Source organism: Nothoprocta perdicaria, unplaced genomic scaffold (assembly GCF_003342845.1).
Source record: "Nothoprocta perdicaria isolate Ctin4 unplaced genomic scaffold, notPer1 scaffold_11, whole genome shotgun sequence".
NCBI lineage: Eukaryota > Metazoa > Chordata > Aves > Tinamiformes > Tinamidae > Nothoprocta > Nothoprocta perdicaria.
Genome location: NW_020454205.1, coordinates 6945014 through 7015225, shown reverse-complemented (window position 1 = coordinate 7015225; position 70212 = coordinate 6945014). Strand labels below are relative to the sequence as shown.

General features: G+C 44.4%; 2 protein-coding genes across 3 annotated transcripts in view; both read left to right on the top strand.

Moving 5' to 3' along the window:
• Window positions 1–20672: 20672 nt before the first annotated feature.
• On the top strand, window positions 20673–49321 carry LRRFIP1 (LRR binding FLII interacting protein 1). Its single transcript, XM_026047740.1, has 14 exons — window positions 20673–20711; window positions 21283–21327; window positions 21838–21888; window positions 24048–24095; window positions 26743–26799; window positions 28483–28563; window positions 29444–29488; window positions 31638–31715; window positions 37029–37061; window positions 38266–38391; window positions 41423–41593; window positions 42255–42347; window positions 44678–44819; window positions 46440–49321. The coding sequence occupies exons 1-14, from the start codon at window positions 20709–20711 to the stop codon at window positions 48584–48586; spliced, it is 3120 nt and encodes a 1039-aa protein (XP_025903525.1). The 5' UTR covers window positions 20673–20708; the 3' UTR covers window positions 48587–49321.
• A 12042-nt stretch (window positions 49322–61363) lies between these two features.
• The window catches only part of RBM44 (RNA binding motif protein 44), an 11790-nt gene continuing 2941 nt past the window's right edge, over window positions 61364–70212 (top strand). The window contains exons 1-13 of one of the 2 annotated variants that reach the window (XM_026049636.1): window positions 61364–62867; window positions 62976–63016; window positions 63985–64155; window positions 65215–65401; window positions 65489–65514; window positions 66101–66173; window positions 66473–66563; window positions 66871–66996; window positions 67738–67811; window positions 67907–67980; window positions 68327–68720; window positions 69504–69649; window positions 69795–69942. In XM_026049636.1, the coding sequence (XP_025905421.1) occupies window positions 61407–62867; window positions 62976–63016; window positions 63985–64155; window positions 65215–65401; window positions 65489–65514; window positions 66101–66173; window positions 66473–66563; window positions 66871–66996; window positions 67738–67811; window positions 67907–67980; window positions 68327–68720; window positions 69504–69649; window positions 69795–69936 (3006 nt within the window). In that variant the 5' untranslated portion in view covers window positions 61364–61406 and the 3' untranslated portion in view covers window positions 69937–69942. Of the gene's footprint in view, window positions 62868–62975; window positions 63017–63984; window positions 64156–65214; window positions 65402–65488; window positions 65515–66100; window positions 66174–66460; window positions 66564–66870; window positions 66997–67737; window positions 67812–67906; window positions 67981–68326; window positions 68721–69503; window positions 69650–69794; window positions 69943–70212 lie in introns of both variants that reach the window. The other variant, XM_026049629.1, reaches the window with a different exon arrangement.

Below are 70212 nucleotides of genomic sequence, written 5' to 3'. Positions count from 1 at the left end.
TGTTGAGCAGCTCTTGTCTCTGTTACAGGAATAATGATATATAAGCGCCTGTAGCCATGGCTGGCTCGACTTCGTTCCTGTGGACTTTTCAGCAACTGAGAAGCAAAGCAGATCCCTGGTAAACAGGGTAGGGGAGCTACAAGCTTCCCCATCCCAAGGCTAATCCCTAAAACCTAAAGGAAAAAACTAGGCAGGAACTAGGGCACAGCTGTTAAACCTCATGCCTCATATGCCTTGGCACTTGTCTCCGAAGCTTTTATTAGGCCTTTTTCCTTTTTTTTGTTTCCTTCCCACCTCTTAATTTTCCAGCTCTTCATTTTCTGACTCTTTCCAGCTTGTTCCATGTTCAGCGTGATGTTTTATCCAGGTGATGGTTGATGCATTCTCCCCATGTACCTTGTGTAGCCTCCCGTGTCCCTGGTTCTGCTTTGCTGCTGTGTCCTTGCTTGCATCCTTTCTCCTCACCCCGTAATGTTCCTGGCCAACTGGAACTGGATGTTTTCCCAGTATCTGGCCAAGTTCTAACTCTTGCACCTCTGATAACATTTGACCTTGACTTTCACCTGTGTAGCTTGTCTGTTGGTGGGCATCCTGACTCTATAATACTTATAATTACTATATATTGCATAAAATATACAATTATACTTGTATAATTACTGGGGAGCAGTTGGTGGATTATCTGGAATTCCTGATGCCCTCTGGCCTTAATAGAAGAAATTAGTCTGAAACGTGCCCAGATGCCAAGGCTGTGGTGGGAACCCTGTTTTGGCAAGCAAGGGCATACGGGAAATGTGGATGTTTTTAATGTGATGTGAGGCAGAGAGGGGGCGTTTGGGAGTTGCTGTCTGGCTGGTGATTAAACCAGCAAGCAAACGTCCTTGATTTGAGAAGCAAAATAGGAGTGAATTCTGCATTTGTGCCTTTCTTTAAACTTTGCACCCTTTGCTGTCCCTGGAGCAGTCCTGTACTGAGTCAGGCTATTTTGAGAGGAAAATGTTAATTGAAAAAGTGACCTACATGTGGTTAGCTGATACCCTCCTGGTCCTCTGCCAAGGAGAAGGCCTCCAGAAACCTGCGTGGGGTGTAAAGCTGCATGAGGCTCCTGCAGAACTACCTGCCAACTTCCTCCTCTTTCTTCCCTGTTTTGCTTTCTGGGAGTGCAAAAATGGGACAATATTCCTAAACAGCAGCCAGAGTGGCTCAGTGTGCCCTCTGTGCTCTGAAGTCTGACAGTTTTATTGATCCCTTTCTACTTGTAAGCAGTGACCTTCCCGTTCACGAGGCTCTGGGGCTACAGCGCTGTGCAAATCTCTGCTTTTAGAGCTCCCCAGGATTAAGCACTTGAGTCATGTTGACTTTCATCCTTGCTGGATTTTTGTCTCCAAAGCTGCTTTCTGCTCTTGGGTTTCCTAACGGGAAGGGTTTGGTTGAATTTGAAGCACGTGCTTCTCGCTCTGTCATGGACTCATGGTGGGAGCAAAAGGGACATCTCAGACCGGAATCCAGCTTGCAGCTAAGTGGTCTAGAGCTAACCCAGTGACTTCATATACAATGGGGAGCCCGCATAGCAGAGGCCAGCTTAGCTACAAGCCACTGAAGAACTTGCCAGCCAGCCTTTTATTTCTGGTGCCCACATGAAGGGGCATGAAAAAGGAGAGAAAAGAGCCCTTATCAACTTTCTAAGTAGTAAACTTGACATATGACTTAAACACCCCACCTCTCCCAAAGAAAAAGCCCTTATTAAGGAGATAATTGCCCCTAAAGCAGTTAGCAGGATATATGGAAATCATTGCAGGATATGGCTTTTTACAGATGTTCTTGGATCAGTTCCCGTTGGTAGGAATTACTTTGGTAAGCCGTGCCAATCTTGTGATGCAGGCTTGAGTTATTGTTTGGGCTGTATTTTTAGCTGCCGCCCTTCGCAACTGCTTGGCGTTGGAGTTAGGAGCTTGTGGCTCCCCGATGGTCCCTCACGCTCTAGGGCTGTACAAACTGTTCAGTGCAGTGTCTGCAAAGTAAACACCAGACTCCTTGATGGGGCAAAGGGTCCGTGTCAACAACAAGACTTTCCAGCCTCTGGTCACATGCTTGAATTATATCTCCGAGATGCATTTCCTGGCAGAAGCATAAGTAAATGTTTTTCCGAAGAGGATGATGTTCATGTGCAAATCCCTCAGTATAGAAGGGCTCTTCCCTCCCCCTGTTCCCAGTCTCTGGTTCCAGTGGTTAAGCAAGAGCAGGGTTGTTAACCTGCCAAGAACAGATGCCTTGCAAGAGCCCTGTGCGTTGGCCTTGTCGAGGGGAGCCTCTGCCCCTCATCCTCCTTGCTCCTGAGAAGTTGTTTTTAAAGCCTCTGAACACCTCTTAAAGCCCTTTCACAGCAAAAGCTGTAGCACTTAATGTCCCACCATGCCTGAGTCATGTATAACTGCGTGGGGTGGGTGAGCCTTGTTCAGAAAACCTCCAGACTGCACCATGGAATGGTTACTTGAAGCTCCATGGTAGCTCGGTGCGTTTCCCCTCTATGTGTCCTGGTTATTCCTTAATGTGGCAAAATTGACCCCTTTTCTCCAAGTACATTGCCAACTTAGTGGCAAGATGTTGGTTAACAGGCTGCTCCACTCTTTGCAAAGGAACTTGTCATGGTCACTGCACATCTGAGGTGATGTTTTATTTTATTCTGTGTAGCTGATACAAAGGCCAAATATTTGGCTGAACCCCTAATTATTTTCAGCTCTAAATGCGGGTTGTGAGATGTGCCTTGTAATGTGGAAGGGATATTGGTGAGAGCTTTTTTGCTTGGTGAGCCAGTCACCTTGTCAGGCCCTCCAGGGCCATCCTTGAGCTACCAGATGCTTCTGGAGGTTTTCATGCCCCTCATATGGAGTAGTGCTAAGGGGCAGGATCCCTGCCCTTCTGCTTGGGCACCTTTGAGATTACAGCTGGTGACCACTTCACAGCCTTTCTGATCGTGGAGTAAGGCGTTAACACCTCTTTCAGCTCTGAAAAGCTTCTTGGCTTTTGGATACGGATGAGGAGATGGCAGAGACCAGTACTGTGGGTAACCAGCAGGGAAGCCTTTCCTGCTGGCGAAGGTCTCCTGGGAGGAGAGGCTGGAGGTGGTCTGCACATATCCATGTCCTGAGGGACTGCAAGGAGCTCCTAAGCAAAGGCATTCAACTCATCTCTTGTAGTCTGAGATTTTAAAGTTATATTTTATTATTATTACTAAGCAAAGCAGCAGGTAACAGGTTGGTCATGGAGTTACTAGTCTTCCTTCTAAAATGGGAAAATCACCTAACTTTTCGTATATCCCTATATGGTGCTTGTGCAGCAGCAGCAGCGAGGCGTTGACCCGGCTCCTGGGAAGCTTATCTGGCCACGGTGCAGAATGAGCTGTTGGTGCTGGGCTTTGGTGCTGAAAACAGGGCGCTCTTCTCCAGCGAAGCCTTTGGGGATGTGTGTGAGAGCTCCCTGCCCCGCTCACCGCTTACGAGGAGGTTCTGTCCGCCCTGCCCACCGAGCCGCAAAGGTGCCCGGCCACCCAGAAGGTTTTTCTGTGTTCGTGACTGCAGCAGGGTGTTACCCAGCAGATCTTTTTATGGGCATTCTTGAAAATGAAAAGAATGAGATTATGAACTTTAAAAAGGCCTGAGTAATCCAGTTTTGCTTCCAGTAGGGAATTTTCAAGCCTTTTCCCTTCACAAAATGAGACTTGCATCGTCTGTTTGCAGTGCTGGTAGTACATGTAATTTTAGAGGGGTGTTGCTGAGATGCTGAGAGGTGCTGCTTGAAGACATAGGAAATGCTGGTGTTTCAGTTTTTTAGCTACAAAGGGAAAATCTGGATGAGTGTATTTGCTTTAATACTAGCATTAAAGCAGATCTGCTTCATCTGTATAAATATGATGCTGAAAAATGAGTTTTCCAAATTACGTGTGGATTATGTGCATTCAGAGTCATAGGAAAACAGGGCTGTAAATGTAGATGTAACTCTTAAATGAACTATTATGGGCCTCAAAGTAATGAATCATGGCCTTGCATCAGTACTATTAATATAGGCCAAGTGGAAACTATTTGTCCTATGAGTTTCAGTGCAATGGAACCGAGGTTGTGTTAGGATATTACAAAGCTGTATCTTGCAGTCAGGCTCTGTATTATGGCAAATAAATGTGTAATATCCTAAATATTTGTCCAGAGTGACGAGTCATGTGTGCAGGTGATGGGTGGTGTTGCAAGGCAGCTTCTCTTCCACTTAAGAGTTGTTGGGGCAGGGAGGCAAGGTATATGGATCATGCTGAATGCTGGACTTATTTAAAAAAAAAAAAAAAAAAACTCTTAATCTCTTCAGGGTTTTTATTTGTATGTGGAAGACTGGCCTATTTTACCCTTCCTCCTGTCCTTCCCTTCCTGCCCGAGAAGGCAGCCGTGGCACCGCGCGCCCTGCGGACGGAGCTGCTGTGCGTCGGAGACCAGGCTTTGCCGGCCCGTGTTTGCCCTAACAGTGACTGTCACCTGCCTCGGAGCAGGCTGCGTGTTCCTTCTGTGTCTGCTCCTGCCCTTCCAGCACCACCTTTTATTTATTTAATTTTCTTTTATTTGGGATTTAGGCCCATTCTTATGTATGAACCCATCAGGTTGAGTGTGAGCCCTACGTGTTTGCAAAGGTGAGGTGTGTTCCCCGAAGAGTGATAAGGAGCCTGTGTGATCAGCACCTGAGCTGTAGACCCTGGCACTGTCCCTTTTGTGCTCTTTGTTTCTCCTAGCACCTCAGGGGAACTTGTAGTTCATCTGACAGGTTTGCTAAGTGTCAGCAGTGTCTTCCTCAGCTTCCAGTAATTTAGGTTGAGCAGAAGATACCTTTTGTACTGAGTTCTTTCCTGCTACCTGTTTTTCTGTTTCCATTAGCATTTGTAGCCCATGAGATGCATGTTTTATTGTGAATATTCTTCCTGCTTAAGTGTCTTCCTAGATTCATGTCACTCATGCTGTGTCCCATGTCAGCTCTGTTCCAAGTGGGGAACAGACAGGCATAAATCCAGTGAACTGGAGTTCCCTGGACAGAGCTTCAAATCTCCTGATTATCCTTCTGACTGCAGCAGAGCTGTGACCAGAGAGATGCTTCATATTTTGAAGCAATTCATAAGGAGGCTAATACCCACTTCGAGGCCTGTTCTGCAGCTGCTGTAATTCCCTTTTTCCTGATTCCCTGCCCTTCACACTGCTGCTCTCAGCTTAATGATGCTCGGGAGCTTTGGCCAGCACCGAGCATGGAAGGTCACTAGGACTAATGTGAGCCACTGCCTGTGATGCTTGAGGCTGTACCCAAGGGCCTGTCACACTCGTGTTCTAACTTAGCACGAGGTGTGAAACACTCCTCAAAGTAACCAAACAAGAGCTTAGCTTCTGTGTTGATTTGGAAAAGAAGTGTTTTAAGATTGGTTTTAACAATGTATGCTTTATATAGGGAGCATTAAGGTCTCCCATGCATCTTTCTTGTGCCGGGTAGTATAAAGTCTGTGCAAATTTGCCAGTTAATGCAGAAGGCTTTAACTTTGGCTCACCAAGCAAGCCATAGCAAATCACCTGTTTTAAAACCAAGAGGAAGATTTGCACACTCCTTCATGCTTAGTTATAACAGTGTTTTGGCTTTATGTGGCTTGCACCGATCTCCCCTCTGTTTTGGGTGCGTGAAGACCTGGAGTATTTGCTGTTCCTTCAGCTGCTGCAAGGTTTTTACAGTTCTTTGCTCTGTCTGAAGGAGGATAAGGCAGATGTTGCAGACTAAGAGCTTTATCAGCCTTAAATAAAGGACTAGGACTGTGTTTTAAACCATCTGAATAGCAAAACTGTAAGATTTCTTCCCTTATTGTGTTTCACTGGCCTGGTTTCCAGTGTCAGTTTAGACCGTACCAGAGGAAGAAGCAGATATTTAGTAAACATAGCTTTAAAAGTATTTTGTCTGCTCTGAATCTTACCTGGCTGTGAAGTATGACTGTTGGTGCACCAGTGTTTTGCCCTCTCAGCATACCCACAGTGTATACTAACCAGCCCATGTTAACCAAGGAGGAATTGAATCCAAGGCCATAGTGTATCTTTGGATCTCCAGGTTTCGTCTTTCAGAGCAACTTAAACCATTTTCTTTTTCTTAATTAAAAAAAGAAATACATTTGAGGCATGTGATTGATGAGGAAATCAAGTCATTCTCTGTCAAAGGAGCATAAATTCTTTCTAGCTGTTTTAGTTGATATTTTCATATGCATGTTAAGGTGGATTGGATTTCAGAGTGTTCAGTTCAGAAGTTTCCTTTAAAGCAAAGCTGAGTCCTTTATCCTGGAATGAAGGAAAAGGCAAATTAAGATAAGACAACTTCCCAGTGTGATTTCTTCAGTGGTAAGTAGGTGCAAAATTAAAAGAATTTTAATTGATTTGCAGCAAAAAATTGCCAAATGTGGGTTCTGCCAGCCAAGGAGTTTGTGGATTCATCTGTTTGAGGCTCCAGATTTTTATATGACAGAAGGATGAAGAGAAGACCCGAATAGATTTTAGGAGTGACTGGATGCTAAGCTCTAGAGGTGGTTTTAGAGTCTGTTCCAAATTGGAGACTTGTCTGCAAAACTGACAACCCATTTTCTGGATGCAGAGCTCCCTCTCGCAAATGTTCTTGCAGGGAGCACAGGGTGAGTGATACCTCCCTACTGCATCTCCCTGGATGTATTTTAGCACTTTGGGAGAGGTGAGTCCAGTGCAGTTGGTCACAAGAGACCCTTTGTGGTTTAGGATTTCCTCCTGTGTGTCCCTACTGGCTTTGGGACACTGTGTCCCTACCTTACCAAACGAAGGGATGTGTCTAGCATTGGTTTTGAAGGAGCAACTGATGGGAGCAGTAGTGAGTCTGCGAAGTAGTTGTGGCAAGAAAAGGATTGAATGTGCTCTGTTTTATTGCACACATTATTTGTGTGTGCTGTCTTTAAGTTGGAAATACAGCATACACGTGAGCATTTGTTTGAAAGCCGGGAGCTTAAACCCACCCAGAGCAAGTGGAGATGTTGGCAGTGGCAGTTCAGCTGTGGACGGGGGCAGCGTGGGGCTGCCCCTCGTCACCGTGGGGCTTGCACAAGGGCTGCTGCAGGAGGTGCCCGGCGGCCGCCTGCGGGCTCCGCTCCTGCCCCGCTTCCCTGGTCAGCAAGAGCAGCTGGCAGCTTTCCCGGAGGTGCCGCTTGGCCGGAGGAAGCCGACTTATTTGGGCTCCGGCTGGTGTCACCTGCGGCGTGACCACTCCCCCGGGCTGCGGCACCCGGCCCTGGCGCGCGGGGCGGATGCAAGCGGGATCCCCGGAGCCGGCGGCTTGTGTGCGTTTCCCCGGAGCCCAGGAGGAGCCGTGGCCATGGAGGTGGAGGGCGACTGCCTGAGCCCCGCGGCGCAGGAGCGGGTAAGGCCGCGGGGAGGGAGGGCCGGGTGCCCCCGCTTCCGCACGGAGCCCCGTTGCGGAAGCGCTGCTGCCGACCCGGGGCTTCCCGCGCTGCTCGTTTAGCATTGAACATTGCTCACGGAGTTTGCAGGCGGGAATGCAAAAGTTTCCCCCCAAATAGCGACTGTAGCTGTAGTTTCACGGCGCGTTTTTCCCAGTGCGCTTTCCAGGAGTCCTGGAGAGGCGGCCCATGTGGTTTGTGTGTGCTGAGGCTGCTGCGTGTTTAGCTGCCTGCTCTGTGTGCCCAGCTGCTTCCTGCGGGCCCTGCGCGCCCGCTGCGCTGCCGGGGCTGCGGAGGGACCACGGGCACCGCGCCGGCCAGGCCATGTGGCTGCTGGTTTACGTGTGTTTGCATCTTCCTTTTGTTTTTAATAGGGAATAGTCTGAGAACTATGTCACTCATAGACATCGTGCTTTATTTGCAGCAGCTCTGCACTGGTGGCACTAGCAAAACATTATTATTGCCACTGATGAACGCTGCAGAAAGTAGCAAAATTCTGCGAAATGCTCAGGGCTCCCTCGGGCCCCCTTTTAAAGCCTAAATGACTAGACTTTAAAAACTAAACAACTTCTAATGCCATTTGGCATGGGCACGCTGTGTGCTTTTTGTGTAGTGTTTTGCAAGCAGGGGCTCTCGCAGCCACCACCGGCGTTGCAGCCCAGGCACCGCCGTGAGCGGCGCTCCCTGTTTCGCCATGGTCACCGCAGGGATGCGGTGCAAGGCAGCGCGCAGGCCCCACAGCAACACCTCTCCTAGGACAGGGCTCCCTGCCTTGGCACCGACACGGGTTACGGGCACCCTCCGGCACACGCGCTGCCCTCGGGCAGCCGCGGGCACCGGGAGCGAGGCGAGGAGCCCAGCAGGATGTGGGGCGGCCGAGCCCTGCGTGACTCATGACCGATGCTCATGAGTAAGAGCAGGGCGGACTTGCTGCCCAGGAAAGGGAGGTAGCTCCGTTTTTCATGGTGTTTATGAAGCGTTATAAATCACGTCGGCCTGTGGCCTTGCTGGCTCCTTCGCAATAGGTCCTTAGTCCCATCCCCTGAATAACATGAAATATTTCCCCTACCTTCAGAATAGATAAGTACGAAGTATTTTCTGATCTGTCTCTAGGCCAACTTAATACCCTTAGAAATCCAAGCAATGTAAACTTCAGAGTGTTTGGCACTGTCCACAACTGGCACGGCAGCTTTAAATAGATCTTAATTTTAAGAGCTTGTTCAACATTTCTTTTTCTAAATAATAAAATCTGTGGCAGAGATCAAAGAGCTTGCCATCTCCCAGGTGCTTGTTTTCTTCCTGCTTGCTTTCTGAGCCTCAGATGCAGGAAAGTATTGGCTGGTGTGTGTGTATATATATATATTAGTTTGACCTCTAAATGCAAATGTCACCTGCAGATGGTCTTGTGTCACCACGTAGGACAGCTCCTGTCGGTCTCCTGGAGCCCCCTGCTCTGCCGTGGCCATTCTTGGCTGGAAATGAAGAGCCTGGAGATGTGTTAGCAGCTTCAGCAGGCAGGTGTGTTGCTCCTCTGGGCTGCAGGGATAGTGCAAATCGGGTGCCTCTTGTCTAAAGAGGTTTTAAATTGCTAAACAAGTGCAGCCAGCCCTATCGAATTGCTTCTGTCCGACAGCGTGTAACTTAAGGAAGCGCGATGAATGCGGGCGCGGGACGTGGAGCAAAAAGGCCTTTTCAGGCAGGATGTGGCTGGGGACGGTGTAGCCCGTGGAAAAATTAGGCTCGAGCCAAAAGCAAAATGCCAGCTGCATCTTAAGCACAGTGGCAACGAGTTGAAGTCGGTGTGAGGGCAGCTCTTATGGGGATGGATCTGGCCGCTGGGAATGCACCGTGCGCCACAGGGCGCTGCTCCATGGTCGCTAACAGGCGTGTGCAGCTCCGCGGTGAGTTATTGGAGGCAGGTTTTCGCCCCTCAAAAGCAGCATAATTTTCCACCTGCGGCGGTTTCTCAGGGCTCTGGCTCGGCAGTGACCCCTTGGAAAAGCGCCATGGATGCGCAGTTTCCCAATGGACAGCACGCTGCGAGGCACCTCTGAGCACTCTCACTGCAGTTGGCATTTCTACCTCTGTGCTCCGTTACGCGCCGACGCTGTTGGCTACGGGCAGGCCTCGCTTCTGCTTGCTCGGAATCTCCAAAAAGGCTCTTATCTGCCTAAAGATGACTGGGGGCCGCTCCTTGGCGAGCGTATCTGGCTCGCGCTGGACCAGGGCCAGGTTGCCGCGGGCCGAGCCGGTTTTGATTCAGTCAGCAAAGGAGACGTGTGCGGCTCAGGTTGCTGTTCACAGCCTGGGCGAGGGATGGAGATATTTATAGCACGGAGCCGTTAATGTGAGACGGAGCCGGAGCCTTCCCAGGAGCGCGGCTTGGGCAGGCTCGGGCGGGTTGAGTCCTGCCCCCGCTTCTGAGGAAGAGCAGCTCGCTAAAGGTGCCGCGTTTGCGCGCGGGGCTGCTCGCTGGGTAGGTGGATAAGGGCGCCTGTGTGGCTTGAGCACCAGGGCCTGCACGCCAGGAGCGAGGCGCAGGTCGATCCCTCCTGGCATTGCTGCATCCGGGATGCTCCAAGCAACGCTGGTGGCTGAGGGAGCGTGGAAGGGGCCATGAAGAGCGTGACCGGCCCCACAACGGCACGAAGCCTTCCCCATGGCTCCCCGAGGGCTCGTGTGGAGCCACGGCTGAGAAGCAGTTGCTAGCACTGAGGTAGGACCCCCGTCTCGTGCGGCCCTGGCTCTGGCTTCGCTCTTTTCCAGGCACTGACTTTCCTGGATATGCAGGAAGTTTATTTATCCCTCATTCCTGATGGAGGTACTTGCTGTTTCTTAAGTTCTGCGCTTGCTGCGGAGCAGAAGTGCCTGTGCGGGATAGATGTGTGTTGAGTAAGAAAGTGCTGATAACCATTAACTGACCTCACCTGAGGAGACGGGGGAAATTTCACTTTGGAATATTTGAGTCATGCTTAATATCATCTTAATGAGATGAGCCCTGCCGTGTAGGTAGGGGTTGTTGCTCATTGTATTGATCGTATCCCTCCACGAGGACTTGTCCTCGCGTGTTTGCAGCTGCCCGCAGTCTCGTTCGCCTCTGCCCAGCAGCAACAGTCGACTGTGGGAAACCCTTGAAAATATAACAGCATGAGCTTCTGGGCAGCACCCCTGCAGCCAGTGTGTGTAGTAGCAGTTTGTAGTGTTTGGAGCAGCATCCTGGACCGTAGGGAAGGAGCAAACACCGGCATCGAAACCCCGGCCGATGGGAGATTGCTGTGAGTTGCGGAGCCTGGCTGAGCGAGGTGGGAGGGCAGGGATCCTACTTGGAAGGAGGGCAGCTTCTGGTCTGACGAGGGAAAAGCAGAAGGCCCCAGGTCCATGAGGATGGCCAGGCACCAGGAAGGCTGCGGGACCTACGGTCTCAAAAGTTTTTTGGGACACAACTGGGCAAAGCCTTGAGCAATGTGGTCCTCATTTGGCTGCCCCTCTTTTGAGTGGGAGATGGAACTGGAGACATCCCGGAACCATTCCAATTGGAACAATCTTGTGAGTCTTTGGGTGCATTAAAAATGAGTGAAAGTAGTGATGTTTTGGATGGAATAATGTTGCGTTGACTGCTTGCAAAGGGGCTGGTGTGACACGTGCTTCTTGTGGCGTTTGGGACTTCAAAAGTATATAGGCTATTTAAAAGGATCCGGAGGGTATAGATCTCATTTGTATTGACAGATATTTGAAATTTAGGAACAAAATTTATAGAACTTTAATTTATGGCGGTTGTTATCCAGGGAGCTGGTTAGCTGTGTTTTCAAGGAGGATCCAGAAGAATTCGCAGAATGTTTACTTTTTCTGCACTGTATCGTTGCGATGTTACAGTCCTTCTGGGTGATAGGTGGTTCTGTAGCAGAGCTACAAAGCACCTAAATCCTTTGGCCCTTGTAGTACAGGGAAAAGCAAAGGAGTAATGAATATGTATGTGGTAAGCACAGTCTCTGTACACAGGCATCTAGTGCTCAGGCAGTTATTGAAATATGAGGAAGAGATCTACAAAAATGTTAATACCAAAAAAAACTTGTTTCTGTCTCTACTGGCAGGAGGTAAGTTGTAGAGTTACATATTGCTCGGTATGTTTTGTTTATGGAGATTTTAGAGTCCTTCATCCTTACAGGAAATATAAAGCTGCTAATTTGCCCTCATGTTCTTACCTTTCCCAGCTCAGTCCTCTTTACAGTTAACGCTGCTTTTGAAGCTGTACGGTTTGTCTCAGTGGTCATGAGCACTTCTCTAAATTGTAGCCTGTCAAAAGCATCGCTTAAAGCTGAAGCTCCTTACTCTCCGTCCCCAAAAGTACTTTGATCTGCAGTCCTAGGAGCAAATTCCACCTTCATTTAGAGTTCAGGCAGCAGCGCCGTAGGTTTTTTATTTGTATGGCTCCTGGCAAAAGGTAATTGTTGGTATTTCATATCACACGGATGATCTCATGGTCTCCTATGATGAGTAGTGCAGAGCAGTCCTTATCTCTGAAACTCTCTTGTATTTACAATGGTACCTCCATGAAGACAGATTTACAGTGGTGTTTTCCGAGGTATTTAAGCTTATTCTCATTTGGACAGAACCCCATAATGTGAGGTCAATATAATGTTCCTTCAAAAACAGTGATTTCTTAAGCGCTGGGTAACAGAGTCTTTCCCAAAGGACATCCCACAGCGTGTTTATGCAGGAGGTGCCTTAAAAGCCTTCCAATGCGGGTGCATCATAGCAGTGCTTGGCAGCATTCCTGGCTGCTGTTTGCCCAGGAGTTAGGCTGTGGGATCCTAGGCAAACTCTTCCAGGTGCTCTTCAACCTGCAGTCCCATCAAGATGTTTGTGGTGATGGGTTCAGTACTGAGCTGGCTGCCGTTGGGCTCTGTAAAGAACAGCTCTGAGGCATGAAGAAGCCAAATGTTTCCAGGTGCAAATGTGGAGGTCTCTTAGTGCAAAGATGCAGGTGTTTTGTGTTGCCCTCTAAGGCAGAGACAGCTTGACATTCAAGGGCTGAAATGAGAAATCTGTGCTTGGTATAAAACCAATGGACCTGGCTATGTTCTTTTTGGCCATGACCATCCTGTCTTTGCAGAAGACTCTGCTGTTGCAAGTGTTTTCTAAAGGCAGAGCCACCTATGGCATGAAAATTAAAAGCTTGGTGCTGCAAGGAAGGTGGGTTTATGTCTTTTGGGGTGTTTAGGCACACAGAGATGAGGAACCTGCTCCTGCCCTGATTCCCTGAATGCTTGACCTTAATCTTGTAGCTTTGGCTGTGAAACTGGCTGTCTCACCTGTGACAGTGCTCTGGGTACAGAGGAGCTCCTTGTAATCCTGGAGTGGCCGATTGGAGCAATCCCGTTTCCTCCCTGCTGAGCTGCTATTAATTGCACTGGGTGAGCGGCTTCCTAGCAGCACCCTACCGAGCCTGGGCCAGTTCTTGGTTTTCTGTACAATATTTCCTGATTTTTGCAAGATTATGAAAAGCAGAGTATTAAAAATGGTAATTTAAAGCGCGCTGCGGCACTTGCAACCTCGTTGCAGTGGGGCAAGTCTTTCACAAGAGACCTGTCCTTGGCAGGTTCCCACTGTGGTGACGTTTGGGCTGGGATAACAGCGTTGTGGTGTGTTTTCTGTGGCCTCACTGTCCTGGTCATTTGGGACTTCCTTGCATGTTGGTTGGTCAGCAGCTGGATTTGCACCTGTGCGATGGCAGCTGCTAGGAAAAATGGTGTGTGATGTTTTCGCTTATGGTCCAAATCCATCAATAAGAGTCGAGCTCAAAAAAAGCCAGTAAAACCTGCCTCTCTTGATAAATACAGTTGTTTTCTCAATGTGAGTGTTTCCACTCTCTGTGTACAAATAGTAATTAAAAAGGCTCAGAGCAATCCTGAGCACCTGCTCAGCGAGGGTAGTGCCTACGTGGGGGCGTATGAGCTGCTGGTGAAGCACAAGCAATTATGGCAGGCAGGGCCACTGCTGCAGGAGGGAATTAGCTCCTCCCGAGCTGTTTACAGTCGTGCCCGCTCTCCTCCCCGCTTCGTGCCCCGCTGGGGGAGCGTGTTGCACCCCGAGCTGTGCCTCATTGCTGTGTTTCCCTTCGCAGGCTGAGGCCAGGCTTGCGGCGAAGCGGGCGGCGCGCGCCGAGGCCCGGGAGATCCGCATGAAGGAGCTGGAGAGGCAGCAGAAGGAGGTACGTTCAGGGCTTTGGGGAGGGCTTTTCACCATCTCGTTCCACCAATATGATTCAACCTCTGTGAGAAGAGGTTAACATTTGTTTTGCTGAAACCTTGCTGGCCTCTGTGGAGCTGGTGTTGCTCAGTTTTGATCGCATGATAGGAGATGGCCTGAGAAAAGAGGGACTGCATCAATCGTTTTATCTTGGTGAACCCAGCGTAGTTATTTGCAAGAACATTGGTGTTTGTAGTTGTTGTTCAGTGTTAAACTGTGAGATTTGTGACTTGTGTGCACTGGGGGGGAGATGTTGCTAGCACTTCATGAGAAATGAATGAATGTGCAAGAGCCAAGGCGCGTCTGCCAGTGTTTACCTGTAAGTTGTTTTGCTTTATTGTCACTCTGGTCTGCCCTGTTTCTAAAAATGATGTTCTGTCTTTGGCAAAAGTAATGGCAGAAATTCAAGTTGGAAGAATCTTGCCTTCTTCAAAGTATTGGCATTAAATCCCTAATAGTCTCTCCCATATCTTGTAAAAACTTGTTGTTTTACACTATCGGCAAAATCACAGTGACATAGAGAGGCCCAGCAGGAGATTATAGGCTTCCAGGGGAGGAATGATCTTTAATGACCTTACAGGCCAAACAGGTGCATTCTCCTGTTGGGTTTGACGAGCAGGAGCTCTACTAAATGTCCTTCCCTCCACACCAAGCAGTTGAGATCATTGTTTGCATTCAAGCTTCAGAAGCTGAAAGGATGAATGTGTCTGCAAGCACGAGCTGGCAGAGGTGACCGAGCCAGTGATGAGGACCACAAACATTTAAAACTTGCCTTGGTTAATATGCATTTAATGAATGAGCAGAGTAGATGCAACAAGGTTAGGAGCATCATAATTTACTTTCCGGAAACAAACTTTGAAGGGAGGTAAAGAATGATGGAAAGGAAGGATGGGGGGAATACTAAGGAAAAATAGATGTCCACCTCAGCCTCGAGGTGCAGGGAGATGCAGTTAGGGTGATGGGAGCACTGCCAGCAGGTGAAGTGCTCGTGCAGGAGATGGGGCTTGCAATCCTGCAGCTCCTTCTTGGATGGTGTTTCTTCTAGCCTGAGCCCTGGTTGAAATGCCTGGACTGCTGAAAAGCATCAGTGCTGTCCAGCTTCTTACTGCACATCCAGCCAGAGCGATGGGATTTCCCTAGCAGCCTCAAAGACCTGTGGCAAGTGAGAAGGATGCCATAGGAATTCGGGCAGCAAGCTAAATATGGGTGCTATGGTTAGTTACCATCTAATTTTAGGGAACATTAATGCCACTGATGACTCCTTGCTTTCAAAGAGGCAGAGAGTCCTACTACGTGGGAATTTAGCTGTGAAGGTGAACTCTAGGAAAGCATGAGCACATGCTGGGTACTGCAGATGATAATCAAAGAGCTGGTGATCTGAGAATTTGGGAACATCTTTTTATAGAAATAGAAACTGAAGGGTGCAAGATCTCATTTTAAAATGCCAAACTCAGTGCAAGCTTGCCCAAATAATTCATTCCAACTGATTTTGTGATTCACTGAAGCTATATAATGTGGAAATACATTTATTGAATATTTTGCCAGCTTGGTCCTCCTTTCAGCTAGCTTAATCTCAGCCTCTAGGTGTGAGGTAGACTGGTGGGGCTGGCTGCAATGAGCTTTTCATTGGCACATGTTTTTCAAACATAAGGAAAGAAAGCATAAATGAAAAATATTCTAAGTATAGTCAGGATGAGAGATGTGGCATCTGCTCCTTCTTTGTGACTCTGGTGTCCGCACAGTTTGTTTTCTGCCATTTTCACTTTTCTTCATGAGCTTTTCAGAGTAATAAATAGAACATTTCACACAGCTGCCATGCGAAATAGCCAGGACTTAAAAGCACTCGCTTTACTACTTCAGCAGACTTTTTGGGAGCCAGTAACAGGAGTTAAAAAGCCATAAATAAATTTACTGCATGTGTGTGTACTTGTTCCTGCTTGGAGCAATGTACATGCTCTGACAGGCTGCTCGTGCTGGAGAATATATACTGTTGATCTGGGCTAAAAGCTTCCAGATGTTGCCATTAGGAGCTATAGACAGGGCAGTAGAGCTCTTGCTGGCAGCAGAGAGGTGTGGTTTAGTGATGTGGATTTGGTGACTGGAAATTGGCTCCTCTCCTGTCCACCATCTAGTGCTGCAGAACTCAATCTGGGCTTCATTTTTGTCATCACAGAATAATTGGGTAAATTCTGCATCTTGAATTTACATGTGTGACCTGACTGAAATTTCATTTGGCACTACAAAAGACATTCCAGTAACAAAACACAGGGTAGCTGAGAGGTTTTTAGTACTCTCTCCTGTGACTGTTTTCAAATTAAATTAATTTTTGGCCAAATTATTATGCACCTTCTTCCCTTTCAAAAGGGATGTGCAGTTGGAGCTCATGGCAGGCACCCTGACTGTTGATGATAGCGGCCTGCTTTTTGGGGGATATTTAGTACTTGCATCCTAGCTTTGAAATGTGAGATTATCTAAGAAATCTGGTGGCGAGGGGTTTAAATGTCTCCTCGAGGATGCTCACTTGGAGACCACTGGTTAAACTGATATTAAGCCTGAAGAGGGAAAGAGAATAATCTCCTCCTCCCGCTCTTTAACCTGCAGACCAGACTCTGCATGCCAGGTCACCTGGCAGATGAGCCTGTACCTCCAGAGGCAAGGCTTTTCCCCCTTGTTTTGGGGGTTGTATTTGGAGTAAAACATGTTACTGGTGTTCTCTGAGGTGGGTTTTCTCCAGGTTGTTCTTCAAGGTTGGCAGCCCCAGGGGAGAGCAGGAAGGGAGGGCAGGGCCTCCTAGGCTAGTAGGTGGAGGCACAGACAGGGAAGGAATCTGGGAGTGTGGGAAGCCTCACCTGGGTCTTTCATACGTGCCTGGTGTGAAGACGCACAGAGTTAGGAGCAGGGCAGTGTTGAAGGCATGGCTGTGTTCAGCACACCTTGAATTTCTGCCTTTTGTTACTACCTAACTGCTTAGCTTGTCGCTTAGCACAAGGTAAGCGAGGTGATGAGTCTAGCGGCCAAGACAGCAGGTTGCACCCTGCAGTTGCCCCTCACAATTAGGGCGACCTGAGCAGGTTTTAGAGGCAGCGGTCAAAAGGAGCCTCCTTGTTTCCTGGAATGGACCTGGCAGGTCCCAGAAGAGCAGGGGAAAGCAGTAGGTCCCAGTGTCCCCAAACCCAGGGCCTGGCCACCTCTGACCAGCCCAGGTTGCAGCTGGAGCGACCTGCCCTTTCCCAGGATTGGGGTTGGTATTTACCCATCCTCAGGGCTTCTCTGGGAGATGGGAAGGGGTTGAGAGCAGTGTTCTCTCTTTTCCTGATTTTTTTCCTTGTTATTTGGTTTGGGTTTTTTTGTTTCTCTCTCTTCCCCCCCCCCCCCGATGGAAAGGTAGGTATTTGGCAGCAAAGCTGATGGATGAAGCTGTGACTTCCCTTCTGAATCAGACTCCCCAGGTGCTCTTAAACCGGGAGGGTCTCTTGCCTTAGAAACGCTAGGAGAGGCACAAGGAGACAGCAGCTTGGAAAACAGGTTTTCTATTTGCGGGTGGCTTTTACAAAGCTGAACAGTCAAAGGCAGTTCTCCCCTTCAGCAAAAGTGAGCTGTGGTTAATGCTCTTCCCAGGTGAACCCTGGAGCGTGTAGTGTTTTTAAGGAGATGCTGGGGGGAAGGCAGGAGCTCCCAGCTCGCAGCAGGGTTTTCTCCTGCCTGGTGTCAAGTGAAGGCTGCTTGGAGCTCGACATCAAGTACCTGAACAGAAAAACTGCTTTTTAGGTAACCACAGAGGCCTGGAATGTAAACGCTGCTTTTATTTTACCTGACTTTTGAGAATTTGGATGTAACTTCTTTTTTCCTTGCATTCCTGTGTCGCTGTACATTGTGCATAAATGACTTTTCCTTTGTACTAGCTTGTATAATGCTGCCTTGCTGTGTATTTGTTCATGCTCGCTCTTGTTTCCTTGTTTCTTTCCTCTCCCTTTTTCTTCCATAGATCTATCAAGTCCAGAAGGTAGGGCTCGGTCTCGCTTGCTTGTTTGCATGTGGTTTTATCTCCTCACCTTGCCAGGCCTGACAGCACTTTGGAAAAACCTCTTAAGAAGGGAAGATGCACAGCAGTCTCCTGGTTCTCGATGCTAACAAAGATGCTGTTCAAGCTGTAACTGGGGTCCCTTGCTGCGTGACGGCTGACAAGGGTTCTTGATGTTTAGCTCTTCTGTCCTTCCAGCATGTGAACCTGCAGCACCTCCAGAGGAGAATAGATTTTTTTTGCAGGGAAGGAAGAAGCATTTATTTCTTTAAGTCTGCTCTTTTCCCCCTCACAGAATGGTCTTTTTCATTGAAGGTTTTGCTGCTTGTTGAATGATACACGTGCCCTAAACCCCAAGCCTGCCTGTTTTATCCTGGCGCTCGAGTTAGCAGTAACCGCATGTGTCACCAGCTTGCCCTAGCGCTGCCTGCCTGCTGCTTGGCAATGCTCTGAGCCCCATGGAGAAGCACACTCATCTGCTGAAATCATCTGCTGTGGTATTCAATCCCAACATCATTAACTTGGTGGCCTGTGAACTGAGTGAATCAAATTAACGTCTTCCCACGGATCAACAGGCTTGTTATCGATCTCCTTGATGGGAACTGATTTAATTGAATCTTCTGGCACATGTGCAGCCCTGTGGGAGGCAATGTGGTGGTTGGCTCCTAGGGTGCTGGCGTGGGTAAGACACGGGTTAACCCCACAGCATCCTGCAGCGATTTTTGCAAGTATAGAAGCATTGCTGGCCCTTGGCAAGCGGATCGGATCCAGAGTGCTCGCTCAATGGTATTAATGTCATGATTAAATTTTAATATCACTTCTCAGGGTGGAAGAGAGCTTAAGGCGAGCAAAGAAATCTGAAATAACAACCAAAGGAATGGATAAGTGTAACTTCTTCCTTTAACCTGTGCCATCATTCATAGAAGGCCTCTTAGGGAAGAAGAGAGGGTAGTTGTTTATGAGAAGAAATATAAGTAGTTGGGAATAACAAGCTTGGAGCTATCTAGTGTTAAATGATGGAGGAAAAGCCTGGAAGTGGAGCTGAACTTTGTGAGGAAGGTGAAGTGAGAAGGTGACCTTTGGGAACATGTTTGAGGTGTTTGAGCCCCAAACAAGGATGCAGGGCCATTGCCAGGACGTGCTGTACCCAGTAACAGGCGGTTTCATGGTCTGCAGGGTGCTGGTGTGTAGCACCCATTGGCCAGGAGGTAACTCCTCTGGGTGCTTTCAAGAAAATGTTGGCCAAGTAACAGTTGTTGCTTCAAGCTGGAGGGGAAAAATGCACCCAAGTGCATTTGGCTGAGCACCCTGTGGGGTGCTAGATGTATTGGAGCCTGTACATAAATGCTTTGTGGGGAGGAGAAGGGAGTGCTTCCATCCTCAGACAGGGATGTGGTTAATTACCTTGCTGGGCTGTTGTCTCTTGCTGCTTCTAGCGAAGTGAGCACATGGAATTTTATTCCTGCTTTAGGCTAAAACCCTTGTTTCCAGTGTCTTTCCTACTGAGCTGGGCTGTTTTGTGCTCCCTTTCCTAAAGTCTCCTTGAAGCTGACAGCACCTCAAGGAGCTTGTGCAGCCTGGTCTGTCCTTGCTGTCCTGCATGCACAACTGTGTGTGCTTGGCTTTGTCGTGGGCCTTCCTCCCTTCAGAGCTGTTAGGAGAAAAATGATCTTAAGATGCAAATCATCTTGTTGTTTAATGAAGAAAAAGCCTAAAGTGGGAATAACCTGGTACAAGATCAAACAAATTGCTTAGATGTTTCTTTGAGTTTAATAATTAGTAAGTGGAGCTTTTAAAGGCCAAAGACAGACAGATTCTGTTAATACCATTGAGCGAGTGCTGAATTTAGAATGTAATTCAGAACAAGTTTCCAAATTTGATCACTATCTCACGTTGTGACTGCTGATATTCCTCCCTCTTCCTGCTTTGGAGAAAACAGGCAAGTATAGACTTACGTTTTCTGCAATGACATGAACTCCAAAGTATAAACCTCAAAATAGTTCTAAAATACATATTCTCTTTCCTTCAGCCAGATTTCCTTTTGCTGATTACTATCTTTTAGTCCAGTTACTTTTTTCCCCTCACACAAGCATGTTACAGTTATAAATGCAAATTCTTTGAGACAAGTTTCGTGATGTGTGTTTGGGGAGGAAGAAAAATCCCACAAAATTCGCCAATCTCTGCAGTTTGCTGTCTGGTGGAGACGCAGGTTCAGTGGGAAGCCTCAAATCTTAGGCACAGAAAACAGGATCGGAGAAACAAATTGGGAGAAACTCTCTTCCAGGAAACCGTGGCACACTGGGTACCAAAATATGGGGAGTTTTCCAGTGTAGCCTGTTATGGGGAGCACATCCTTGAGGTTCCTGTGCCCTCCCCATGGGTGACACTGAACCGCTGTCAAGATGATGGAAGTCTAAGCAAAAAATAAAATCTTGTGCTGTGAGAAGGAGCTTTGAAGAACTACAAAAATGCTGAATAAGAATACACACAGATTAGTTGTATTTTATTCAACTTGCTTTCCCAGCATGGTAAATCTGTATGCTAAACGTGGTTTGACAGCGTTTCTCATCCCGCAAACGTGCGTTCGGATCCATTATAATGCATCTTGACTGAAATGGGTCAGGAATCCGAGGCTCGTTACGCTCTTGGCTCCTTGCCCCAGCGCGCTAGGGGTTTGCTGCTGGTTTTGGCAGTGCTGGGAAGCAAGCAGCTCTTGGGAAGCCCGGCCTGCTCGCGGGCAGCTGTTCCTTGCCCGGGCAGAGGGGTTTTGGGCCGTGTCCCGTGGCCCTTCCTTGCTGTGTTGCCTAACCCGTGTCAGGGACGCGATGCTGCGTCTCGGCACTAACCCGCACTGCATGTCTCGGCGTGCTGGCCGCCTTTCTCAGCTAAACTGTTTTCTTTTTTTCCCTTCTCTGTCTGTAGAAATACTATGGTCTGGATACTAAGTGGGGCGACATCGAGCAATGGATGGTAGGCCTTGGTCAACGTAGCTACGCAGCTTTGGCCTGGTGAACTTCTTGGTCGGTTTAGAGCATTAATGAGTGTCGGCGCGACACGTTGCAGAGGCTCTAAGCTGAGCTCAGGTGCCTCTGGCCTGGACGAGGTGGCCCGAGTGCCCCTCTCTGGATCGCGCCCTGCAGTGGCAGTTGCCCTGCTGAATTATTTCAAATAAAATAGTTTTTTTCCAGACATGTTTGGAAGGACTGTAGACTGGAAAGGTTGATTGCAAATGCACTGTAGCTGTGCTGAGTCCCAGAGGCAGAGGCACTAGAGTGTGCAGTCATTTTTGGAGATATAGATGAAGTTGCTGCGTCCAGTTTTCTGCCAATTTAACAAAAGTGTGTGGAAGGGAGGGGGGCAAAGTTGGGGTCACAAGTGAAGGAAATATTTATTTCCTAATTTGGCTTAGTGCTACTTTCTGCTATGTGGTTGAAAGCTGTCTCTTGGGCATGTGTGAGGCTTCCCTGTGTGTCTCAGTGCTGTGCTGCTGCATCTCTCCTTTCAACGCCTCATTCTTTGTTTTTCTCTGCTACCTTGGTAGGAAGACAGTGAGCGTTATTCCCGTAGAGCCCGGAGAAATGCCTCGGTCAGTATTTGCTTTTCCTTGTTCCTTAGAGCTCAATTTCATGTTAAGAAAGCGCGAAAGTGCATAAAGACACTCTCTTTTTGCAAGAAAAAGCAGCCCCCAAAGACTAATGATGTGAAAAGAAAAACCCCATTTAGTGCTTTTGTGGCACTCTCCCCAGCCAGATGAAATGGGCTGGGGAACTTCTGCAAATGCCTGGGATTAAAGAGGTGGGAGGTGGGAAATGACCTGCTGGGAGCTTTGAAAGTTCACTTGTTCAGACTGTGAGCCAAACGCCTGGAACAGGGAGGACCTGAGCAAGCTCGTAATTCATCCTGTAGAAAAGTGCTTGACAGCGGTTCTTGGGCACTGTATGATTTCTTTTACTTTCTATTTATAACTTAATGCATTTTTTACAGCGTTTTCCCTATGTTTTTTTTTCTGTCTCACCAGAATCACCTACGTTTACTTCACCCCCTGTAATTTTTGTTCTTTTCATTGTTTTCTTGTCTTTGCGCTTCCTCCCGCTAGGCTTCGGATGAAGATGAGCGCATGTCCGTGGGGAGCCGTGGAAGCCTCCGGGTTGGTACATCGTGCAGTGCATGGGTGTGCAGCGAAGTCACTGTCCTCCTGTCCCACCAGGCTGGGTAGCCAGCAGCTTTAGTGCTCTGACAGCTTCTTCCCTCCACATTCCCGCCTTCCCTTTTGAAGGGAAAGATAAATCTGGATCATCAGTCATGTTTCTCTAAAGCAAACAAGGCCTGTATTATTCATAGTGCCGTAGTGCCATCTTTCTTTTTGATTTCTTTCTCCTATGGAGATTCTGTGCAAGTATTTTGGAGGGAAAGATGTCTGTGAGCAGTTGTGGCACTGCAAACATCAACGTGGACTGGAAAGCCACCTGAGATGGCTAGAAAGCCACCTGAGTTAGGCCATGCTGGCTGCTTGGTTCAAGCCACCCAACAATAAGCAGCAGCCTTTTGAGCTGGGGGATGCTGATGTGAAGGTGTTTGTGCCTCCTGCAGAGCTGCCTTTGGCTGCCCTGAGCCTTTACAGAGCAAGAGTCCTTGCTAGCTTGGCTGTGGCTCGTTCAGAAGCTAGCAAACCCATCCTGCCTCTCGTATTTTGGAAATTCCCCTTGTTTGATTCTTGAGCATGAGAAGGGAAACTCCAAAACCGCATCCTGAGCATGAGACAACCAGCTCTTCAGTCTCGTTTTACTGCAAGCCCCTGTGCTGTCCTACATGAGTGGGCTGCTGTCTAATCTGAGGCCATCTCCTAGGAAATACTGTTGGATTTCTACTCACTGCTGGTAGTTTGTGCCCATTTCCTTGGTCTTTCTGCTAGCTGAAGTTTCTGGTTTTGTGTAACATATCCAGCATTATCCACATTATTTAAACAGGATTTATTTTTCTGTGCTTTTCCCCCTCTGCTTCCTGTCATTTCTTTTTGTTTTCCTTTATATTCTGATTTTTTTCTTCTTGTACCTGGTCAGTCTCACCTGGAATATGCCAGTGCCTACCCCGTGGTGAGAATAGTCTGGAAGTTGCAGTGGATGTTTTAAAAAAACTAACTGTGAAGCAGAAACTAACACTTGTGCTAACTGGCCTGAGATAAGGATGGTCCCAAAGGCAGCAGGTGGTATTTAGTGGTCTCTGATGTCAAGACCCTGCTTCTCATGTGCTGCCCTGACACGGGCATCATACGAGAAGCAGCGAATGATGCGGGAGACCTAAGCTAGATCCAATTCTGTAATTACCACAGCACAGGGTAGAGCAGCTTGTGTTTTCTGTCTCTATCAGTCTGCCCATCCATTGACCAGGTATGTCTACCTGGTCTGTATTTCAGCATGAAAAAAAAAAGGTATCAACCCTTCCCAAACTCACTTTGAACAGATGTAGCCAAGGGAACAGGACAAATCTGCTGCCTAAAAAGATGTGCCTTGTGTCTCCAGCTTTCCATCTTTGCCTTGATGGATAAAACCAAACTGTGTGGCTGACAATAAGACCACACAGTGTGTTCACTGCATATATCGGAATATATAAAGGGTGGCTCCTTGGAAGAACAGGAGGACACGGAGAGGGAATGGAGACTTAATGACTTAACACTCAGTTTTAAGTTTCCTCATGGTGTGAGCAGAGCTCCCCTGTGACAGCCCCGCGTGGAGACTGGGGTCTTGTTCCCCCCAGAAGCGAATGTGGTTGTGGTGCTTTTATGAAGCTACTGACAGACTGTTGGTTTTACTGCAGTGAAACGGCTTTTGTGTCCTTCTCAGCGTGCTGAAAAGCAGGCTGTGGAGAGCAGTTTTGCAGCTGATTAGTTTTCTCACCCTCTTCATTCCCTGCTCTATGTCAAATTTGAGATGCAATGAATCTATTTGTGGGTGACCTATATATGGGAATAGTTCACATGCGTTTGGATTTTGCATGGCTGTATTGATGTGCTGAGGATAGACAGCTGGTAGCTCTATTGATTGACTTAACCCAGCGAGCATGAATAATGGTAACTGCGGCTACTAAATTTAACAGTCCTATCATCACTTTCAGAAATATTCTTTAACTGATCACTTGAGTTTGATGTGATTTGATTTTTCGTTTTCACGCGTGTTTACTGAACCATCTCCTGCAGAACTGCAGAAATACAGGACTGATTTTTGCATGGTGATCTGCATGCTTGCCTAAATCTGGGGCCACGTAAACTGGTTGATCTTTTTTCATCCTGCATTCTTAATCTCACTGCAGGCTGGAGTAGAGAATGAGAGGACCAAAAGGAGGAGCTACTCCAAAGCAGTATGTATCTTGACTGTCTGCACTACAGAGGCGTTTTCTTGCGCAAGCAAAACTGCTGTGAGGGACCCGGAGAATATTTGCAAGTGTTTGGGCTCTAGGAGCCAGCCAGCCTGATGTCAAGGATACAGTGCAGCTCTCTGCACTTGTTGGGTGTGTAAAAATATCCTGAGTATCCCTTGAGTATCCCTTGATTGGCAAAACGTAGTATAATCCAAGCACTCACAAATTCCAATGTTGTATTTAAAGATCATCTTGAACTCGGATCCTAACTTGAGTTTTGACATGATACAGAGATAAATAAATAATGGGATTTGTGTAGTAAAAGCTGCATCTTTTCATGTAGGGAGCAGTACTGTTTTACATATATCAAGGTAATGGGCAAGCATTAATTTATAGCAGCATTTGAGTAGCTGATTAATTTAGCAGTGCTTCAGGAGGGCAAGTAATATATAGTAGTAATATTTTTTTTAAAGATGTTACTTCTACCAAAGGGTGCTGAAGCTTTAAATAGGGGGGAAAAAAATCAAGGGTTTTAGTTAAATGCTTCTTCATCTCAATGTCATGAGATGAAGTAGCATCCTGTGGGGAAATGGGAGCTTGGATTCACTTTCAGGTTGGGGTGTGGAATTAGCTGTCCAGAGCAATGTGTGGCGTGCTGCAAATGGCAGAGTTTCAGAGTTTTCATCTGTGGAGGAGCTGTGTTATGTTGGGATGATGAAATGCTAAAGATTAGCTGCATCTCCAAAGGCGCTTGTGGCAATGGAGCACATCAGTGTTGATCACGAGGTCTACAAGTAGTTGTGGATAATGAGTGCTAGTGCCTGTATAAATAAATAGAGCACTTAACACATGGGAAAGCTGAACCTGAATGAAAGTTAGAGAGGAAAGCAGAGAAGAATAGGGTCAGTTATAACACTATGAAGGGACAACAAGTAAAATCTGAATATTTCGGCCTCTGCAGTATACAGACTTGTTTGCTGCTGTTTTCATGAAGATTGTCATCAGCTGAGTAACATTAATGTAGCACGGGACAAAGGTCAGCGAGGTAAAATGCACCCTGCAGAACCTGGAGCTGTGGGAAAGGCCACGTGAGGAGCGTTTGCCGTGGTGAGTGTGAGCCGGGCAGCTCCCAGGGGTGGTGACGGCCTCGAGAGGAGTGGGCTGGACTGCAGAGCCTCTGGACTGGGCAGCCTGAAGTCCACAGGGTGCTGGGGTGAAATAAATCGTGGTGTTCAGAAGTGCCTCGCAGATGTGGGAGAAACAGTTAATCTGCATTTGTGGAAAGTTCTGTTTAGTAGCCCTAGCTAAGCAAGGTAATTCTTTAACTGCATGAAAGAAAAGCATGAGATGTGACTCTTAATGTGAGTACAAGTCCTTTGGTGTGTTTCCAGAAGACACCTGAAGCCTTGGCCAAGGTCAGGCCTTTGTATACTGATGCACAATTAGCCAAAAAAACCACTCTATTAGAATAAGATACAGCTGCAGTGACTCTCCTCTGGTGTCTTCGCACCTAAAACAGCTTCACCTGCTTGGAGAGGAGAAACTGGTTCTGCAGGGCGCTCTGTTGCTCTGTCTGACTGTGTGGAGAGGGGACGTTTCACGCAAGGCTAGCGAGAAAACACGGATGGTGATAGGAGGTGGTTTGCCAAAACTGAGTAACAGTGAGAACTAATGAGGACTAGTGTGTGGAGAGGGGAATAATTAAATAGGCTGCCTCAAAAATCAAGACTTTTGCATAGGAATAGTTTAGAAAAAGGCTCGAGGTTGCACTTAGATATGCAGTGGTGCTGAAAAGGGGTAAATTGGCTTACAGGGAGCTGCTGCGTTCACTTCAGGAATACATTAACATCTAGATTTTAATTTTAAATTTATTATTAAATTTCCACTGCCAAAATCATGGGAGGTCTTCCTTGTTCTTTACATTAGAGCAAGCCTCATCACGTAGCAATGCTAATACAGTGAACTGATGGGGGAAATCTGAGCTTCTGTTGCTGTCAGGATAGGTGATTTTGGCACCTGTCATCTCATCTTCACATGTTTTCTTTCCAGACTAACGGCAGGCTACATGGTAGTGATTTTTTTGTTTTATCTCAGACTCTGCTCCCCTGGGGCCTCCCCTACTTAAGAATTGTGGACTCTGTCCTCTTTGCTCTTCCAGAGAACACCTATTTGTATCGTTATTGAATATGATAGGAGACAGCTCAGCAGCTTAAAAACCTTTTATTCATCTTTGGATTGCAACACAAAACACTTGGATGTGGCAGATGGTCCTGGTTAGAATTAGTTGCAGAAAGCTAAATAGAAGAGGTTTCATACAGTATTACATGTGTACTAAACTGAATTTTTTAAGGAGGGGGAAAAAAGTGAAATACAGAAATGAATTGAACTCTTTGCAAGCAAGCATATCCTTGACATTTTTGGCTGGCTTATGGGTAGAGACAGACCCCAGAATATTCATCATATTGAGGTTTTCCTGGGGTCTGTTTGAAAGTAAGCTCTAATTCTGCACCTCTGTTGCTGGGCGTCTCAAAGTGCCACCTCTGCCCTTGCTCTTCATATGGGATGACACTTATTACAATGCTCTCTTCGAGTTTGTTTCAGTTTTTTTTCTCTCCTTTTTTTTCTTTCTCCTTTTCTTCCCCAACAGACCAATGGTTATGAGGAAGATGTGTATGGATCATCCCAGAGTAGAAAATCTAGCAGGGTTAGTAGATGGTTTATATTCCTATAAGAATTATTGCTCTCTAATGCCTTTAAAGCTAATTAGCAAATTCTTTTCTGTGGTAAAGCAGGTTTTTCCTGTCCTGCACATCCCAGGCTTTGCAGCTTGTTGTATACGGCAATAATCTGTTTAAAAGAAAAAGGCCCAGAGTGGGAAAAGGAGCCTGTGAATTTGACACAAGTGAAACTCGCAGGGCAGAATCCCTTAACCTTGCTGTCAGAATTGGGTGAAAGTTAAATTGTGGCGAGAGATCCCTGGCTGGAAGCCAGTGTGGGGATTTCCATGTGTTCCCGGCAATGTGACACTGGCTTGCTGGGCTGTGCACCCTTTATTCCAGTAGCCCAGTGCTGAAACTCCCAGTCCTCGCGTGTAATTAGTGTCTGTGTCTTCAGATCTGCACGTGTGGAGGGCAATTTGGTGCTTGGATTTTCCCCTTTGCATATTTTAAAATTCTATAATTGTATATATTTTAAGTTTGCCTAATTACATGTATTTTCCTTTATAAGCCATATCCTAGAGCTGCTGGTAATTCCCACAGAGCTGAACCGCCTGTGAAAGCGCTACCATCAAACTGGGCTTTATTATCATTGATTTACTTGATTTCTAGAAATATTTCTCCAAAGAGCTTCATTACTGAGTGCAGCGTGTGTGGGTCACCATGAGCCCTTCCCTTCCCGCACACGGATCTTCAGCATCTGCAGGAGCTGCCTCCCTCCCTCAAACGCTGCAGTTCTGTGCAGTTTGTTTAAATGCATTTCCTTTCAGGAAAAGTGTTTTCCTTTTCCCCCCTCCTGCCTTTACCTTCCCAAAGGCAGACAAAAAGCTTGGAGCTTGTTGATCCTTATGCTACCAGGACACCTAAAGAAATTTAATAATGTGCAGACTAAAGCTCTCAGTTTAAGAGGAAAAATAAGCTATTTTAGGGCTGCGTTTGGGTAAGTGTTTGAGCATTGCATGTTGAGCATACGATGGGCTTCAGTGGGCTTCCTTCGTAAGCGAGTAGCTGAATGGGCCCCTGCAGAAACAGGGCCTGACTTTTATGGGTTTTATTATTTTATTAATGGATCTGGGTCCGGTTTCTGCTAGGCATTGGTAAGTGTTGGCTAAACATGAGGTGTTGAAGGGACAGTGCAGATGTAAAACCACTCTATGGAGCCAGGTAAGAATGGAGAGTTGGGTCACAAGCTGCAGTGGGAAACCTTGTCATGTGAGCCTGGCTCAACGAGGAGGCTTAAATGGCTTCACCTAACTAGAGTCATGGTGAAACGTAGGTGCACAAAACAAATAGGCACCTTTCAAACGTGGTCTGTCATCTTCTAAGTCCTGTACAAGAAGTGTCATCATAGATTATCTTCTCATGGGTCGTAATGGAGAGAGGGAGAAGAGCCCTTGGGGGCTGGAGCCCTTTTCATAGGAAAAGGAATCAAAGGCGTAGGATGCTGTACGTACAAAGGACAGTCCTTTCCCTTGTTTCAAAAGTTTCAGCTTTACAAATGGAAACATCATGTGGTTTTCACACACTTAAGCTAGTTTCCCTGCTGCAGTTGCATTATGTCTTTTGGATCTCACTGTTCGTAAGCACCTACCTAATGTTTTGCTTTCCATTTATATGAATTAAACTTCATGTTATAGAGCCGAGTTCTCAAGGTTTTCTTTTCTTCCTAGGCTTCGTACTACTCCGATCTGGGCCCTCACAACAGTGGCTATGCTTCCATGTCCCAGCCTTCTTCCTACAATGGAAACTGGGTCTGTTGCCCCCTGGTTTTACCTGGCCTGGACTGCTTGCTTTGTCTGTTTGGATTAATCAGCCTGCTATGTTTTAGGAACAAATAATTCAGACCAGTTGTTGAGAGTCTAGCTGAACTGGAGAGGTTTAAAAAAAAAAAAAAAAGTCCCACCTTGTTGATAATGGTTGGAGCGAGCCATGGAAAACTGCTTTAAAAAGGCCACAAGTCGTTTTCCTTTGCTGCTCCTCCCTTTCCCACAGCTACTTTATTTGCTGTTGACCAAGTCGCTGTGGGAAAACGTGCAAAACGTTGATTAACTGAAGCTCTCGGTGCTCCTCGAGACGGCCTGCTCGCGGCGTCGCTGCGGCAGCGGGGCTGCCTGCGGGCGCTCTGCCTTGCTCGTCCTAACTCCGTCCTGAGTGATTTGGTGTTTGCGTGTTTACCTCCTACTAAACGCACCCCTACAGCTGTGTGGAGCACTCGGAGCACCCTCAGACCTCGGTGTCTCTGGCTTGCAAAGCCCCATAGCGGTTTTCAGGCAGTGGTTGCAGTGAGGAGGAGCAGCCCTCCTGGCGGCCTGCTAGGCACCAATGGACTCGACACAATAACACATTAACAACCTAAAATTAAATTGTGGTGTTTTGCTTCTGGGTACTGCAGGGTCCTCCCTTCCTGTAGGAAACACGCATGTGTCTGCTTTCTACTCGCAGTCTGGCCAGCTGAGACCTGTTGCTTTTAGGGCACAGATGACTACTATTATCTGTACTGCATTTCTTCCTCTTCTAGCTTTCCTATCCCTGTGAGTCCTGACCGAGATTAACTCTGCCTTAGGCACCTTTTGTTGTGTTTCCTTACTTTTTTCCTCCAAACAGAAAGGTTTTTGTGCTTGCCTTCCTCAGCCCTCCTTGCTGTACAGCGATGCTCAGCCCACCAGGAGCTCCCGGGTTGGTCCTCCTAATGCCCTAACCACCAGCACGGACGCTGCTTTTGGCCCCTGTGTCTCACGCTTGGTTCCTGTGCCTTGCTCATGTCTCCACCATCTCCACCTGTCTCGATGCCTGTGTGATGCTCACGTTTTGCTGGATCTTCCTTTCTATCCCTGCAAGGCTGCGATGCTGCTGTGGCCTGGGGATGGGTACAAGAGCAGCAGAGCAGGGGCAGGGGATTAACCTGGGCTTTGCATGAGCTGCACGGGGCGGCCCAACTCGGGGAACGTGGCGCGTGTGGGGGGCTCACCCAGGCCACATCCCCATGCACATCCATGGTCCTCGCTCCCATGTGTCCCCCACCCCGTGCCTCCGGCCCCTCGGCCAGGCCTGCCCTGATGCTGCTCCTGCCTCTCCATCGTAGGTGCCGGTGCAGGAGGAGAGCGCGTGGGGCGGGAGCCGCCGCTGCAGCGCCCCCAGCTCCCGTGCCGTAAGGACCCCCCTGCCTGCATCCCCCTGCCCTGGCCCCATCCGCTCCCTTGTCTCTGTGTGTAGTGGGAAGGAAGGGGTGAGGAACACCTTGAGCTTGGCCCCAGTCCGGAATGACGGGCTAGGGACTATTAATTTTCACTTGAGCCGTGTGGAAGTCCTGCTTGTTCTCTTGCTGAACTGTCTTCTGGTTATCTGAAGAAAAGCAAATACCAAAGCCTAGAGAACAACAGAAAAACTTCCAGGCAGAGCACGGTTGCTAATTTAACTCTAAAAGCTGTAATTGTCCCAGCTTGGAGGAAGCAGCTTTAATGAATGTTTGCAGAGCTCCTGTTCTTGTGTGTGTGTGTGTGGAGGAGGCCCTGCCCTCCCTCACAATTTAACTGATTTGTGGCTTGTGCCACTTATTGCTACTGCCCCCCTGCTGCAGATTACATCCAGTTTCCCAACCTTGCCTTGCTTTTATTTGGGGAATGCAGCGATGAGGATCCGCTTGGGAGGTCTGCATGGGCAGCAGTGCCTCGGTGCTGTATAACATGACACACCTAAATATTTGTCTGATTTTCATTATTTCAGAACTGAAATGGCTGTGATTGAAAATAGTTGTGAATGTCGTGGCGCACAGGCCCAAATTTTGCTGCTTTTTGCCTGTGAAATGAAGTGCAGTCATTCAGATGCACAAAGCCAAAGTCACTTGATGTAAGGCATAGAAAGACATGGCTGGGGACTGCCTCAGTCCCCTTATGTGCTGTACAAACCTTTAAAAAACAAAGATACCTATCTCAAAAGCAAGTTTGTTTTTTTTTTTAAACTTCATCACTTGGATAATCCTGAAACAGTCATAACTGTCCCTAAAAGAAGCTCTCAAGTGTTTTAGGTGGCTTGGTCCCAGTTTTCTGAAGTACATGCCTTGACAAATAGGTAGGGAATAGCTCTTAAAATCATTAGACCAAGAGGCTGGTGGCCTCCTTTCTTTCGTACCAGCAAAGAGCAACATAAGTGTGACAGCCAAAATAACCTCTGTACAGAGGTTATGTTTGCAGTTTCCTTGCGGTGCTGGGAATGGGAAAAAATCATGTCCCAGTGTGTGTCAGGTGACTGTTAACCCACGGGTGTGCTGAATGTATTGGAAAAACCTTCCCTCCCATGTCTGTGCTTGGGTGTTTATCCACCAAGCCTGGGTCATGCAACAGTGCGGGTAAAGCTGCAAAATACCTTCTGAAATCTGTGGGAAAATAGGAATAGTTCTGAATATTTGTTTGCAGGAAAAGATTTAGTTGTGTTTCACAGATGCTGGGAGCTTTTCCTTTCCATTCTTTACTGCCTGTTTCCGAAGGTTATAAAGACATGTTCTCTGCCAGCAACGAGTCGACCCTGTGCTTGCTGCACCACCACTGGATATTTGCTGTTCAGGACTAATTCTTCCTTTGGCAGGAGATGAGGCAGTAGGGATGGAATCCAACCTCTGCTTGGTCTGTCCCTTGGAATTACTGCTTGTCTCAATTTTCAGATTAATCCCCCAAATACCTCTTCTCTCACTTTAACTGCTCTTCCTTTTCCGGTTGCACGGGATGGTGTTTGGGACTAACTTGCAACGCGGCGCCGCGATTCCTCTGCTGCTTCCCTCTCTAATGCTCTTCTCTTCTCTCTGCCCGCTGCTCTTGGGAATCTGCGGCAGCCTTCGGAGTACAGCTGCTACCTGGGGTCGGGATCCCGGGCGTCCTCGAGAGCCAGCTCCGCGCGAGCCAGTCCAGTGGTGAGCTCCTCTGCTTTCCTTTCCTTTAAGCTGTTCCATTCCTGTTCTCCGAGGTCTTTGTGTGTGCAAGGCTGCCTGCCTTTGGGAGGTAGGTCTTAGGCTTGCAGGGCAGTGCTTAAAATAAAGGGGGGAACTAGATGAAAAATTACAAAACCAGGAGGTAAAAAAGACATTGCCACAGGAGCCTAAAGCAAGCTGCTTGTCACTTCTGCAGAAAGGAAATGGGAGTCAGGCTCGAGGCACATGGGAGGGGTGGTGTGGAAAAGAATCAGCATTGTTGATGCTAATGCTGCATCTGCTTTGGTGGTTAATATCAGAAAACTCAGGATCTTACTGTGGTTATCGCTGAGTTGAGTTTCTCTGCATTCAGAAGCAGTTTGTTGTGTTGCTGTGAGTTTGCAAAAGTGGCCGTACTTTGTGTTGCGAAGGGCTCACAACCCAGTGCACGCCGTGGAATGCAGATAGGCAGCGTGGCAGAACCAAGAAGTGATGAGGAGGGCAATACCACAAACAGGTGCATGCAAAATGCTTCTCCAGTGATAGCCTCCCACTGCCTTGGCTGCTAGCTGAGGAGCTGGAGCTGAAAAGCTGCAAATGTTGCCTTAAGGAGCAATTAAAACAGCTATGTGGATATTTAGGAAGCCACCACTGTGTGCAACTGTGAGCTGCAAGGTGCATTTTTGGGCAATAAATACACACAGTCTGCAACAGCAACTCACTTTATACCTGCTTTCGTGTGTCAGTGTCCCTATAGGAAAGGCTGTGTCTGCTTTTTAAATGACTCTTCAGGAGTTTCATCAGACACTGCATGGCAGCTAGCGGGCTGTAAGTAGATCCATGTTTCTTATTAGTCCCTGTGAGTTCTTGCAGTTGTGTGCCTGTTAGAAAACTGTTATCTCCAGTTAAACTGTTATCTCCATGGCCCAAAGCAACGAGAACAAGCAGGAAATCCAAGCAAGCTCTTTGGGAGCCGGGTACCTCTGTTGCAACCAGCTTCCACTGCGTGTTTTCCTAAGCGATGGGGGTCATTGGGGCAAGTTGCTTAGGGCACTAACAAAATGCAGCTTGCCCCTCCTGGGAGCTATAAGGGCTGCTTTGCCTTTTAATTCTGCCCTTGCATTTTGGTTGTGAGCGGGTGCAGGTGGTTTGCTGGGTCAGCAGAGAGGCTGGAGAGGTGCCCAGCTGGATGCAGGCTGCAAGGAGATAGCAGATGAGGTTTTGTTTTAATTTTGGATCAGGGGTTGACTGCAGAGCATGGAGCGCGTGGTTCCTTCTGCGGCCTCGAGGCAACGCAGCAGCAGGTCCCAAAGGCGCCGCTGCAGGGACCCGACTCCACTCTGTCCAGCTCCGAGTGTCACCACAGCATTCCTCACAACTCTGCTGGGGGAATCCGGCAGCTCCGGGTTGTTTTTCCTCCCTGTTTTTCCCCTTGTGTTGAACCCTGCTTTCTGGCGGTGGCTCGCAGGAAGGAATCGCCCACCTTGCCCTTTCCTGGTGCAGGATTCGCGGCGTTTTGGTAACGGTTCCGGTTGGGAATCCTGCCTCGTGGCAGGAGGATGTTGAAAGGGAGCGGGGCCTTCCCGGTTAGCTCGGCGGGTTAGCGCTTCCCTCGCGCCCTCCGGAAGTGTCATCCGCCTGGATTTCCTAAAGGAAGGCGAGAAACCTCTCGGGACAGCTCTGCTAACATGGCGAAGTGTGATTGCTGGGCTCTGTGCACGTTTGAGCTGCTTTAATATTGCTGACTCCTAAAAATGAGTTGGTTTTGCCCTTAGTAAGCCAAGGTACCTGCTTTCTTGACTCTGCTTTGTACGTGTTTTGCCATTTGCACGCTTAAATGCAAGTTTATTTTTGAAATGCCTGGTGGAGGATGAAGGAAAGGGAACAGTCTGCTACCCCTGTAGTTATTGTAGCTAATACCTAATGTTAAAGCATTAAACGTGGAGTAAAATGTGAATCTAAAGATGCTTGAGAGTAGATGTCAAGCTCTTCTGTCCAAACGCAGCCAACGTTGCACCTTAGCTATTGGTGTATTCTGGCCGAGATGACCGTTTTTTCTTATGAATACTTGGATTTTTTTGAAGTGAACCAAACCAGCTGGTAGGGAAAAACAGCATTTAAAACAGATTCACAACCCAGAAGGATTAATCTGGGGTGTTTCTGAGCAAAGGAAGACAAAAAATCCTAGGGGAGAGCCCGTGTTCCTGGGCAAAGTCCACTGTGGAGGTGTGTGGGCCTTGTGCCATGGAGCAGAGCGGAGCTTGGCGCTGCAAGCACCTCGTCCTGCTCTTGCAAAAAGGAAACGAAGGCAGCAGCAATTTGTATGGCCATGCTTAGGCCTGTGCTGCAGATTTGCTGTCTCCCCTTCACACCCAAGAGATTTCCCTTTTGCTCATGCACCAGCCAAGCCACTGACAGGGCTGGGATTAGCTCTAGGTCTCCAGGAGGGAGGATTTGCGTTTTGGTTGCTGCTAGGCGTGTCTAAGAGGTGAGGATCCTCCTGACGCATCCACTTGAGCGCTGGCAGTTCAGCAGGGGTTTTTGCTGCTGGCTTTTTAAAGGCTTAATGCTAATTGTCAGTGTTCAGGTGGCTCTCGTGATTGGAAAACCATGCAGGGATCCCTGGGGATGCTATGTGCCCTGGTGCAGCTAATCAGGCTGATAATCTTGTATTTATATCAGCTGCTTGATGTTGGCTGTGGGGATGCTGTTTAGTGCCAGTGCTTGCAGAAACCATTCCTTGTTCAGTACTGTCTGTGGCAAGAGCTGTTCTGTGGGGTGGGCTGTTTTTCCATTGCAAAATACACTATGCTGCCTCCAGCCCAGGAAGGATCTGCTTTTATTTGGCAGAGCCAGGACCTTGCTTCTCATAGGGATGTTATTCTGAGTGCACAAAGGTGGATGGAGCTGCACAGCGACTGGGTTTTATTACCTCTGAAAATATAGGCAGTGTTTTCTGTATATAGGTGATGGAGTTAAGCTCCTGGCTAAGCTGGTGCTGGTGGTTTGGGATGCAGAGAGCAGCCTGTTCCCTCTGCAAAAGAGTGGGTTGGGGCTTCTCCTTTCTCGTATGCTGAGGGGTCAAGTGACCAAATTATGGGACATCTCAAAAGCCAGTGAATTTGTGCAAGAGGTTGCACCAAGGACGTAGGGCTGTGAAACAGAGGTGGCTTTTCAGTCTTCTAAAGTTTATCCTTCATTATTGCTTGATGATGTGGAAGGTAGGTATTTTTGGACAGAACTTGGTCTGACTTAAGGAAAACCAAAGCATTTCTTGCTGAACATTCTTGGTTTGGTTCCTTTCTGCATCAAGTACCCAAGTGTTTATAGGAGACCCAGCAAAGGTGGAAAACCTGGAGTTCCCTCTGGTGGCTGGGAAGGCAATTCCTCTGAGGAAGCAGTGAATATGTGACTGCAGAGCCGAGTCAAAACCAAATAATATACAGTGGAAACAGAGAGGGGAAACTGGCTTTTCTCCAAAGAGTTTTAAGTGTTCACATTGAAAAAATAATTGGTCGTGGTGGTCCTTGTTTGAGAATGTGCTTTTGGAGTGTATAACTCAAGGCACCTAATGGGGCATTGCTAAGGAAAAGGAAATGCGTGGTGTTTTTTGAAACCTGTACATGTTCCTGGGAGCGGTGAGCGAGGCTGCCCTGGCGCCGCCTTGGGAGCCGCGTGGGGCTCGGGTGCAGCAGGCGCCCGGCAAGCTCGCCCGGGCCGGCGGGAGCCGCCGCGGGGCTCCGCACGCTGTGCCAGTGCTCGGCCCTTCGTAAAGGGAAACTTTCATCGGACCGCCTTTGTGTGTCATTAAAGCAATACTGAAGCTTGCTCCGTGATCTTATGAAAGCCTGAGGCTGCACATTCCTTTTAGGAAATGGCAGCACGTTCTGTGACTCATTAGCCACTAAGCAAAACAGAGTTTTTGGTTCTCTTTTAAACCCACAGTGTGCATTTTGGCAGAAACCTGTACCTGAGTTCCTGGAGATCACTCGTGGTGTGTGTGTGTGTTGGCTTGTGTGTGGCAACACACAGTGTGGTTGTCCTGCCACAACTTGGTGTTGACAACAGTGTCACGTCAGGCTTGGCCACCGTGCCCCTTGGAGCAGCGGGCAGGAGAACATCAGGCTGCTTGCACAGCTAAAGGCACTTCACTTGGCGGACTGAGCAGAAGTACCTGCAGTCAGTAGCTCTTCTCTTCTTATTCTGCCCAAATTGAGAATTAAATTTGTTTTGTACGTTAGTGTCTACTTGCATTCACTGTTTCTGTCTATTTAAAGCACTATTTCTATTATACTGCTATATGTAGTGCTTTAAATGAGATTATTCTGCTTTAAAATTTGTTTTCTTAATGCTAGACATTAGGATTTTTTTTTTTTAGTGTATGAAATACCCTGTCAGGCTGAAACATTGATTTAAAAAAAAAAAAAACCTTGGAAACTTGAATGTTCTGCTCACTTTCAGAAGAGTAAAAAGTTGAAAGGATTGTTCCTATCCATAGGGAAAAAACCTCTCCAGGTTACGTGTGTTTTCCCCTATATTTACGTTTTAACTTGTAATTTTGCTTGAATGTTCAAAGCATTTCTGAGCTTCTAACTTTTCTTCCTTCCAACCGCCACTTTGGCTCTTTGTTTTTCTGAGAGTGGTTTGGGGAAGAGCTGTCTTCCAAATGGGGGTGAATTCCAGGGGATACCCAAGAGCCTCAGTGGACAGTTCAGTGTATTTGGACTTTGAACCAGGTTTCTGACACTTTACTTGAGGATTAGTTTGTGTAGTCTCAGCCCTACTTCAATCTTTGCGTGAAGTCAGAGGTGTCCTCTTCTTACAAGTAGAGAAGATTTTTTTTCTGAGGTTTTATTCTTTCATTTCTTTCTTTTTTCCTCATCTTGGTCTGGTAAATTATTGAGCTTTCAATTCAAAACTTGAGTTAATGCTCATGTAGGTTTTTAATCCTTGTTTTGTTTGCTCCCAGACTGAGCATCATCTGAGTGTTTGAAATGTTAACATGTAGGATATGGAAAATAATATGGAAGAATATGGATAGGGCAGTTCCTCTGACTTACATAATAAAACCTTGTAGTAGATTTTTATCCATATGTGTATTCTATTTAAAATAATGTGCCACCAGGAAACTGCAGGTGGACTGTTCAGACTTTCAGCCTAAGATGCCAGCCTGGTGGCTACTGTTCTAAGTGAACGTGTTGTTCTTGGAATGGATAAAAGCTGCTAACAAAGACTTTTAAAGGTTTAAGAATTGCTTTTCTGATCTCTTACTGTCATCTTCTAGTTAATAATTTCTTCTAAATACTTGTTTTACAGATCGAGGAAAGGCCAGAAAAAGACTTTGAGAAGGTAAGAAAAATCTTAGGGAATTATTCTGGTAGCAGTAATTTCTTCATGTTCTCTTTGGAGAGTAAAATTTGCACTGAATTTATAGAAATATTTTAAAAAATACATTGTGGGGTAAGACTTCAGATGATTAGAGCCTCCTCCTGTTACTGTTTTCAAGGCAATCAGCAGGTAAGTAGGTGACCTTCAACAGTGCTTAGCTCAGCCTAAAACAGTTTCAGCTGTGTAAACACTGATGTTTAGTAAACTTCACTTGTGTCTTTATGCAATATTAGAAATAAGAAGGTGCTGCAGGACTGAAAAGCTGCCTTTTCTGTGCAGAACCCCCAGTATGCTAGAACAGCTAATGAGGCTGCTGCTGCAGAGAACATAGATACGTGTGAAAGGAGAAGAATTTGAGTTATCCAAAGTATCTACATAATTTAACAGGACAAGTTTTAAAAATGCCTCCTGGCAAGATGATTCTAGCTCTTAAAAGTTCAGCCTGATTAATAGTCAGAAGCCAAGCCATACAGACTCTTATTAGAGGTACAGCAGTGTTTAAATGCCTCAGATCAGTCTTTTGCCATTACTTTCTCTTGGTAGATCTTGATCTTTTGATTTGCTTCCTAATTTTGATTTGCTTCCTAGGTTACATCCTAATCAAGTTTGTGTAATGTGGAAGTGCAGGGCTCCTTTTTCTCTGATCTGCTGCTAAGCCTTAAAGTGCTGAGGGGGCAGCAGCAGTGGAGAAGCAGCAGCCCTTGTTCTTCTGGGTTTGCTCTTGTCACTGGCTTGTGATGTGGCACTGGCAGCTGATGGCAATTAGGATGATATAAAAGGCACAGATTTGTTTCTGGTTGTTTTAGACACCTGGATGACAACAACTGCTGTTGGGTCCTTTCCTTCTGATTTGATTTGGGACTGCCAAAGTTGCACAGACGTGTTCCAGTGATTAATGACTACATATGTCTTTTTGAAAACAGAGGACGTAAAACTTGCTGTTAGAAGCTGGATTTGGTTCTAGTTTGGCTGTTTTCTGCTTTGCTGGTTTGTAAAACTGAGCACCTAATGATGATCCATCTGCTCTGCAGCAATATCACTGATGGTGCCAAAGAGAAAACTGCTGATTTGTCTCTAAGTACATTCACACCGTGCATTATGTGTATATTTAAAAATCTCAAAAAAGGTCATAGCCATGGTTAATTGTGTTGCATTTTAATTCTAGGGAGCTCGCTCTGTCTCAAGCTTATCAGCAGCTACCTTAGCTTCTCTGGGTGGGACTTCGTCACGGAGAGGCAGCGGGGACACCTCCATCTCAGCCGATACAGAGGCATCTATTAGAGAGATAAAGGTGAGACGTATTTCACAACAGCATGAGTCGCTAGGAATGGTTATTTTGGCCAATTTTATGATCTGTATTATTTTCTAAGTAGATGAGCTATAAAAGTATTTCAAAGGTGTATTGCTGTTCCCACTGTTGTGCGTGGAAGCAGGCAGTAAGAAGGAGGACTGATGGTGCTACCACTAATGAGAGCTGCCTCCTGCATTACTGTTAAAGAGAGAGCTTCCTTCAGGTCTGTTAGCAAAAAATAACTGGCATGTTCCCCCCTCTTGGCAGTCATGACAAAATGAATTATATGCTGTAAATACATAGCGAACAGCTTTGTAAATTTGCTGGCAAGCTGTGATGTACTGCCCCAAATTTGGGGTAAAGCTGTAGATGCCCAGCAGCAGATGGACTGATCGGAACAGACACATCTTGTACTCGTCCGTGGAAAAGTGATGCAAGGCTGAAAGTGATGCAAGTAGCACTGCACGCCTTCTGGGTGCTAGCTTGAGGGAAAGCTACCAGCCTGCAGAGGGATTATTTCATAATTAATTCCCAATGCCTTATTTAGACACATTTGATCAATAAGTAGCTATTCAATCCACTATTCCTCCCACTGAGAAAAAATCTGAGTGGTAGATAGCTTTATTTTTATTTTTGCTGGTTTGAGGAAAAAACAATCAAGGTCAAAAAGAGTAGAAATGGAATGAACTTTTAGCCCAGAAATGGCAAGCATGCAGGCTAGGATTGATCTGCTCAGCCCATGTGGCCTGCTGTAGTTACCACCCCTCAGTTTCTGCAGCATCATTCACTGTCTCACCATTTCTCTCAGGATATCTATGAGTTAAAGGACCAGATTCAGGATATAGAAGGCAGATACATGCAGGGGCTGAAAGAAATGAAGGTACGGGTTTGCTGTAGCCTGGGTGTGTGATAATTAACCACAGCTAAGTGTTGAGGGAGTCGGTGTGGGCGCTGACCTTGCATGCTCCTCTTGTGGGAGGGCTCGCGAGTGGTGTGAAAGGCTTTGCACCAGCCAAAAGGACATCTGGTGTCTGCTGGTTGTGGAGGGAAATGCATCTTAATGCCACCTGAAAGGCTGCTGTTACTCTTGCATGTTTTATTTGATGTTTTGAGAAGGCAGTCACCTTACTAACAAATCCAAGTCACTATTTAAACCAAAAAACCCCATAATCCAGGAAGTGTTCCCAAACTGGAAATGAACTCAAACTTGTGGCCTCCAGTGTTATGAAAAATCCAACTTTAGAAGGTTGTTTGTGTGTCTTTGCGTTTTTCCTTTGGTGAGGTCCAGCCTGCATTTGGACGGTTGTGTGTGTGGAGGTGAGGGCTGCTCTTTAGAGTCCTCCTTAGCTTGCAGAAACATGTTGAACAATTCTTTTACTTGATGCCCAAAGAGTGAGCACTCACAGCAGTACCACCCTCACAAAGCTCTAGAATAATTTTGGTGCAGCAAAATACACCCCTTGGTGAGTGAGCAGTGCCATTAGCTGCATTTTGGAAATGGCAGCCTTGCAAAGACACAAGCAGACATCCACGTGTAGAACGCAACACAACTCAACATCAACCGTTGACTTGTTTTTGATATGTTCAATGCTGCGATACGTGATGTTACTGCCATCTTAAGTGAGTTGTAATTGGAAAAAGAATAGTTTGGGCCTTTTTCATGAAAAGCCTGACTCTTTTTTTCCCTGATTGGTGTGTAGCAAAATAATATTCACTGCATAGAAAATGTAGTTAGCTTTTCCTCGGTTGGTGTCCCCTAGAGTGCATGGTGACTTGTGCCTAGGCTGCATCAGCTTTCAATGACCCGTTTAATTCGAGCTTTGCTTTTGGTATAGAAAAAGGTGCTTCCCATAAAGTCCATAGTCAAGCCTTGTGGTGGAACTTGTTGCTAATAAAACAAACTTTAGCCTGCTGGCAGAATTGTTCAGCACCTCTCAAACACTTATTTGCATATACTTCCCTTCCAGCTAATTTCTGTGGCTTGATCATACAGCTACTTTTAAATCCAGCCATTTTCTGTGGTTTGATCATATGGCTATTTTCAAATCCTGGCTCCTGCTTTTCAGTATCTATCCTTCTCAACCTGGCATGCGCACTATAACATTGGCATTTGAGTCTATACAAACTAATGTCCTTAAAGAGAAATTTCTTATGTTTTTTATAGAAATATGAACTAAATTGGTTTGAATCTTAACTCTTGCTGTCATGTCACCATGACACTTCTCAGTTCTCTTTATTGAACTGGTAAAATTGTCCTGCTGGTAGAAGTATATGAAACTCGCCCTGTGCTCTGGCTGTAATTCTGATACTGCTCTTAGTCCAAGAGAAAGTGCTTGATCTGTAAACTACAGTTATTGACATGGGTGTCCTTGTTTGCATATTTGTGTGTTTTGAGAGTCTTTTATTTTGGTATTAAAGTTGTTTCTGTGTGACTTGGAAAATGATCCTCGTTTTAGCTGCTCTTGTTATAAACACCTCAGGAACTCCTCTTTTCAGGTCGAATTCGTCAAAGGAGTTTTCAAGCCACTGGGAATTGTATCTTGCAGAGAAAATTTATAAACGGACAGGAGAATGGGGTGTGTCACAAACCTGATAAAAAGAGTACATCAGGTTAGAGAAGCTGCTATTTTTTCCGTGGATAATTCCACTTCCTGAACCAGCAGGTTTGTTTGCTTCAGTGCCCCCCTGAAGCTAGTGTGAAGTGGCTGCTAAACTGCCTTAATTTGAAGCCTAGCTCATCAGAGCAATCAAAAGGCAACCTGTCACCTTCAACAGCCTTAGGACTGCCAGGGTGCAGGGGGAGGCCGGGGCAGGAAGAGCATCCTGCGAAAGCAGCAGCTCCCAGGGAGGAGGAAAGGCCCCGTTTTAGCTATCTCGAGGTGACATTCCTGATGTGCTGGGGAAAGCCCAAGGAGGCATTGCAGCCCTGAACAGTTAGGGAGGTTTGGCCAGTTGTGTCCTCCTCCAAGGTCTGCTTTGGCAGAGCGGTGTTTCTGCCCGAGCTCCGACCGCAGTTGCTTCTCCTTTGCAGGACTCGCTAGCAGAAGTGGAAGAGAAATACAAGAAGGCTATGGTGTCAAACGCACAGCTGGACAATGAGAAGACAAACTTCATGTACCAAGTAGACACCCTGAAGGATGCGCTGCTCGAGTTGGAAGAACAGCTGGCAGAATCCAGGAGGCAATATGAAGAAAAAAGCAAAGTACGTGTACAGCTGCGGCAGCTGTGGTTCTGGTTCGGTCAAACGGGTGTCTTTGAGGGGAGACAAACTTCCATTCAAGATTTTAATTGTTAAATAAGTAGATTGTTTTCGGTGCTACTTCATTTGCCTTGATGGCATCTTAGGTGCTTGTGTGGGGGCACAAATGGGAATCCTCCCCGCCCTCACTTTTAAAACAACTTCTGAGGAAATGTCTTGCATGTAAGATGAGGATAGCCTTAGCATATCTTTTTATTTTGCATCTTTTAAGCAAATTTGGTTCCATTCCAGTGACTTCTGGAGGATTCCCTGTGTGGGTGGGTTTTGTTTTTCTTCTATTCCTAGAGTGTTTGCGGTACCAACCTCTGTTCAGGGGACTCATAGGAGTGAGTGACTAAGGTGACTATGTGGCTGAGTACTGAATTAAGCTTTCCATGAATTCAGCATCTCGGTGCTAATGAATTAGTTGGTATTAAGAAATGAAGTTAATGCGATTATAGCTTCTTGGAAAAGAAAAATAAGGTAGAAGTTGGGAGTCTTGTGGGATTACAATTAGAACACTAAGGGTAGCATTTTCTTTGTGGTTAGATGTGTTTTGTCTTTGCTTTTATATGATGAGTATCTTCAGTGAAATTAAGCTCATAAATTATTTCATTATTTGTAGGAATTTGAGAGGGAAAAGCATGCTCACAGTATATTGCAGTTTCAGTTCATGGAAATGAAAGAAGCTTTGAAGCAAAGAGAAGAAATGCTTGCAGTAAGTAACAAGTTCACTGTTTTGAACAGCTTCATTGATTGCTGTGCTCAAGGCAGTAGGTGTGTAGAAGAGGGGGGCACGGAGAACCTGCTGTACTCAGAATTTCCAACTCAAATCTGTTTCAGGCCAAGCAGACTGACTAATTGAAACAGTATTTATCACAAGTATTACCTGTAAACTGATTTTTTTTTACATTGTCCACAAATACAAAATAAACTGCATTTTGCATAATTGTGTGTAGATATGGAGAAAAGAGGGTTATGTTAACCTTGTTTTATGTCATTATGTTGCTAGTAATATCGCCTAAAGAAGTGCAGGTTTTTAGAGGTTAGTAACTCTGACACTGTGTATGTAGATACTGTTCCACTTTAACACCTGACTTTTTCCATCCTTCGGCATCACTGCAGTCTTGACTTCTTATGTTTACCTGTTACCTACTTTCTGTCTTGTTTTGCTCCTGTCCCTCAGGAAATCCAGCAGCTGCAACAGAAACAGCAGAACTATGTCAGGGAAATTTCTGATCTCCAGGAGACAATAGAGTGGAAAGACAAAAAAATAGGGGTAGGACTGTGAACGCCTGATGTGTGTTCAGAGTGGCACTGTCGACCTTCAGCTGATCCTGCTTTTGCAAGACCTCATGAATAAAATCCTCCCTAGTGCCTTTGCTTGATGTGGCTGCCTCATCATATTACCTGTGAACTAGCAGATAGCAAACTTTGTCTTTGGCCAGCATGATACAATCCAAGAAAAACTTATCAACTGGTCTGATTTCAGCAACTTGCTTAATATTTTTACTGGGGTGCACCATATGCGTATGCCATGTTGAGAAATGAAATGCTCTTTAATCAAATGAAGGCCATTGGGAATGCAGTTCCATCAGCTTGCAATTTCTGTTTATTCAGATTTAGTCTGTGGACTGTGAGCAAAACCTGTGGTGTGATTGGAGAGAAAAAAAAAAAAGATTTATTATGGGCTATTGGGATGAAAGTAGTTTTCTCCCTTGCTCTTCCCACCCTGCACACCCCAAATCCCAAAGCCAAATGGAAACCCACTGGGAAAAAAAAATGGCTTTCTTCTCTGGCAACAAGCACTGAAAGACTTATTTTAATATAGAAGGGGGAAGGGAATCTGGCACGCTTTTTCATGCTGATGTCCAGTGTTATCCGTGCTGTCAAGTAACTTTGAGCCACTTGAAACTTGGACTAAGTTGTTTTTGTTACCATTTTGATATTTCTATATCAATATACAAATAAGGACTTCCACTGGCAAAATAGGCATTTGCACATGGTACATCCCAAAGGATAAAAAGAAACCATTGATAGTTGAAGCATGCTACATCCACGATATAACCCAGGGAATTAACAGCCTGTTAAGATGTGTCAGGCCAATTTACATGTTCTTCTGTTAATACATGGGATTTGCATTATTTCTGAGTTACACGTAGAAGTATTACAGATATGAATTAACTTTCCTAGCAGATAAGAATGAAAAGTGCATCCTGATTTTTCCCATGTTACTGAAACCTAATGAAGGACTGGGGCCTGAATGTCTTTAATAGGAATTCCTGGGATTGAATGATTGCTGAATAAGTTGAGCACTTCTTGGATTTTAAGTTTATTGATGTGTATGTGACCTCACTCCTTTGATCTGTAGATTTTACCTTCACATGCCATTTTTCATGAATCTCCAAATACCTTAAATCTGTTCATTCTTGTTTACACTTACTTTTCACTTGTTTCCTTTCCTTTCTTTACATCTCCTCGCCCTCTGTCTGTGTTGGGAACTCAGGCTTTAGAGAGGCAGAAAGATTTCTTTGATTCCATAAGGAGTGAGCGGGATGACCTTAGAGATGAAGTGGTTGTGCTGAAGGAGCAACTGAAGGTATGCAAGAGGAATAAAAGAGTCGTGTAGTTAAAGCAGTTCTGATCCCTCTTGTACATTTTGGCAGAGAGTCTCATTATGGCTTGGTACTCTGTTTTGATGCCCCCTTGAAGCTCCAGTTTTGAGAATTACCTAATGAAGTCTGTACCTCTAATACATGACCGTGAGATCTCATTACTCAGCTGCTTTTGTAGGAGATCCTTCTACAAGGAGCAGTGTAAATGACTGTTGTTCTTTTTTTTAAATGTAGTTTGGTATGCTGACTGTAATGATGGCTAAATTGAATGCAACTGTAATTTGGGTTCAACTGGGTTCTTCTCTGATTTTTAGCCTGTTTTTATGGAATGATTGAGGCAATCATTTATTCAAAACTTCAAGAACAAGACCATCTGAACCATCTTACATTTTTAAACAGCTGGCTTTAAAGCACTACCTTTACTTTTCCGCAGAAACATGGAATAATCCCAGACTCTGAAGTAGCCACCAATGGGGAGACATCAGATATTCTCAATAGCGAAGGACACCTGGATTCTTCCAAAGCTGTCCAAGGCACAAATCAGGCCCTGAAAACATCAGGGGATGGGACACTAGGTAAGTACCTTATCTGCTTTTATATCTTTCCATCTGTCCATTCATTCACCTTTGCTTGGAGATTGGGCATTTGTTAGTTGGACAATTAACACATCACGCCGCATGCTACTTGTTGAATCACTTCCTGTGCATTTTTCTGCTTCATAGTTGTTATCGCTCCAAGTATATCGTGCAGTTTCCTCAAAAGGAGACTTTCCTTCAAGGAGACAAAGGGCGAGAATTTGGAATTATATATTACAGAGCAGTAGCAGGCATCTAGATGACTATTGAAAGCTTCAATCTGAAAATTGCCCAGGAATCTTCTGCTTTTGTTTGATATTTTTAGCACATTTAAAACCAGACTCAAAAGCATTCTAGCTTCATCTATAAAACTAGTATATGAGTTGTTTTTTATATCAGAGAACTGTAAATGTCTGCTGAACAATAGTGCTGGGCACTGTTAAAATACTAATTTTTTTCATTCTTGTTATCTAGTGCTATTGAGCAGTTAATATTAAAAAGGTCATTGTTTACTTGTTTTAATCAGAATTAGTGCTGTTAAAGCATATGATTCTGTGAGATGGATAGTGTCAAGGAGGAGAAATCTGGCTGGCAAAGACTCTCCTCTTGGTCAGCAATGAAAGGCCACTAGATGAACCTGTTTTACTCTTCCTGCAGTAATGAAAGGAAATAATTGACTTTTGCTGTTGTTGCTGTTTAAAGTCACCATGTTAGCAAATAGCAGCAGGCAGCCAACTGTTGCTAGTGGAAGTTATCTTGCTTTTAGCTATTGGCTGCTGTTTCTTTACTCACTTTTGAGTGTGGAAACAGTTTGGAACATGGAAAAACAAGGTAAGGGTATATTTTTAAATGCTTTAAATGTAACTTTCATTCTCTAGCCCTCCTGATTGTGTGGAAACAGGCACAACAGACCCCCAAAATGAGCTGTTGAAACCAAGAACAGTGTCTTAATGCCTATTGCTAAATATAAACAGGAAGAAACACTGCTTAAAGAAAAAACTCTCATTCCTTTTGGGTGGATAAAGCAGCTATAAGGGTACTCACCAAGACCCAACCATTGTTGGGTTATCTTGATCAGCTCCAACATTTGCTTGCTCATCAGATTTTACTTTCACAGTGTTTGTGGCACACACTTGTGCTTGTTCTTGGTAAATAGGAATAAAATGTTCCTGAATACTGCATGATTACTTCATGGCAATGGCATCAAGCACTCTTGCGTGCACAGAGTGGCACTAGGGTTAAAGTTACAGAGGATATTGCTGACAACAAAACATCTCTACTGCTAGTGTGATATCTGCAGATCTTACTGTTACAATGCACTGCTTGAAACAAAGTTCTCATCTGTGAAAGCTGTACTTCACACATTGCCAAAGCAAAAATCTTTTACTTTACCAAACACAAGCCAGCACCAGAGACTGTTCTTGCTTTGAGAGGGTGGTGGTGGACTTCACGGATCAGGAAAACCCAAGCCCTTACTAATTCAGCTGCTGCTTTGCCTCACATAATTGGCAAAAGCCGATCTTTTATTAACCTGTTCTTTGATTCATTCTCTTTTGGGCTTTAAGTGGGGGAGGTAAGTGCTGTGGTGTGGTCCCTTCAACTTTCTCAATGGTCTTTTAGGCAAAGCCAATGGAGTGGACATGAAAAATGAGATTTTGGAGGATGTGGGGAAAAGAGAAATCTTGCAGAATACTGAGCAGGAGGAGCACAAAGAGGAGTCTGAGGAGCAGGAAATAAAGACATTGCATGCTGAGGAAAATGCAAAGGCAGAACAAATCATTGAAGAAAATGCTGCCATGTCAACAGCGATGTTAACAAACAGTAGGCGTACAGAACAAATCCAAAGCCATCCAGAACAGACTTCAGGGAATGTTTCCTCAAATGATGAGAGTGATGCAGATGACTTGAGGAAGGAGGGGGAATCGACAGGCAGTCACATAGAAGCCCAACAGCCTGTTGGTGAGGAAGCTGAACACAGTGACTTAAATCCAAGGAAAAATGAGGAGCCAGAGGTGGGTGCACTGTCAGGTCAGGGTTTTGAGACTCCTCAGGAAGTGCCTAGTGATCTAGGTGAAGAATGTGAATTAGAAAAAGCTGCAGCAGAGCAGAAGGGAGGGGATTTGGAAGCTGGCAATGCAGGGGCTGGTAATGAAGCTGATGTTAGGAGTAGCAGCAGTGAGCTGGTTTCTGATCAGTCAGAGCTTCCCGAGGTTGCAGCAGTGGGTTCACTAAGCCAAGAGCCCAGTGTAGAGAATCAGACCAAGGGCTTCCAGCACTTGGAAGAAAACACTGATGAGAAAGTTAGGAAGGCCTTGGAAGAGTGTACTGATGGGAGAACTGATGGAAGTACTATGGCCAAAGAAGAAAATGAGATGGGAGGCACAGCTCAAGGTCAGGCTAAGAAAACAGAGTCCAAGGGTATGGAGGGGAAGGAGTTGTGTGAAAGTGGTGCCTCAGCAGCTGTGAGTGAAGGGGAAAATGAAGATCAGGCACAAATTGGACCAATTTCTTCAGAGGATGGTCCCATAGTATCATTAGATGAAGGCAAAATGCAAGGTAAGACAGAGCATGAACAAGCTGTGAGCGAGAAGGATGGACAGGAGGAAGTATTGATGAACAAATTGGAAGTATGTTCAGGCTTTGAAGGAATATTCAAGCAAGAGGGAAGCAGTGTAGACCCAAGTCCTTCAGATGGTGACAGTGAAGAAGGAGAAGCAGAAATACAGGATGAGTCTAGGAAAAGAAAGGAAAATAAAACTGAAAGGGTAGATGATTTAAAACCGAGCGTGGAAATTGAAACAGCTCTGTCTGTTGAGGAAAGTACTTGTGGTGTGGTAGGAGAGAAGAGTATTTCTTTAGAAGCTGAAGATCACAACATAGTTAAACAAGAGGAAAGCGAATGTAGGCAGGAGTCAACCGAAGGTCTTTGTGTAACTACTGGAAACAAAGTTGAAGACGAAGCATTGAAAGAAACCAACAAACAGCTGAAACTTGCAGATGGTGGGTTTGCATCCGAGCAGGATGCAGATGTTTCTTTACAGGAAACTACCAAACCATTACAGCACTTTATCCAAGGCAGCTCCGAAGCCAAAGATCAAACTCCAGATTTAGAAAATGTACATGAGTGTACAGAGAGGGAGCAAGATAATCAGAAGGTTCAAGGGAGTGAAGAGGACAAAAATCAGGGAATAGAAGAGCAGGGTGAGGCAAAGGAAGCTTTAGCAGAGGCCAAGGTAGAGACTCTTCCACAGAGAACTGAGCTGGATGAAAATGTTAAATTGGAGAGTCAAGCAGAGGAAGGGGTGGAAAATGATAGTGATGATTTCGAGGAATCAAAACAGATACTGGAAACAGATGAAAAATGTGGTAGAGAGAAAGCTGATACCCAGCAAGGAGGAGGAGCTGGAGCACATGGTGTGATTGAGGAAGTTGCCTCATGTGGTGAAACTGGAGAATGCCAGGACAACGTAGACGTTGAAAACACATTGACTGAAGATGACAGCCTGCAGCAAAAAGAAGAGGGTGAGACAGAAGAAACAAGGCCTTTGGAAGGGAAAGGATCTTCTCCGAAAGCTGATGAGAAGGCTGATGCGTTGGAGGTCAGCAGCGAAGCATCAGACTCCAACGATCTGGAAAAAACAGCAGACAAAAATGTTTCGCAACAGGATTTGGAAGGTGGTGGCAATGACAGAGATGAAGGCAAAGAGGATTCACCAGGTGGTAGGAAGGGTAAGGGCAAGTCCAAAGATGACTGCATCATATCCTGAGTTTCGGGTCTCAGGTGAAGGTAGCTACGTGCCGTTGGTCCAGCTTCAGCACAGAAGCACGCACTTTGCACAATAAATCAGACTTTAGGAATACGCTAAGCGCTCTTTATCTGTAGGTAAAGCTCACCTAAGAAAGGTCGGGTTACATAAGCGGCAAGGACACATGTTTTAACTTATTTCCTGCCGTAGTTGGCCACCGAAAATCACATGTGTAGGGTTGAGTTTGCTCTCATAGATTAAATGTTTATCACAGCAAGAGTGAGCTTCACAAATGGATTATTCGCACTGTCCTGCAAGTACTCCTAGTGTGGATAACTGCTACTGAGAACCTTGCATATAAAACTCCTACTTTCTGACCTAGAATTAAGGTAGATGTCTCGAATGTATTGTGCACGTTAGATCTGCAGTAAGTGCCAGTAATGCCTCGTGAAGGAACTCAGAACTGTTGCAACACTGTGATCTAATGTTGAAACTTAGTTATGATTGTTTAAAGCCAAGGAACCAATATTTTTAGCTATGCAAAAAGATGAATCTCATTCCGTTTTGTTATGTGTCCGATAAGGACATAGTCCAGAATGCAGTATACCAGAAGAGCTGCCAAAACATAGTTAGGTCACTGTGAAACTGCTTAGTCTGCACACTTTGAAGGAACAATTTACATTTTGGAAAATTTGCAACGTACAGGTCTTAGTCTACTGAAAGGAATAAATATATAATGTTTACTTAATTTAGGCACTTTGCACCACAGTAAGCCTTAAATGCCATGTCTTACATGGTGGGTTGTTTTTCCTAAGAAAGTGTTAGTACACACTGTGCTGTGTGCTTAGGTTTGCAATCAAATGCTGTCTAGCTACAAACATATAAAATAGCTATTTTTTCTTGAAAGATTTTATTTTAAGTTGTATTTCCTTATTGCATTATTTTTTTGCAAAACCTGGTTTTGAAATTATTTTCAATCTCCAAAAAATATCTTTCCTTTTCCTTTTTTGGGAGAGAGAATTTGGGGTGTCTTAATTTTTACTGAATGCCAGACCAAAGATGATTGTTCTGTATCCTGGCCCCATGCCTTCTTGAGAAGCTGGATTGTTTCACATTGCTGGCGTACATTAGACACTTCAACTCGTTGCTGTATGTCGTCTTGCCTCTTTTATACTGCTGGGGAGGAAGTGTGTTGCATAATTAAAAATTATTTTAAGTCGTTTTAAGCAATAAATATCAGAAGGGAATGCAAGCAAGAATTGGGAGGAGGCTATAGCAAGATGTATTTGTACTGATGTTACAAAGTGGGAGTGCAAACAGAGTATGAAGATGTATATCAAAATGTACTGAGCTGTATATAATTGAAATAAACATATTTTATACTTCAAATTGTCTGTTCAGAGCACTGTTTATGAACCTCCAAAAAAATTGAAGACATTTGTATTTCAAAAATATCTTTCCTAGAAGCATAGTGTGTGAGGATCCTTTTGCTGTCATACGGGACTGAAAGTAGTTGGGTCTGCAGCTTTCTTAGTGGTGCTGATGGCTTTGTGCTTCAGAGCTGGTGTTGGGGGGGTCTCTTGCTAGGAAAGGGCGACCTCTGTGTTTGAGGACCTTGAATATGAGATGGCACCAGCTCCTGTAAACTCCTGATTTCACTATGGCTTCTTTCCAACTTGCAAGAGCTTCAGGGTGTTCCTGTACGAGCCCTTGTTTACATTAAGGGTTTATACAAAGTGCTGATATAAAATATCAGAGAACTCTAAAGCATTGCTCACTGTGCAGCAGTTTTGAAGTAAATGTTTGTCTTTTACAATACAGTGGTGAGTCTGGCAATTAATTTACATTTAAATCTTACATGCACTGAAATATCCAATGAAACATGCTCGCCGGGCTTTAGCCATGCTTGCAGGAGGGTTTATAAGCATCTCTTAGTTCAGAACACGTTTTAAAGCCAACTTGGAGAAAGAGAGGTAATGATGACGCGAGGGGGCAACTTCGTGTCTTCTGCAGCTGGGTGGCCACCACGGAGGAGAAGCTCTTGGGGTTCTTCAGCCCTTGCTTGGCTCCATGCACCTCATGGGAGAGGGGAGAGCTCTGCCAGGACAGTCATCCCCAAGGCAAAGGGGATGTCTAGGTGTTATCTTCAAAATATAACAAATCTTACGTGGCAGTAGCATATGATTGAAATGTGTGCTGTTACACAGGGTGGGGAGGAGTTGGTTCTGCTGGGATTTTATTATCTTATTGGTGTTATTTTACTATTACTGCAGTGGTTTTTATGTACCTATAAAATGCCTGTGTAGGAAAGTTAAACGCTTTGGCGGTTTCCCTCTAACATCTCAACAGATACAAGAGAAGATTTAAGTTGTCCCTCTTGTTGCCTTTGGCTTTTACAGAAAGCAAAATTGCAAGTTCACAGCCCTTTGCCAAAATCCAGTGCGAAGCAAGAAGCGGACACGTGGACGGCTGCCCCCTTCCTTGTTTTCCTTTGCCCAGGGCCATCCTCTGCAGCAGGACCGGTCCGTGTCGGAGATGCAGACAACAGGGGCAGTTTTGGGTGCCCACCCTGCAAGAGGAAGCCTAAGGAGCAGCCGGGGGCACCGAGCAGGGTCTCGGGGCTGTGGAGCTGTGTTTGCAGGAGCCGGTGTCCCAGCTTCTCGTGTTGGTGCCTTCCCAGCTCCCTTCATGTATAGAGGAGCTGGGAATGGCACAGGGAGTAGGTGGGAAAGCGCATTGCTGCAGTCCAATTTGAGGGAGATGAGTTTCACACCCTAATTATTCATTCTAATTGCAGGATCGTCCTGTGTGAAATAGGGATAATGACTGTTTTACGTGAGAAGCATCATTAGCTTCTCCGCATGATAATTCGGTAGGTTGCTCCTTTCTGCTCATTGCTGTGCGATTCCAGCTCCTCGGCTTGTGCGGAGAACACCTTTTTAAGTGTAAAAGCAGGAGGCTTTGCAGAGATGCAGATTTTGGCAAACTGATCTTTTTCTTTCTTCCTCTGTGGCCTGGCAAGCCCTCCTGCAGATTCTCTTTTGTATCATTCCTCTTCCCTAATTCTTAGGAGCCTCTTGATCTCTGTTGACATGTAATTCCCCAATCCGATCTCCAGTTCAGACATATGTGACCTTTCTTTTGCTCTTTGCTTTCCATCTTCATTGGCCTTTATTTTTCTTCCTTATCTTTCACTATTTGGCAGAATTCCTGCTCTCAGCGTCTCTTCCTAGCTGCTGTCTATAGATATGTTAAACTTTTATTGTTTTGCAGCATTTTAGACTCAAATTTTTGTTTTGTCTCTGAAGTTTACAAAATTTGGATTTTTTCTCCATGTCAATACTCACCTGCAGCCACGTTGGGTGTTTTACAAATGTCTCAAAAACACCTCTAGGACCTGCTGTTCAAAACAAATGCATAGGACTGCTGAGCTGGAGTGTCCCTGTAAGAGCTGGCTTTGGGTAAACGAGGTAAAGCGTTTGGAAACTGTGTGCACAGGAGGGGACTGACGTACCACATCATTGATGGCTGATGGACTAGAATCCTGCATCATTGTAGAGGATCTTTCAGTGGGAAACCTTGCTTTCCCTTCCCTTAAACTGAACTAACACTCTATTCCCCAAACTAAGTGTGTGAATGGAAGAAAAAAGGAGCAGACAACAAGACTTTGATCTGTTTGGAAATGAACAATGAAGGAGGACTGTAATATTAAAAGGTTTTCAAAAAATTCAGACTTAGTCTCACAACATGAAAGTTCTTTATGACCCTAAGATTTTAGCTGGTTTAAAATAACCCCAAAACCTTCTCCCTGGCAAGGGGGATGGATGAAATAAAACCACAAGAAATGTTGGGCAAATGTGTGTGGGAAGAGCTGAGGTCTGATGTGTTTTAAAGAATGCTGTGTTGTGGGGCACCTGAGTAAAATTAAGTGATTATTAATGACATTAAAGGAAAATAAATTAGCATGGGAAAATTAGTCATAAAATGATTCCAACTTTGTTGCATACAGTGCCAAGTAAAACGCTTTCACATTTTGTATTGAGGAACAGGCAATAAAAAACATCCTTTATTTACTTGTTTCTGTATTTTTTTCTAGTTGTCTCAATCTTGTCATGTGTACTTGATTAATACATAACCATATACACATATGTGCTGATCTCTAGTGCTTCCAACTTCACGTCTAAGCCAACAGTTGTCCTGGTTTGCCTATTGCCTCTTGGATGTTTGACTGGGAGAATTTGCTGTGAAGGATTAAAGAGTATATTAAAGAGTAAATATTTTACTAGGCTGCTGCTTTTAAAACAAAGATATCGATACGGGCAAATCCCTTACAAAGATCATAAGGGTGGAGTTATTACCAAGTGTCATTGCCACGGGGTTGAATAAAAGAAGTGCCAATGCCAAGAAGGCGCTTAGTGGGTGTTGACAGCGTTTTTGTGATGTTGAACTGTAAAGACCTGTGAGCTTTTGTGTTGCAGTTGTGTTTGCCCCTAGAGTTGCGTGCATGCTAAGCTAACGTAGAAGATTAGCCCCTTTGCATGCAGTGGGGCGCCGCGCGGCCGTGACGAGCATGCCCTGAGAGTGGCCTAACCTCCCCCGGCTGCAGCCCCTTCCCCGTCCCGCCCGGGTAGGTGCCTAACTTCATCCCTAGTTTTGCTAACCCTGCGTCCCCCCCGTGTAAGACTGTCCCTGGAAGGTGCAGCCTAACGGCAGCAGCGCTGAACTCTCAGTTTTCTCTTTCAGACAGGCTGCGAAAGCTCATTGACGAACGGGAATCCTTGCTAGAGCAGGTAAGGCGGGAGTGCCGAGTGTTTGCTGAAGCTGCGAGAGCAGCAGAGGCTCAGAGAAATCTGCATGCTGCTCACACACGGTGTAGAAGAGCTGTGTCCTTGCTGGGGATAACTGCAGTGCTCGTCATTTTACTGTTCCAGAACTGCCTTCCTGTGCATTAACTCGGATACAGTGCAAGAAAAGTGCACTTCCTTTTATAAGTGCTCCAAGTATTGCAAATTGCTGTCCTTAGCCACCTAAAACTCCTCCGTGATTCTGTGTTCCAGAAAAATTACACTTTGGAGTGGCCAAGTCGAAGGAAAAAATATAGTCCATGTGTAAGAGCAGCAAATTTTATCTCCAAGCATAAGCTTTCATATGTGGACAATAGGAAGTTCACCAAGAAATGCTGGAGAAATTAGTTTGCTAAGTAGTTAAAATAATGATTGCTGGTCCCATGATACTCTGTAGCAGATATAATGCTTATGAAAAACCTTGGTTATCTGTTTCTCTGCAGCGACCGTAGCCTTTCAAAGAAGTTACCATTTATGAAGTAGGTCCTTGCCCTTGAGACTTAATGCACAGCCAGACCCAGCCTTGTTTTTTTAAGAACGTTTTATTGAATATGTCTCTAGAACATTTATTGCCTTTCTGTAAAACATGCTTTTCTTTCACTTGTTACTTTTGATCTGGAATTTATGTGTCACTTAATGTAGGGCAAATCATTTGCCAAAAAAAAAAAAGAGCTGGGAAATTATGACAATTTTTTTTGGAGGATTTTAGGTATTTAGCACAGTGTCTGCCTTGCCTATTTTCTGGCATGCTATATTTATTGGAATTTATGATAGCATGCAAAATTTATTGGTGTCATTTCTTGAATATAAAAAAACCTAACTCTATTGGGTGTTTCAGATTAAAAAATTAAAGGGACAACTGGAAGAAAAGCAAAAGAATGGCAAGATGGAAAGCACCCAGTCTGAAGATGAAGTTCTGGAAAACGGGACAGACATGCACATGATTGACCTTCAAAGTGAGCTGCATTTTGGTTTTAAGAGACCTTGTGTGTCCTGCATGTGAATGAGGGAATCTATCTGCGCGTGGAATACGGGGCTCTAAGTAAAAGTGAGCCTTCAATTCTAAGTGAGCTTCCAATTGAGAGCCCACCGTGCCCCTCTGCTCGAGGAGAGGGAAAGGTGATCCTTTATTTGAACAAGTTCTCAAGTGGAAATATCCCTGATGTTTCAGGAGAAGTCTAGGACAGGAGTCCTGTCACACCAGGTTAATTCTGCTTTCAGCATTTTTCACACCAGGTTAATTCTGTCCTAGGAGAGACTGTGAACAGCTCAGGGCCCAGAGCGGGTTTAGCTGCCAGCTTTGATGTAGAAGGAAACTTTTTACCAAGGTCAAGCAATTCCTCCATGGCTGGTGCCCCTTAAGTAGATGCCCGTAGCATCAGAAGTTTGATGGACTTGTTAGACTCTGTCTAGATTTGTCCTGACATCTCTCATAAATCTGCATTTTTTTAGGAGACGCCAACAGGCAGATCAGTGATCTCAAATTTAAACTAGCAAAGTCTGAGCAAGAGATAACGGCATTGGAGCAGAATGTGAGTTTTTTTGCTTTGTTCTGTTTATGTAGACAGTGTGAATGCAAAGTACAAAATGTATTTTGTTATATGATAAATCTTGATTACTGTGATTTCCCTTAAAATGAAAAATAAGCAGAGCATCAGGCCTCTGCCTCCTAAGACGATAAAGACTGAAGTACTTTCATTTCATCTGCAGGGAATAATGAACATAGTATTCACTTTTACTGAACAAAAACCAATTCAAGACAAAAGTGTATTAAATACCCTATAAATTCTTCAGAATGTTTTCTTATGCCTTGCTACCTGCACCTCTTAAATGGCTCCTGACACTTAATGCATATATGGGTTGTACATAAGGCTGTTCACATGTTAGGGTTTGCTCTTGTCCCAAGCATGCCAGCAGTGCTTCTGCTGAGATAAATCGTGTCAATACTTAAGTCAATAGACTGTATTTTCTGTTGTCAGAAGCATATTAAATATATAGGTATAAGCAAAAGGTGTGGAGTAAGTAATCAGAGCCAAACTTCCTCAGCATATTTTTTTTCCTCTCAAAAATACGTCCTTTAATTTAAAAGTCTAGTAACTCTCACTGTTACTAAACTGCCAGTGTAAGAAGAAATCTTCACGGTAATTCCTCGTACAACTTGTATTTACACAATTTCCTTCCACCTTAGGTAATACGACTGGAAGGCCAAGTAGCCCGATATAAAACTGCTGCAGAAAATGCTGAAAGAGTAGAAGATGAACTAAAAGCAGAGAAACGCAAGCTCCAGAGAGAGGTAACTCTAAATTGGGGTAGGGAGTTTGCACCGTGAAGGGGGAGGCCTGGCCCCAGATTGGGCCTTTTAGGGTAGCCACTCCTGATCTTGGTATAGCAAAGAATAAAAGTCTGTTTTTTTAATTATTTTTATTGTTTTTGCTGGCTTGAGCAGACTTGAACACTCAGACTGGAGTTGTGTTCACAGCAGTGAGCTCCCACTGCTCTTGTGTCCCTCCCTGCTAAGCTGACTTTTTTAGTGCCTTGCTTTGTACCGGAGTTGGTTCTCTGGAGCACACCCAAGTACTTCTTGTACAATCTTAATCCAGAAGCCATCTTCAGATGCTTCCTTTGCACGTTATTTTACGGCTCTGAAGTGTAAATATTCAGCTCATTCCAGATCTGTTGAGCTGGGTAATTTCTGTCTGTGCTTTGCTATCCTTGTCAGGCATGTGTCAGCAGGCAGATATTTCTGAGCCTCCGTGCCCCTCAAGTCAAGGCAGACTCCAAGCCATATGTCCAGGGCTCTGTAAATAGCTTGCATTCCTGGCACTGCGCTTAGAAAATATCTTTGTGTGGCCTTCGAAACAGGAGCGCAGGCAGTTACGCAGTGTTCACTGCTAACTCTGTTCATGAGCATTTGCAGCTACTTTATCTTGACAGGAAATTCCAGCCATAGGGAAATCTGATAGATTTAGTTTTGATAAACGAAAGTACTGCTTTATCTTTGGAAAGCAAAACCGCTTCAGAAATTACTGCTTTTTTTCCTGCTTTCCTCCTCCAGCTTCGTTCAGCCTTGGATAAAACTGAAGAGCTCGAAGTGAGCAACGGCCACCTAGTAAAACGCTTGGAGAAGATGAAGGCCAACCGGAGCGCGTTACTGTCTCAGCAATAAGCGCCGCCTTTCCCTGGGAACTACTACTTGACGCAACGAGAACACCGTCGCAGATGCTGCTTCTGCCTTTCGCTGTCTGGGCCGCTTCGTGTCATGCCTTCCGAGCACAGACGAGCCCCACGTTCGTGCCACCCAGCCGGGGTTCCCTCTTTGCAGATCCAAACCTGCGCTGCATCCATAGGAGTAGCTGATCCAAACGGCTGTGCCTGCAGGGGCTCTTCTAGGCGGTGCTTTGGGTGCATTTGAAGCACGATACCCGCGTCCGAGCACGGAAGGGGCGTCGTGTGAGTTCTCCATCCCGAAGGCACAGCAGCCTTTTACTGCCGTTTAAAACGGCATTCAAAGAATACGTTTTAACTAGACTGGAATTTTGTGTCTTGCTGAGAATTAGGAATTAAAAAAAAAACTACGTTTTGGACTTTCTCATGACAGTACCTGCAGTTTAGTGACTACAGTAGAGTTATTCATATTAGGCTTTTCATTTACAAATCACTGTGGAACCACAAGCCATTACAAAGCAAAACTCCTTCAGTGGAAACCGTGGAAGAAGATGGTCTTGGAAGCAAAAGTGACCTTAAATGACTTTGCCAATAAAACAAAGGTGTTTGGAGGGATTTTTGCACCAGTTCAATCATAAGACTATTTTATTTCAGGGTAAATAGGCAATAGCTCCATTAAATTACATGTTTTATTTGTATTATTTAATCCCTGTTCTTGGAATTGAAGCAAACTGCTTTTAAAGGATGTAAAGTTGCAGTAATAAACCAGCAGAAGGCCATGTTTTAAAAATGGTGGATTTTGCACTTCCATCACTTCACTGCATTTGTCAAAGCAAGTGCTGTTGGTTTAAACACAGCGCATACTGGGTTTTTTACATCAGAAACTATCTACTAGTCCATGGAGTGTGAGGAAACAATGCCTCTACAAAACGCAGTTAAAAAGGTAACTGATATGTAAAGAAGCACTTTAGAAAATATTGCTACCTATGTTTTTTTCTACAAATGCAAATATAACAAATAATTTTGGTTTAAAGTCCTTGAAAAGGTTTTCCACTTTTCATGAAAAAGAACGCAACCAACTGAAGCATTACAAGCAGTTGAGCTATTAATACACAATTAGCACTACAGCTCTGGTTTATAGGAAATGATTCTGAATGTACTACTCAAAAATAGCAGTTATGAGAAGAAGAAGGAAGTCCTCTCTTTCCCTCCAGCCCTAGCAGCAAGCTTGCTAGAATTGTAGATAACCAGTCCCTTAAGACTCTGTTCACACTGTAAAACATCATATCCTGTATGTCAGGAGTAATCTTCTGTTGATGTTTGCTGCCTCAGTAGATAGAAGACTATGAAACCAAATCCAGACTGAGGAGAGCGTTTCTTCTTTAGCTGGTCTTCGGGCATTCTGGTCCAGATCTTTCCCTGGCCTCTTCCTCATAGATCAGAGGTTAGGTTCTAAAACGCTGCTATTTTCAAAATGAGGGGATTGCTGATCTCTTCTTCGAGCACCTCCACAAGTTAAGTGAACAGGGAACCAAAAACAGTAACTGAATGTGTTTCTCTGGTTTGGCTAGAAGAAAATACCTTGCTTTTCATCTCTTCTAAATGCACCCTGATACTTAAGAGTGAAGTACTGAAATTAATATTAAGGGAAAAAGATGAAGATGTTTTTCATGACCCTGGGGAATAAGTACGTTCTTGTTGATCAAATGTAGTGGGACATGGGGATTAAAGGAATTCTTTAGATGAAACTTCCACGCTAGGTAGGGTTTGGGTTTTTTTTTTTTTTTTTTCTTTTGAGAGGAACATTCAGGTGTAGAGCCAGGGTTCTTGTGGAATACCTCAAAATAGTTGTGGATACCAATTTCCAATTTTCTGTGATTGACTTGTGTATTTTCTGGTGTACAAAGCCTTTGGGGCCTACAAAATGAATTAAGAGTTTTTAAAAATGAAAATAAACATGCTCAGCGCAACATCTTATTAACTAATAAGGTGTGTGATTGCCACTGGGCATCTTTTTATTTGTGGTAGTGGTGTAAACTCTCCTGGCTAGAGTCAGGAGAAGAAAAAAAAAAAAAAAAAAAAAAAAAAAAAGGCAACATTAATTGTTGGTCCAAAAAGCTTAAAAAAAAAAACCCTTTGCTCACCAAGAAGTGATGTGTTTATTTGTTTTAAGTAGCTTGCATCTTGCACCCCATAAGCATTAACCTCATGACAAAAACGAAATGTGTATTTCAACCTGGATATGCTCTTTGGTAGAAATCTTTCGTGTGTGATGATAAATTAGCTGAATTCTTAAGCCACGTTTCCCCCTGACTTTCAGTATAACTTAGTGTTAGAATAATGGAAGAAAAGGTACCGTTTGGCGTAATGCAAACTGTTTTATCTTTTCCTGTGAAGAATGTACAACACCAGGGCTTTGAAAGGTAATTAATAGCACATGCCCCAGTCCTTTTAATTGAACTACATAGGGGAGAACCTCTGAAGCTCTGCACGGAGCCAGCGTTGAGTTCTCCTACAGTTTGTATTTAAAATGGCCAGCCTTTGGTTTACTTTCAAATGTTAAATAACTTTATTGTTTTGGAAGTGGAATGTTACCCAAAATGGTTTTTCTTTTTTTTTAATAAATGTTTCTAAAAAGAAACAAATCTGCTAGGAGCTGTGGAGACGCGAGTGTGGAACTGGAAATCCATGAGCAGAACTCGCCAATAAAAGTGTTGCTTGTTTGGGTGGTTTTTACAGCGTGGTCTGTCGTGACACTGTTATTGGGGAAAAGGCTGGGTTTGGGGTGATACTGGTGAAATGGACTTATTTGCCTTTTTAATGTATTACTGTGGAGACACATGCGAGTAAAAGGTAAAACCGTAACCCTTTGTTAAAGGCTGGCTGCACTTGGGCTAAAAGGCAGGTTGTTCTGAGGGGAGTGCGATTTTTGGAGACGTGTTCGGAGTGCCAGGCTTGACAGAAACAGCGAGACGCCGGTAACGCGTTAGCGAGAACCGGCGGGTGCCAGGGGTGCCCTCCCACTGCGGGGCACGAGGCGCCCGCCGCGGCCCCCGCGCCCTAACGGCCGCCGCGTGCCCGCGCGCGGGCGCCCGCGCTGGCCAATCACGCGCTCCGCGGCTCCCCGCGCGGCCAATGGGCAGCAGGCGGCGGTTGGCGGCCGTTGGGCGCGGCCGTTGGGGCCGCGTTGCTGAGGTGCGAGCGGCGGCTCGGGAGGGCGCCCGCTCGTGCCCGGCCGCCAGCAGGGCGCTGCGCTGCCTTCCTTGCCCCCGTCCTCCGCCCTTCCCTCCGGGCTGGAAGCCGCTCTAGCGCAGGCGTCGTTCTTCGGACCTGTGCGTGCTGCTGGCGGGACGCGCGGGCTGTGGCCTTACGTACGTATAATGCTCATATAAAGCTACTTTACTTGTTCTTTAATCTGGCCTTAAGGATAAAGCGACAAAAATCATATACAACAACATCCTGTAATCCACGTGTGCAAGAGTATGTTTTGGCACCATTGCAGTAAGATTATTATCGTAGTTTACTCAAAACTCTGGTTGCCCCAATTAGGTAAAGTTACTGTTGTAAGGGAGGTAAGTTTTTTGCAACAAATAAATTGCTTTGCAGAAGCATATGAGCAAAGAAATGGTGATAGAGCTTTTTTGGGGTGGGGGGGAAGGAGCCTCAGGCTTCTCTTAGTAGCTTTATCAAATGATGTAAATCACTTTCGTTAAGTTTCATTACTTCCATTCATGGCTTTTCTCAGATGGCTTTTAGTAGAGGAGCGTATGTTGATGTAAATCTGAGGATGGTTTGGTTTTTTTTCCCCTTCTTCAGGCTGTGTTATTCTAGTCAGCTCTTTTCAGTCCTCCAAAATTTATAATGTTGATAGGAGATTGTTAGAGACCAGTTACACTAATTTAAAGTTTTTAAACTTCATTTAAAAAGCCTGAAAAAGTGCCCAATTGAGAGAAATATGCCTAACAACTCTTTTTATACCCTTTTCTTTACTGTAAACTCTTTGGAAGACAAGGAACAGGCAGCCATAAGGAATTATAAGGAATAAGATAATGTGCCATCCCTGTATGCTTTCTGCTTTTCATTTGTGGTTGGTATAAGCCATTAAACTGTCTGTGTTGTAGGTCTAGAGCAAAGAACTAGGGCTGTTTTGATGGGCTGTCAGCTTTCTTTTGCCATGGAAAGAAGTTCTCTGATGCATGAAATCAATTTCCTATTTTCGTCAGTGTCTGACACTTGCCAGTTGTAAAGATTCTTAGGTTTCCTCAAGTTCCGTGCTAGATAAGCATATATTCCTGTATGTCCCGAATATGAAGAATCTCCTAAATATGAAGAATATGCTTTTCTCTCGCTCGCTCTATCTAAGAGAGGCCTAAAACATAAAAACACTGCCGTCTGTCAGCTGTGATTTTCATGATTCAGCCAAGAAATACTCTATTGTTAAGAGATTGGAAACTTTTCCCAGGACTTTAAGAAAACAAAATTGGTTGGTCTCTGAGGACACCTTTATTAATTAAGATTAATCATGAAAATGTCACCTTTTAAGAGGCGTACTTGGGCTCTTACACTTTGATAACATTCCATGTAGTTTCTAGCTTCTGAAGTAGAATACAGTAATTTAGATACTTAAAGATAATTAATCAGAAAGTATTTTTAGACAGTGCTATGTCTCTGCATGACAGAGTAACTTAAACTTCTCATATTTCTATTAAGGTGAGGAGGAGAAAAAAAAAAAAGGATGAGAAAGGCCAGCAGATGACTTTCAGAGGTTACTGTGAAGTTGCGGTAAGTTTTTTGTGTGGACTACTTTTGAGGAATACATAAGTATTTACACCATGGAACTGGGAAAGAACGTCGGCATTGAAAACAAAACGGAGCTCTTCATTCAGACCTCCCATCTTCTCTCCTATTCTGAGAAAGTTGAGCACACCGTCATCACAGACCTTGCAGCAGAAGTTAACTGCTCTGGTTTTGGCCAGGCATGTTCTATAAATGTCTCAGAATTACAGTTGTCAGAGGGAAGTTTACCTTATTTAGCTTCATCTTTAGATGCAGATCTTGAAATGTGTAATGAAGAGAGAGCAACAGTTTGCTGTGCATGTGGATGTAAAAGGGAGAAAGAAGCTGGGATGCCAGGAGGGGCGTGCAACGATATGCATTTTATTTACAGGGCTGGTGATGATTACAGACAAGGTGATTTGAGTGAAGATTCACAGCTGGAGTATGTCAGTGGTGACGAGCAAGAGTATTATGAGAGGAATAGCTCAAGTGAGTTCTGTAAGCCAATGAAAACTGTAGGAATCAAAGCTTCACAGTTGTTAGATACGGTTCATGAAGTTCCAGGCAGTGGTGCCAGAAAGGAGCACGATCTTGTTAACATGCTGGAAGGTTGTTCTACCTGTAAATACTGCATAGGAGCAGCTGTGTCAGACCTTCCCCAAGAGCTTCAGGACTGTCTGTCCCTGCCAGTTTGCAAAGACCTGAGTTGTGATTGTGAAGAAGAGCAAACAGAGTATCATAGTGTTCTTTCTGAAAATACACTTGAAAGTCGTACTTGTGGGAGTAGAGAAAGGTCTTATCCAAATGTGTCTGTAAATGATATTTTAGAAAATGAAGAGGTAAAAGACAGTTCTTCAGTTGTTGGCACACAGTTGACCAGAATGGCTATAAATGAAAAGACGGTGGAAAAAAAGGATATACGTGTTCAAAGCATCGCCGTGAAGCAGGAAGGATTCCCTGCAGTAGCCACTCAACTTTGCAGAAGTGCAGGTGAAACTAATCCTCACAGATGTGATGAATCCATCACATGTGCTGTAGGTACCAGCTGTGTCAGATGTGCTTGGCAGGGTGCCGAAACCCAGTGTCCAGTCCTTGAAATTAATGCTAGAGAAAATCCCTCGTTTGACCTGGAAGTTGTGGACATACCTAGTGGCAACGTGAGGTATCTGAACCCAGAACTGGAGAGGTGTGCAAACTTGGAGAGTGCTACCAGTGACTGCAAAGTTACCATTAACCAGACTGTTGATGCAAGTTCTGATTTCAGAGCTTGCTTTACAACCAGCAGAGCTACCAGTGCCCAGGCTTGTCTGGTCTCTAGGGCTGTTAATACAGGTATAACAATGATGAACAAATCCAGACCCGTGGAATGGCGCCGTGAAATCTGTGCAGATGTTGCTTGCAATACTGACTGGTCTTGGGTGTCTGATAGTAGAGAAGAAACTTGGCCACAGTTTGCTGACGTATTGGGAAAACATTTAGAGGGCAATACTGCGACAGCTGAGACTTCACAAATTCAGGTAACTTCTTTTAAAAATAGTTATTTTCATGTATATAGCTTTCCCCTGCCTCCATGTTGCTTGGAATGTTTGTACAAATGTTGATTTGTGTCTAATGATTCTATGTAGGATCCATGGGAATCACAAAAGGAGCCGGGTAGCGCTGCCAGGTGAGTCAGAAATTGTTCTTGTTTCAGAATGGCAGATACTTGATAAGACTTTTACATTCTTCATGGCTGAAAAGCTGTGTGCTACTTGGCAAAAGTGATACAGAAGATGGTTGGGGAGCAGCTCACATGCTGATGGGTAGGGCTGCGTTCAGAAGACCTGGGCAAACTAGAAGAATGAGCTGCTAGAGACCTCATGAAGTTTGGCAAAGACAAATGCAGCCTTGCAGCAGGAGGGCAGTGACTCTGTGCCACAAACAGGGGAGGGTGGAAGGGGCCTGCTGACCAAAAAGCAGATTTGCAGAAAAGGGCCTTGGTGTCCTGCTGAACAGAAAGTTGGGTGTAATTCAGCAGCATGCCTGTATATCCAGGAAGGGAAACCACGTGATGGGCTGCATGGGCGAAAGTGCAGCCCGCAGGTTGAGTGAAATGGCTGTTTATCTGGGTTTGGCGTTCATGAGGTGCAGCTAGAAAACTCCAGTCTTGGGCCTTCTAATGCAAGAAAAATTGGTAAACTGAAGAAAGGCTAGTGGAGAGTGCTGAGACAGCCAGAAGAGCTGGAGTGCGTGATGGCTGCGGAAAGGCTGAGGGATCTGAGGTTGTTCAGCCTGGAGCAGGGGACGCTGGGGAAATGGGGAAGCAAACTGCAGACTTTATCTCGTGGTGGGTGATAGAGAAGGTGTAGGCAGCTCCTTTGCAGAGGTGCATGGTGAAAGCACAGGAGGCAATAGATACATCAGAATATCAGACATACTTTTGACTGGGTGTAAGAAAATGTTTTTACAGCGGGAGCAGTAAAGTGAAAAGTATTCCACTGGCTATAGCAAAGCACTTCAGTCTTTCTGACTGATAGAAAGGAGATTTTTTTTTCCCCCTTGAAACTTATCAGAAATAACTTCTGGAAAGCTACTATTTCAAATTAACATAAATTAATTCAATTTACGTGCTTCAAGATTATTATTACTTTAAAGGCCCCTGTACCTTGAGAAACAATCTGTGAAGGACTCGATCTACTGCAGAAAATTACTGTGGAGAGCTATTCAAGCAGAGCTGCAGGTTCTAAACATGCATTATCAGATGTGTTGCCATCACTGCTATGAGATTAACAAACTGATGTTGGAGGAAGAAAAAGGTTTTGACAGGTATGTGCTTTAGTGTCCTTTTAAATTGATAACTTGAGTAAAAGGCAGTGTTTACTACATTCTTAGCTCATAAGAGTGTGTGTAGTTAGGAACGTTACATAAACAGCCTATGTTCACGCAGCTTGTAACTCTCAATTTTAGCCTAAGTTTTCTGTATCATGTAGTTTTAAGATGGACATGCTGTTTCAAGAATGTACAGGAGAAAAGGTACAAAAGGAATAGTGCAGAGAATCCATGCAGGCATGGAGTAGGTTGGTATGGAGATAGCAAATTGGGGAGGAGATGAGGAGAAAAGACACAAATGGTGCAGAATCAGTAAGAAGAGGACAGAAATGGTGGTAGCAGAGAGATAACGAACTTTCTGAACCAAAAGCTGAGGCTGAATGCTGGGGCCAGCTTTTGTGCTCAGTCATTGCCCTGTGTCTTAGAGGATCACTTGGAGAGTTAAAAACAGAGAAAAATGGCAGATCTTTACTAATTAGGTCTCCTGTTGGTACCTCTTTGTGAGAAGCAGCAAGTATTGTTTCCTATAGTGCTTTAGAGTCTTAAAAACATACATCAACTGATTTGAAAAATATCTTAGTGTCTGCTCCATAGCACTTGTTTAGCGAAGTGTTTAAGAAAGCAGGTGAGACTGTGAAAGGAACTGTGTCTTCAAAGAATACATGGGCACTGTATTCACTGTAGGAGTGAGAGCTACCATTCTTTCAAAGCTTGCACAGTTCTTTGTTCTTAAAGTGTTCAGTTGCTCAAATAGACTAAGCAGTAGTGCTGTGTCCTACGGAGGAGGGAAAGGGAGTTTCAAGCCTCTTCCAAATGCTGTAAGAATCGGGCTGTTAATACGGTTCATGAATGACCTTCATGGCTGAGCCCACAAAGCATTAGGAGTGCAGGTAAAGAGAAGACAACACCTGCAGGCAATAGTTGTCAATACGAACAGGGTTATTGATACCCATTTTAAAAAAGTCTTTAAGCACTGCAGAATGTTTGAATAACTCTGGAGGTAGTAAAGTAAATGACATGTGTTACTAAGTTGATCTCTTACACATATTTTAACAGATGTATTAAAAATGGTTTTGCTGGCACAGAATTAAATGCATCTCTCCTGTTGGTTTTGGAAGAGCTAAAAAAGAGTTATGAGACTATGAAAAAGAAAATAGAAATGGGCGTACCATTAAATGCACTTCCCTCTCTATCAGTTGAGACAAGATTATTCACACTCTTTTCTTCTTATGTACCAGGCAAGGTAATTTTTAATTTTTTTTTTGTTTTGTTTTTTGTTTTTAATATAAATTAATCAGCATTTTAAAGGAAATGTTTTCTTTTTGGACAGGCATATGGAGTGGATCTTTTTCATGAGTAAGTAGTTTGGATTTATGTTATTTAAAAATGTGTGGTGCAGGCGTTCAAAATGTTCAACTTGAGAGTTTTTTCAGACTGTATGCTGTTGCTTCAAATTGATGAGCTGAAAGAATGGCGTGATACTTTGCGCCCAGTGATTCCACTTTTAAGAAATCTCACTCTAACATTCTGATATGTGAACTGTGGAGCTATATTTGTATTTTAGTGGCTTTACTGCAAATATTTCCGATTTACAGCTTGCTTTGCTCCTCCATTACTTAAGAGTTCTAACACCTTCTCTAAGCTGTGAAAGCCGTCTTCAAAATAAAAAAAATCTAAATATAATAGGAAAACATGTAATGTAAACCTATATCATCATTTTAAGTTTCAGATTGCAACCAATGCTATTACAAAATACAATATATAAATTCCAGTTCTCTTTTCAGGCTAAGATTTATTAAGCATGTACAATGTATGTTACTGTGGGCTCTTCCAATTTTTCTGTAACGATATATTTAAAAGAATACTACAGAAGAGTCGGTATCCTTGTAGAATTAAAGATTATGGTGCCATATTTTGTATTAAAGTCTTGGATTTTTTTTAGTTCCACTTCAGGTGGGAGAAAAACAGACTTTGAAGAATCAAAACGGCAAGAGATGAAAACTTCTGTCAGTGCGGTAGGGACTTCTTTACTGAGTTTCCTGGACATTGATTTTGTTAAGAATAGTCTACTTTTAGATAGGTAATTGCAAATACAATCACATTCTTCATAATTCGAGCTGATGATATCTGTCAGTAATAGCAAATGTATTTGGTGTGGCCAGAATTTTAACCTTTCAAGATAAAATAAATGGGAGTTTGTGAACAGGATGCATAGGTTAACGTTTTAAAATGTACTTGTTAATTGATTAATATTCTGAAACATAGAAAAATGATGTGTAAGATAACTTAAACATATTTGTAGTATAATCCTCAGATGGTACGTTCAGCTGGTGGCAGTCAGCCAAGACACTCTACTACTTCTAAGACATTAGAAGACTACCATAAAGATGAGGATATAGAATATGGTAAGCTGACTGCTTCTGATCCAAATACTGTATTACGTATTAGCTAAGCTGTTAAAAATGGAATTGTGAATAAAATATTTATATATATGATGCTCTAGAGTGCTTTCTCTGATGAAACACTTCATTTAACCTCAGACGCATATTCTGGTTTATTGAAAAAATTTAATGTGGCTTAAGTCAGAAATGAGAAGTTGCAAACTGCACAGCTGAAACCTTCTTAGAGAGCAGAAACTCAATACTGACTCATACTGGTTACCATGGATTGAATTCAGACACGCTGATTTTTTTTTTTTTTTTAACTGTCAAGAGTGTAGAAAAAATGAAGAAATTAATGAATATTGGTTTGATGCTAAAGAGAACTTGCCAGCAACGGATTTTTCAGCGACATTTGATGAAAAACAAGAAGAAAAACAAGACACAGATAGTCTAAGAGGTGAGTTCAAATGCTGTAAGCTGGCATGTCTAATAATGGTGTTTATTATTTGCACATTTTGTTTTCCTTCTAAAGAATAAGTAAACATATAACCAGTTGTGTAGTTGGAAATCTTTTCTCTGGTCCTCTCCTTTCTGTTTCTTCTATCTAAGAGTTAGGAATGAATGGTACGTGTTCTGAAATGCAGGTCCCAGGTGACATGATGAGAAGTCCAAGTACATTGAAATCTGAGAGTGCGGGGGTGCTCCAGGATGAGGTGTCTTGATACCCTAATCCCGCTTCAGGGTTGGCACCCGTTAGTACAAACCAGGGTCTTCTCTGATTATAGTTACAATGTTGACCTTCTCTACCACATGTGGAAGAAATATTGGTAATTCTCCTTCTCTTCTGAAATTCCTGAATACCTGATTTTCTAGATAGTATTTTAAAGATATTTAAAGACATTTTCCAGCAAGTTATATGCAACTGTATTTCTGAAAGACTCACATTGAAGAGAAAGCTAAAAGGAGCTGATGATTCTTTATCAGACGTGGTAAAATACACATGGGGAAGAGAATACAGAAACTGAGCAGTTCTACATCTCATGGTGCTACTTTTTTTTTTCTGTTAAAAATACTATTCATTCATTTAGCCTTTTTGGAGATTTTTCTATCGACTTGTCAAAAAATTATGGAGAAGATGCCAACTTCAGCTGAAATAGGAGTAGTCAGTAATACTTTGTTCTCATATGTTTATTTTCAGAAATGAAGATGATGGAGAGAACCAGTGAGGTTTTTTTCGTTCTTGTTGGAGGATTAAGTTCTTCAGTGTCAGAGGTACACCTGCTCTTCCCGTTGTAGTCATAATGTTTATTTGTCTTGTGAACTATTTTATGCTGTATTTCACAACTAAATATGCTCATCTGTTGTAGGGCGATTTAAGATCATATTTCCAGAAATATCAAGTTAACAATATTCTTATCTATATGGATTCTGCTGACTACAGGTACATTAATAGATGTTTCATTTCTTTTTTTTTCTTTTTTTTTTCTGTCAAAATAAATGAATTTGGGAGAGGAGGGAGTTGTCCATTAGTGTGTTTTTATTTTGCATTTCACGTAGATAAGAGTTAATTTGATGCAGATTTGTAATTTCAGGCAACTGGTACTTTATTCAGGTTAGGCAATCTGAAATATTCTGATGAAGTTTAATTGAAAAATACTAGCTAAGATTCAAAAGATTCAAAAGTTGAGAGCCACAATGTGATCCTGTTGATAGTATCAACAGTCTTACCAACACTGTATAATAATTTAAAATGTTTTACCTAAAATTTCTTTTATTTTGCATTTTAGATATGCATTTCTTTGCTTTAATGATGCTAATAAAGCCAAGTTAGCTGTAGAAGAAATGAATGGGAAAGAAATAAAAGGAAAGACAGTAAGCGTTGAACTTGTAAAAAATGCATCGGGGAACAGAGCTTCAGTTTTTCAGAGCCTTTTGACTAAGTTTTGGTATGAAATCCAATCCATTAACACTCAAAATAGTGGTCAAGATAAAACATTCCCCTTGGCTTCCAATTCTGTGAAAGCATCAGCTGCCACCTCTGCTCCTGAGAAGGTGCTGCTGCTTCCCACAGCTTCTTCAGAAATTACTCACTGTACCCCAGCCTCTTCAAAAACGAAGCACCTGGATGTGAAATCATCTGCTGAAGGCTCAGAACAGTCTTTGGCTGGAGTAAATCAAAAGGTAAGTGATTGTTTCTAAGGTTCCCTTATGTAGCAGATTAAGAGCCTTAAAACTTGAAGCAGCTACTTCCTCCTTAAGATGTTGCATTTTATGTATTTTGGAATGGTGTTAGGTTAGCAAAGCATGTTAAGGGGCAGGTGTGGATTTTTGGCATGATGCAGAAGAATGAGGGCATCGCTCCTTTACTCCTGAATCAGGTTATATTCTCTCCTAAATTGTAAGCCAGTCATTTATACTGGATTTTCCTCCTTGCCTTTTCTTTCACTTTTAATGTTTGCTTCTATGTGAATGACTTATGATTTCATATCAGAAAGATGCTGAGATGTTGAAGGGGAAACTCATGTTTAGGTACAATCTTAAAGAGTTTTTTTATATAAATAATCACTTAGCTTTGCTCTTGACAGATGAGGCAAAATTAAAAATAGATGTTCTAATATGCTATATGGATTACTTGTTTTTAACTTTAAAGTTCTGGTTCTCTAGGAAATACAGTTTAGATAGATTAATGCTGTCATTCCTGCTATGTTATATCATCTGAATAGTAGATATATTCTGACTTGTGTTAATGCCAGTGACAAACATATGTAGTTGTTCTATTTCTAGTTTATAGAACTAAAAATATAATCGGTCTTTGCACAACCACTTAGTATCAATCTTAGGCTATATTTATGTCCATTCTTTTCATTTTCCATAGCAGCAACCTTTACAAGTAGCAAGGGTATGCCATTTTTTCTGCACAATATTTAACCCATTCACTTTGTGAGTATTCTGATGCATTTCTAGGATACTGAAGAGAATTCTATGCAGAAAACATCTGCCCTTTACTTCTCTGATTCACTTGATACGTTTATTCCTCCTAATACATTGAACTTGAGCAGCTTTACCAAGTTAATGAAGAAACTTCAAGAAATTCATCCGGAGACTAGTAGGTAAGAGTGTTCATGTTTTAGTTTTTCCCTGGTTTATTATAATGGATTTGTTAACCATGGTAGCTCCGTTGAGCTGAATGTATTGCAGATACTGTGATGTAACCATTAATTTACGTTTACATTTTACATCTCCTTATTTGCATAGGGAGAAAATTATAGATGCTCTGCTGCAGGTGAGAACAAATAATAAAGGTATTCTGAGTGGCTTGTCCATAAACTCCATTGTGAAAAGGACCTCTCTGATTCTAAGAAAATCCATGTCCAAGAGTGGAGGGAAAAAGGAATAAAAATAAGTGAGTATTCTAGCCTGTTATGTTCAATGTCTTGATAAGAAAACATACTGATTTGTCTAGCTATTTGTATAGCTATTTGTCTATGCTCTTGACTAGCTTAGTAACTTGGTATAAAGCTTTGTTTGTGAAGGAGTAACTGAATTAATCCACTGAAGGATTTTTGAGACTCATTAACAGTTTTGCAGAAACAGAATATATTGATAGCTCTGTCCAACATAAAATGTGTATTATAAAATTTGGAGTACTGAGGCTTCTATTCTGCAAGTTCTT

Coding starts and splice junctions, on each gene's coding strand:
- LRRFIP1 (XM_026047740.1), top strand. Junction 24,096..26,742: donor GGAGGAGCTACTCCAAAGCA/GTATGTATCTTG, acceptor CTTCCCCAACAG/ACCAATGGTTATGAGGAAGA. Junction 44,820..46,439: donor ATCAGGGGATGGGACACTAG/GTAAGTACCTTA, acceptor ATGGTCTTTTAG/GCAAAGCCAATGGAGTGGAC.